The sequence below is a fragment of the Primulina eburnea genome, chromosome 15 (assembly GCF_022965805.1).
Source record: "Primulina eburnea isolate SZY01 chromosome 15, ASM2296580v1, whole genome shotgun sequence".
In the NCBI taxonomy this organism is placed as follows: Eukaryota; Viridiplantae; Streptophyta; class Magnoliopsida; order Lamiales; family Gesneriaceae; genus Primulina; species Primulina eburnea.
Genome location: NC_133115.1, coordinates 34,041,379 through 34,107,541, shown reverse-complemented (window position 1 = coordinate 34,107,541; position 66,163 = coordinate 34,041,379). Strand labels below are relative to the sequence as shown.

General features: G+C 33.8%; 10 protein-coding genes and 2 pseudogenes across 16 annotated transcripts; 8 read left to right on the top strand and 4 right to left on the bottom strand.

Moving 5' to 3' along the window:
* The first annotated feature begins 8,149 nt into the window (after positions 1-8,149).
* On the top strand, positions 8,150-9,914 carry LOC140814997 (transcription factor PCF5-like). Its single transcript, XM_073174092.1, has 2 exons — positions 8,150-9,586; positions 9,702-9,914. The coding sequence occupies exon 1, from the start codon at positions 8,665-8,667 to the stop codon at positions 9,535-9,537; it is 873 nt and encodes a 290-aa protein (XP_073030193.1). The 5' UTR covers positions 8,150-8,664; the 3' UTR covers positions 9,538-9,586; positions 9,702-9,914.
* A 3,623-nt stretch (positions 9,915-13,537) lies between these two features.
* Positions 13,538-14,539, top strand: LOC140814023 (E3 ubiquitin-protein ligase ATL41-like). The gene has a single exon (XM_073172875.1). The coding sequence runs from the start codon at positions 13,622-13,624 to the stop codon at positions 14,360-14,362; it is 741 nt and encodes a 246-aa protein (XP_073028976.1). The 5' UTR covers positions 13,538-13,621; the 3' UTR covers positions 14,363-14,539.
* Positions 14,540-15,435: 896 nt separating this feature from the next.
* On the top strand, positions 15,436-20,490 carry LOC140813769 (KDEL-tailed cysteine endopeptidase CEP2-like; annotated as a pseudogene).
* A 250-nt stretch (positions 20,491-20,740) lies between these two features.
* Positions 20,741-22,366, bottom strand: LOC140813768 (pentatricopeptide repeat-containing protein At1g06270). The gene is made up of 2 exons (XM_073172483.1): positions 20,872-22,366; positions 20,741-20,814 (listed from the first exon to the last, which is right to left on the bottom strand). Exon 1 carries the CDS (start codon positions 22,051-22,053, stop codon positions 21,022-21,024), a length of 1,032 nt encoding a protein of 343 aa, XP_073028584.1. The 5' UTR covers positions 22,054-22,366; the 3' UTR covers positions 20,741-20,814; positions 20,872-21,021.
* Positions 22,367-23,782: 1,416 nt separating this feature from the next.
* Positions 23,783-26,538, top strand: LOC140813954 (ras-related protein RABA1f). The gene is made up of 2 exons (XM_073172786.1): positions 23,783-24,113; positions 25,736-26,538. Exons 1-2 carry the CDS (start codon positions 23,893-23,895, stop codon positions 26,166-26,168), a joined length of 654 nt encoding a protein of 217 aa, XP_073028887.1. The 5' UTR covers positions 23,783-23,892; the 3' UTR covers positions 26,169-26,538.
* An 830-nt stretch (positions 26,539-27,368) lies between these two features.
* On the bottom strand, positions 27,369-31,962 carry LOC140813771 (proteasome subunit alpha type-6-like). Its single transcript, XM_073172484.1, has 9 exons — positions 31,768-31,962; positions 31,540-31,634; positions 31,361-31,442; positions 30,888-30,984; positions 30,374-30,432; positions 30,190-30,272; positions 28,507-28,602; positions 28,011-28,070; positions 27,369-27,688 (listed from the first exon to the last, which is right to left on the bottom strand). The coding sequence occupies exons 1-9, from the start codon at positions 31,841-31,843 to the stop codon at positions 27,596-27,598; spliced, it is 741 nt and encodes a 246-aa protein (XP_073028585.1). The 5' UTR covers positions 31,844-31,962; the 3' UTR covers positions 27,369-27,595.
* Positions 31,963-35,615: 3,653 nt separating this feature from the next.
* On the top strand, positions 35,616-36,625 carry LOC140814749 (ethylene-responsive transcription factor 4-like). The gene has a single exon (XM_073173834.1). The coding sequence runs from the start codon at positions 35,688-35,690 to the stop codon at positions 36,360-36,362; it is 675 nt and encodes a 224-aa protein (XP_073029935.1). The 5' UTR covers positions 35,616-35,687; the 3' UTR covers positions 36,363-36,625.
* A 6,992-nt stretch (positions 36,626-43,617) lies between these two features.
* Positions 43,618-45,138, top strand: LOC140815674 (tyrosine aminotransferase-like; annotated as a pseudogene).
* A 2,136-nt stretch (positions 45,139-47,274) lies between these two features.
* Positions 47,275-49,623, top strand: LOC140814685 (nicotianamine aminotransferase 1-like). Its single transcript, XM_073173738.1, has 7 exons — positions 47,275-47,645; positions 47,850-48,189; positions 48,360-48,578; positions 48,716-48,775; positions 48,911-49,066; positions 49,168-49,261; positions 49,353-49,623. The coding sequence occupies exons 1-7, from the start codon at positions 47,389-47,391 to the stop codon at positions 49,472-49,474; spliced, it is 1,248 nt and encodes a 415-aa protein (XP_073029839.1). The 5' UTR covers positions 47,275-47,388; the 3' UTR covers positions 49,475-49,623.
* Positions 49,624-50,095: 472 nt separating this feature from the next.
* Positions 50,096-52,220, top strand: LOC140814126 (reticulon-like protein B17). The gene is made up of 8 exons (XM_073173005.1): positions 50,096-50,685; positions 50,790-50,943; positions 51,027-51,101; positions 51,197-51,338; positions 51,420-51,489; positions 51,582-51,647; positions 51,730-51,852; positions 51,956-52,220. Exons 1-8 carry the CDS (start codon positions 50,166-50,168, stop codon positions 52,105-52,107), a joined length of 1,302 nt encoding a protein of 433 aa, XP_073029106.1. The 5' UTR covers positions 50,096-50,165; the 3' UTR covers positions 52,108-52,220.
* Positions 52,221-52,342: 122 nt separating this feature from the next.
* On the bottom strand, positions 52,343-55,512 carry LOC140814926 (protein NUCLEAR FUSION DEFECTIVE 6, mitochondrial-like). 6 transcript variants are annotated; one of them, XR_012114207.1, is made up of 5 exons: positions 55,236-55,512; positions 55,009-55,130; positions 53,119-53,168; positions 52,527-52,664; positions 52,343-52,490 (listed from the first exon to the last, which is right to left on the bottom strand). XR_012114207.1 is itself a non-coding variant. In XM_073174021.1 (4 exons), exons 1-3 carry the CDS (start codon positions 55,385-55,387, stop codon positions 53,149-53,151), a joined length of 294 nt encoding a protein of 97 aa, XP_073030122.1. In that variant the 5' UTR covers positions 55,388-55,512; the 3' UTR covers positions 52,343-52,664; positions 53,119-53,148. The 6 variants fall into 6 exon arrangements, 4 of the variants coding, with proteins under 4 accessions (XP_073030122.1, XP_073030125.1, XP_073030123.1 ...); XR_012114209.1 differs by lacking the exon at positions 53,119-53,168; XM_073174021.1 differs by having other exon boundaries at positions 52,343-52,664.
* Positions 55,513-57,078: 1,566 nt separating this feature from the next.
* Positions 57,079-64,983, bottom strand: LOC140813592 (uncharacterized). 2 transcript variants are annotated; one of them, XR_012113985.1, is made up of 18 exons: positions 64,766-64,983; positions 64,567-64,656; positions 64,306-64,417; positions 63,432-63,459; positions 63,122-63,220; positions 62,939-63,008; positions 62,824-62,861; positions 62,602-62,676; positions 62,421-62,516; positions 61,365-61,428; positions 60,164-60,217; positions 59,538-59,623; positions 59,376-59,436; positions 59,141-59,205; positions 58,719-58,824; positions 58,131-58,219; positions 57,395-57,729; positions 57,079-57,268 (listed from the first exon to the last, which is right to left on the bottom strand). XR_012113985.1 is itself a non-coding variant. In XM_073172172.1 (17 exons), exons 1-17 carry the CDS (start codon positions 64,829-64,831, stop codon positions 57,567-57,569), a joined length of 1,362 nt encoding a protein of 453 aa, XP_073028273.1. In that variant the 5' UTR covers positions 64,832-64,983; the 3' UTR covers positions 57,320-57,566. The 2 variants fall into 2 exon arrangements, 1 of the variants encoding a protein (XP_073028273.1); XM_073172172.1 differs by lacking the exon at positions 57,079-57,268 and having other exon boundaries at positions 57,320-57,729.
* Positions 64,984-66,163: the final 1,180 nt, after the last annotated feature.

Here is a 66,163-nt window from a genome sequence, read left to right as displayed (position 1 = left end):
AGAATTAATCTGTTGACTTTTGATTTCTTTCTTTTTTTCTTTTTGAATTCGCTGAATAAGCTTTCCATTTCGGCAATTTTTATCGGACAAATGTTGGTGTAATTTGAATTGAGCTACAGTTATGCTAAATTTATTTAAAGATATATAAATCCCATGTTATGGTCAAAGAACCCGTTTCAGATAATATGACTGTGTAGCTAATCTGGTTCCAAAGTCAAAACAAAATCACATAATATGACTCATAATTACGTATTTCTCCAACAAAAATTATTATAGTATATATTATTAAAATTATAATTCAATAAATATATCTCATATACATAACTAAAATATATTGATAAAAACCTAAATATAATAATTTTATTTTTATTTAGATTTAAATTAAAGTAGAACTCGAAAAAACACGAAACTTATCAAAAATGTCTAAATAAAGCACAGAAACTTTAAGTGATTGGATCACACAAGTTGGAAAAATGGTCAATGGCATGAATCGGTCCTCCGCATATTACCTCGGAGCTTCGGTGACAGATCCAATATATTTTGTAATCAATATATATTATATTTTTTGTATATTAGATTTATTTATTGAATTGTATTTTTTAATATATAATCATAATATAATATAGAGAGATAAATAAATATATATTTTTTTAATATTTTAATAGATAAAATACCATTGAAATTAAAAAATATGTATCCACTATTGACAATATTCGATGGAAGTGGAAGAGGAAACGCATGCAGGGAAGAATTTGAGGGGTGGATTGAATTTTGGAGCCGCTATGGACAGCATTTCTCTCTGCCGAAGCGAGCTCCGGCAAATCTTCGCAGATTGTTGGGGCTATTTTATTTTATTTTATTTATATTTATAAAGTTAATATTATATTCTGATTTTTTTACTAAAAAAGTATTATAATCGTTTTATTTGGAAATAATGATTTATTGTTATCTCTTTTATTCGAGATAATAATGATTTCTTGTATGACTATTCGAAATACATTTATTTGATGATTATATATTTTATAACAAAACATTTAGCTTAATAGCTCGCATAGTTTATTAAAAAAAATGGATACGAAGTGTTATTTAATTACCTAATGTATATGATTTAATAATTAAAAATTAAATCAAGTATTAATGCTTGCTGAATTTTAATTTATATTCTACAAAACATATTTCCATGAATCATTTAATTAAAAGCATCCCAAATAAAAGCATAAATTATCTAATTGGTCTATATAGTTCATTCATATGCTCATCACTCCAAAATTTATTTAAACCAAAGTTTATTGAACAATTTGGGACATTATACTATTTACGATCTCCCACGCATGTACCAAAGAGCATTACATTAGGAGCGACGGTCGGGGTGGAATCGGCTCACGACTCCGGGGAGGAGGGATCGGCTCACCACTGCGGGGAGGAGGGATAGGCTCCGAGTAGTGACGATGAGGATCGGGTCCGAACGGTTGCTTCTCTCAAGAACCTTTCAACTCCATTCATTATTTTGAAATTGGAGAAATCGACCCCAAGTTTACGAAGAAGTTGTTGGTTATCCATGAGTTCCTTGTTCAATAGGACACGAGAGGACAAGTACATGGGAAGTGCGCAAAACAACACGAAGAATGTCACAAACACTTTAATTGTGGTCCAATTAGCCGTTTTCATCATTTGCAAACGAAGAAAAATTAAAGGAAGTATTGAAGTTGGTGAAATTCTAAGCATGAGGGAACATATTTATATAAAAACCACGTTGAATGGGTAATAATGAATTTTAATGAAGATTATACGTAATTTGGTAGATTTCATCAAATCAATTAATGCATATTACGTGATTTTGTTGACTTCTGATTTTTTATTGCAAATGGGAATGAATGCGATGAAAAGCTAATTCCCAATTTCGACAATTTTTTTTCCTTGAAAATGAGATAGATTATGTCTTACTTAAAGTTACTTACTCAAAATGTTTGGCCGAAAACAAACATAACTTTGATGTGAGATAACAATTAAAAAAAATTACGTCTCTTGTTAGACGATTACAAATATTTATTTGTGAGACGAGTCAATCTTATACACATTTACGATAAAAACAATAATATTTTTGGTATAAAAAAATAATTTTTTTGATGAGTGACTCAAATAGAATATATGTCTCACTGGAGTTTTTGTGATTAAAAAATGAGTCCGACTTTGCACTATTGTTGGCAAAATCTATGAATCATAAATATATATTTGACCAAAAATAATTGCAAAAGGTTAATCCCATAAACATAAACCAAATTATTATTATTATTATTATTATTATTATTATTATTATTATTATTTCCGAACCAAATGCCTAAAAAAATATAATTTACGCATAGGCTATTTGACAAAATTTATCAGTATATCAAATTATTCAGAACTCTCCCAAGCTAGTCCAAACGTTCTTTCCTGATCTAATATATTCCGTTTTATATTAAAATAAACGTAACTATTTGCTGAATTTTAGTAGGTAAATCTCGATTTAATTTATCATTACTATTTGTGGATTATGATAAATGCATATTTATTTAGAAAATAAATCAAGTTCGTCAATACAAATCTCTCTATTAAATAATATAAGGTTGTATTTTGATTAATGAATTTCAAATGTATTTTTGTTGTTTAGAAAAATAAAATCATAAACTTCACTTCCGAATATTATGGATTTCAAGTTCATACAATAATAATGTTAATTTGAAATTCATTTACTTTGTATCACCAATGCGTATGGATATAATCGAGTCGAGCCGAACTCTTGAATGTTCGAGCTTGGCTTGTTTATAATCGAGTCGAACTCGAGCTTTATTTAACAAATATATACATGGGTCACGAGCTTATTTAAACTTTTATCGAACCTAAACGAGCTCAATAAATATGAATTATACATTTAAATATTCATTAAAAAGTAAATAATACATTTATAGAAAAATATAACATTCTTATTAAAATTTATCAATTATTATAATAAATAAATTCAATAGATTTTTCTATATATTTCATAAGTAATGTGCTAAATAAATAAATTAAATATCAAAATTATTATTTTTCAACTAAAAGATTACTTATAAATTTACCAAAGAACATATTCACAAGCTAACGAGCCGAATATTGTAGAGCTTGAACTTGGTTCGTTTATCTTAGCGAGCTTCATTAAACGAGCTTTTATCGAATCGAGCTTCGAATAACTCACAAACGATTTGGTTCATTTACATCCCTGTCAATATATAAATAAGTAACATGTGAATTTAAAATTTGATCCTGATCAATGTTACAAGCAAATATGGATATTAGTAAAAATGGAAAAAACAAAATTGAAACGGCGCATTGGTCAATTTTGGCCCAATATTCATTTGCCCAAAGGCCCAGGTCATGTATCCTTTACTTTCCAAATTTATTTTTAATTATTTGAACACTTTTTCAAACATGTGAAATGGAATTGATTCTAAAGTTTTATGTGAATTTTATACATTAATATACATATCAATAACCTTTTAATCCAAAGTTCATCTCAAACGTGCTAATTTCAAGAGATATACAAAGTAATAGATTCATATTTTGTATGAATACAAAATGAGATCCGAAGCTGATGTGATACTCACCTGTGTAGTACAATATCATTACTCACAATTAAAGATGACCAAAACTGAAAAAAAAAAAAAAAACTTGATTGACAACATAAAATACTAAAATTGAAAAAAATAAATAAATGAGAAAAATTGCATTTTGCCCTAATAATAATAATAACAATTATAGCCCGCATGAGCTTAGCTCAGTTCGTCAGCAACCGTGAATCTTCGAGCAATAACCAGAGATCGAGTCTCGCAAGCGGCAGTGTGAGAGTTAAATTCCCTTCAATGAGGGGGAGCTCCTTATTCGCGGCGTAGCATAAGGTCTAGCTGTTGCTGGTTGACTGAGTCACCATGATTTATCTCCTCTCACAATCCTGTCGGGCCGGGGGTGAGGGGCGCCTAAGGTGAGCGATTTCACCTTTGGAGCAATAATAACAAATATAATAATTGCGATTGGAGAAGCCTAGTATCTTTTATTAAACACACACACACACACACACACACACATATATATATATATATATATATATATATATATATATATATATATATATATATATATGACTGAATTTTTTTAAGAAACAAATGATTTATTAACTCTGTTTACCAGTAATTTTCATGCTGCAGTTTGTGGAATCCACTTTAATTATAAGCTAATAATGATTGACCAAAATCGAATAAAGAAGAAGTAAATTAAAGGATGCGTATGGAAGGACCACATTGACTGATTGGCGTTTGCTTCATTCTATTGCTTTCTCAAGCACGCGAGTTGTACCATTTTGAAGGCGTGTGAACGTACAAGCATCACAATTATATCACGCACTTATTTTGATTTTTTTGGAACATACACCTCGTTAACATCAACTCGTGTCAGACTGACTCACTGGTGAATATTATAGGATAATATCAGACCTGACTCAATTTATGAAAAAAAAATTCAATTTTTTATTACAAAAATTTTTCTTCTCATTATAATTATAAATCAAATCGACCAATATTACAGATAAAAATTCATTAAACCGTCTCATAAAAGACCTAATCATCTTCGGTTCAAGCCACCGAGGTGCATGGTACAAATTTATTTAACAATTGTTGTATCTTTCACTTATGACGAAATACTTCTAGGTCGAGGTAGAAATAATTTTAATTAAATAAAACAAATATTTTTCATTTTATTATATTATATTGCATGCCATATGTCAGGCAAGCCATGATGAGGGAGATACTTTTATGATATAAATTAACAAAAAGTTAAAAAAGAGAACCCTATTTCCAATCATATAAATTTGATATATGTTGTAATTAAAATTATTGCTCTATACCGTAATGAATAAATAGTCAAGGCTATACATAAACTATACCTCTAAGTTTGCTATGGTCATACATTAAAGCTCTAAATTACTAAATTAGGTGTTGGTCAAGTTTCGCAGTACGAATCTCGTGGGTATTAATCAGTGTTCTAAAAAGTAATAGACCGACGATATGCGAAGCCGCCTTAACCTTTCTTTAGTCTTATATTTCTCTAACATACATTATACAGTCCTCAGAAATATATATATATATATATATATATATATATATATATATATATATATATATATATATATATAGTTGTTTACAGTTGGTGTGGTGGCTAAAAATGACTGGAGCTGGTATAATAATAAATAATAAAAAAGAAATTGCAAGTTGTCTGGAAGATAGGGACATGTTAACATTTTGTGTTGCAGTGAGTCATAAGTTGCATGATTTTGCAGAATAATATTCAGTGGACATTGGATCTAACAACGTTACATAAATCTTAAATTCAAAACTGTCAGAAACCCTACATCCTCCGTCAGATGCATCCTTTTCCTTGTAAGATTACATTCACACACAGTCAATATTCATATAATACATCCACCCCCTCTCTCTTTCATACAACAAATAAAGATTTTAACTTTGTATCGGAGCGGTCATGGATATCATCGTCACGAAGAGTCTATATATTGAAAGATAGAATGTAGAATCTAAAAGGAACAGAACATATGAATCTCTGGTCTTAGAATCGAGTTGGACTTTTGATTAATTAATATCTCTTTTTTTATTTAATAACTTTGTCCTTTCTTTAATCTACAGGAGGTCATGCTCTTCAAGTTAGTGAATTTATTTCATTGTAATTAGACATAACAAGAACAGAATCACGCTCTGTAGGATTTGAACTTACGACATCGGGTTTTGGAGACCCACGTTCTATCGAACTGAATTAAGAATGCTTTCAACTCACGATAGATATGACCGTAAAGAAAAAAGATTCTTTTTGTACCTCCAGTGAATTTTGTTTTTGTAATTGCCTAAAAAACCAAAAAACACATGATTATTGGTAGGAGGATGACTACAAATTAAATTTCCATTTCGATGTAACATTTTAATATTTTTTAAAAGAAAACTTGATATTTAATTTTGAAATATTAAATATGTTGGAGACGATAATTATTAATTAATAATTAAAATGCATCATTTAACAGGCCATGTACTGTTGGCGGAAATAGGTCAAGGAAAGGGTAAAATGGGATGCAAAAATATGCTCGAAAGCTAAAGCACGACTCCTTTCATGCTTTTCTTTTTCATCCAAATAAAGCGTGCGTTAAAGGAAAAGGAATTTCGAGCTTTTGACTATGTGTGTAGATATTCTTTAGTCTCACAAACAAACACACACACACACAAATATATATATATATATATATATATATATATATATATATATCGATTATTTTTCGATTAAAATATCACTACACATAGGCCCTAGCTTTCACAAACATGTATAATTTGAGTAGAGGTGAAATTCTGTGGAATATAATTAATGTCTATCATATCTTATTTTTCTTTAATGTATAAGAATTATTGTATCGCGTAAAGTGTTTTACATATCTACTAAATACCTAGAGTTTATTAATTACTCAAGGCTAGTAAATTAAATGCGTGGGTGTGTTAGAGGTAAGATCTGGTAAATGTAGAGCTTGTTAATGGTTCGATTTATAAGATATTTATAAATTTATAACAAAAATTATAATAATAAAGTAAAGCATGCAAATGTACAACACAACTAGAAAAAAAATACTAAAATTTTCAATATAACGAGGTTATCGTACCGAAATTTTCGGTATAGTATGGTAACGATACCCAAAATTTTTGGCATGATTGCAGTATGGAATTCACAATTTTTTTATATATACCGAGATACAGAAATTTCGAAAAAATATATATTATTTTAAACAATAAAGTTATAAATTTTAAAAAAATATAAGTTTTTTTCAGTATAAAACAATATATACCGATATCATACCGAAATTTCGGTATATCGCAAAATTTTGGTATAATCGGTATACTAGTTATACATATCGAAAGTACGTCGAAAGTTTCGGTATTGTACGATATGTGATTTTCGGTACAGTACGATATACAACCCCTAAGCATAACCCAATATATATTCCATCTTATTTCCTCCCAGCCATGTATGTTTCTTCGAATTTTTTTTAAGAAAATAATATATAATTAAATGATATGCATGTATTAAGAGGATCAACAATAAACGACTAGATTCTAAATTAATTTTATGACTACATAGAGTGGAATAGAACATTTAATTTTTTAGTACCTAAACAAAATTATGCGCCCGATTTTTATTCAATTTATTTATATAGCTATAATGGTGTAGGAATTGAGCAAAGATTACATCGTATGTATGTATCTCATGTGCCAATGTAGCATTAATTAAGCAATTATATATATATAAGTTGGGAATGATAAGTTGGGAATACTTGGCATTAAGATGTAAATCCGCTTTGAAAAATATCTGATTTGATAAAAGAGCATAGAATTTGAGTTGACACTTAAAAAGAACTAAAAAATTAATAATAATGCAAAAAAAGAGAAAAGAGATATATGAAGAAATCTTTATCAAGTTTCAATGTGAGTGGGTGAGAACTTATATTAAGAAACATAAAATTACATTTGAACCCCCAAAAGCAAACTAATTATTTGAAAAAATAAAATGAAAACAAATATAGGGAAGGAGAGAGTTCTGGCAGCAATTGAATAAACTATTATTATGTAGATGGACCCGCAATTATTATTTTAAGTGTGCAATAGGAAAATCTTAGGTTGACCAAGTAGTTTGCAAACTGGATTAATTAGGTGAATTGTATTTGACAAACTCCGTACGACGGACTCACACCAGAAGTGTTTTAGGAAGAATCGAATACCTAACTATCGACTAAACATTCACTTATTCAACCAATTACTCAGCCTCAGACACCATGAGGACAAATAAAATAATGTTATTTTAGATATATGATGATTGGATACCTTGATCGAATCAATGATGCATAGGCCATAATTTAATTTGTTCTAAGAATATGTTTCAATTATCTATCCTTTCGAATATTTTTAGACGAAATGATATAATTTAAAACAGAAAATATAGAACGAATTTAAATGATTTTTTTTACAGAATGCCATAAATACAGTTGGCCTCAAAATTTTATGCCTTTCACTTCATATTATATATAACATCTACTGTTCCATTCGTTTCTGTACCATTTTGTTCCAACCTTACCCTTTCTTATCTTAGCAAAATTTCTTTCTCACAAACTCAGATCTTTATATTTCTGTCTCCACCATATCTTGCCTTGATTTGAATCTCTATCCGGAAGCCATAACTTATCTATCATATTTTCTTTCAGAAATAAAATATTAGCTTAATGTTTGTCTTTACTTTCACCAGCTTGTTTTTGAGATAGGGATTTCTCAGTAGGGTTTTCTGGGGATCAACATCACCAACAGCGGCACAGCAGAAGGACCAGATTCACAGGTTAAGGGTTGCAGTTGCTGTACTCTAGCTATAAACTGCAAAGCAAACCTCAATCAAAAGCTGAAATTCATAGAGCTTGATTTTGAGTTTGTAAATTTAAGGTGCTCTTTAATCAGGTGGAATCATCAGTGCCCAAAAAAAGGAGAAAATCCCTCTAGCTCGCGTCAAGAAAATTAAAGATCCAGTTATGAGCCGACAATTACAAGAACTGGAATAATAATTATGAAAGGAAGCGAGATAGTTCAAGTTCAAGGTGGACATATTATCCGAGCTTCTGGCCGGACAGATCGACACAGCAAAGTTTTCACGGCGAAAGGTCCCAGGGATCGTAGGGTGAGGCTGTCTGCCCACACCGCGATTCAATTCTACGACGTTCAAGACAGGTTAGGCTATGACCGGCCGAGCAAAGCCTTGGATTGGTTGATCCAGAAGGCGAAAAACGCCATAAATCAGCTAAATGAGCTACCTCCTTGGAACCCCAGTACGGATAACGCAGTTCCTCCAAGCTCAGATTCAAATCCGAGCTCTGGTGAGCTAGCACAAGACCAGCCAGAAATCCATCCCGAAAATACAAGTAATAGTAATCCAAGCACCAGTACCTGTCCATTTATGCACGCTGCAGATGTGAACTCGATGAAATCTTTGTTCCCTACAAATTCTATGAATTTTCCTGATTTTCCAAACGAAGGGATTCTTCCTCGAGCTTCACTCCAGGCGGAAGATCTTGGCCTCTCTCTTCAATCTTTACAGGCTTATCAAAACAGTGAGAATCATTGTCACAACCCGCTTCTTCCGGGTTCGAATTTAATGGGATTTCAAGATAGTTTCCAAAGAACTAGTGATAGCTGGAATAGCGGTAGTGGAAACATGGAGCAGGGATATTTTCCTCAGGGATTTGCATTCTCTCAAAGGGATCTCCTTCAGTCCAACTTATTCACTCACGCTTGGAATGAGAGGCCATTTTCCGTCGCAGACCACAATTATCAACAGCCCCGGGGTCGCCAGCAATCTTCGGATTCCGCCAACCATTTCGACTTGGGGTTTCATGTTGCAGCTCCATTTTATGCCGAAGATGGTGAAGGAATGAATCGGTGATAAAGAGTTGCAAGGACAGGTTACATTGTGTTCTTCACCTATTTATCAGGTAGCTTAATTTATTTTTTTATATTATAATAATTTTTTGATGTGATATGCCATGATCCGCAGGCAACAATTCATCTCCCACTTTTATTATTTTGATTGATTTGATGGTTTTGCAGTGTTTTTGTTGCAGCTGATCATTTGTTTCACCAATTCCGGCAGAGAAAAGAGAAGAAACTATCATTTATGTGCTGCCAAACAATTATTGTATCTCACAAATAATGTTCAATCAATTATTTTTGCTCTATATTGGACTAGTATTGAGTAATATTATTTGTTTTTCCCCCTTTTTATATTCAACCATTTAATTTTTTATGCATATATTTTTCCTATGCAGTATTTCAATTTCATATACTAATAATTTTAAAATTAGAAAACTATAGAATTTTTTTTCACATAAATCACTTGTAAGTTTAAATTTCTGGAATAAAACCTCAAAGTTGATTGTTATTATTGACAATCAATCATTGAAAAAAAAGAGTACTATACGTATTTTTGTTCAAAAAAAGAGAAAGCAAAAACTTGTGTGAGATGACCTCACGGATCGTATTTGTGATACAGAACTCTTATTTGGGTCATCCATGAAAAAATATTATTTTTTATGCTAAGATTATTACTTTTTATTGTGAATATATGTAGAGCTATAAACCCGTCTCACAGATTAAGATCCGTGAGACGGTCTCACATGAGACCCACTCAAAAGAGAAATCGGAGCAGCTTCGACTATGTTAGGACATAAATTTAATCAGAAGAGACAATATTTTAAAAACAAAATTGAATCATAATTAGCTAGGTTAGAAACATTTCTTAGTTAATGCATTAATTGTATAAAAAAAAATTATGAGATATTTTGTGATAGATTAGTATCTTAAATTGAATCATAAATATTCTCTCGTTTTGGAATATTTATAGACGTTAAAATATAAATAAAATCAACGTCAGAATGAAATTAAAAGTAGCATGATGAGTTGATAAATTATGCATTTGGCAATTGATAGTTGATGTGATCACATTAGTTACCAAAGCAAGGTGAGTAAGTGGGAGCAAACTTGATACTTTCAAGTTTCAATTATTTTGTTTCATCACAAAAACTCATATAAGACGGTTTCAATAGTCAATTTTGTGATATGAATCTTCATTTTGATCTGGTCCATGAAAATATATTACTTTCTATGCCAAATATATTATTTTTCATTATAAATATGAATTGGATCACCACGTTTCATGGATATAGATATATAAGACCGTCTCATAAAATAATTAATGTGTTCATTTTAAAATATGAAAATTGTACATAAAATGATACCATATTTACTAAAATTTAATGTATTTTGAGCAGATTTTAATTTCTGGATATTAATTTTCTAACAGTTTCAATAATTCAGAGCATTTGGTCCTTGGGGGCGACTAAGACCTCTCCCGCAATAGATCCTCCATAGAGAATAAGAACAGTGTGTGTGTATAAAAATGGGATTTAGAATTGGAATTGGAATTGAATAAGTTCATGGAATTGGAATTCTATTATGGTGTTTGACTAAGATTTAAAATGTAATTTGGAATTTGATTTGAAAATTTAAAAATAATATTACTTATATTAAAAAAATTGTATTACTTATTTTTAAATTTTATATATATAATATTTCTATAAATATTCAAATGTTTTTTTTTTTCGAAAAAAAAAATATATTTTTAGCATACAACAAATATTTTTGTTAAATATATTTTTTAAGAAATGGAAAAATATAAAGTTTATAAAGATAAAATAAAAAATAAAGTTACCAAATTTTGATAAATTGAGTTTTTAGTATTAAAAAGAAGACAAAAATTTGTGTGAGACGGTCTCACGGGTCATATTTGTGAGACAGATCTCTAATTTGGGTCATCAATGAAAAAATATTACTTTTTATGCAAAGAGTATTACTTTTTATTGTGAATATGGGTAGGGTTGACCCGTCTCACAGATTGTGATCCGTGAGACGGTCTCACATGAGACCTACTCTTTAACTCATTCTTTTTAGAGTAGGTCTCATGTGAGACCGTCTCACGGATCACAATCTGTGAGACGGGTCAACCCAACCCATATTCACAATAAAAAGTAATACTTTTAGCATAAAAAGCAATATTTTTTCATGGATTATCCAAATAAAGATTCGTCTCACAAAATACGACCCGTGAGACCGTCTCACACAAGTTTTTGCCGAGGAAAAAATAATCTATATAATTTTTTATGGATAAAAAACATATTTTATACCATAGAAAACATGTTTTAGAATTCTAAATAATATTGTCCAGAAATATGTATTAATAATCTATACAATTATTAATACATATTTAACAATTTAACAATATTGTTAAATATGTATTAATAATTGAATTCTAAATATTGTCCAGAAATTCAAATGGGGATCCAAATTATATATCCATTATTTTGTTCGACCCGATCATTCAAATTTGAAATCACCGGAAAATAATTAAATTTATCCCAGTTTTCTTGTATTAAATGTTAATTATCACATTTTTTAAGGATATTTGCGCGCACATAATAATAATAATAATAATAATAATAATAATAATAATAATAATAATAATAATAATAATAATATAATAATAATACAAACTAGGTAAGAAAATATTTATTAATTTAACATAATAGTAGTTTTATTTTTTTTCAAAAAAAGTTAGTAGTAGTTTTGGGCCTCGGGCCCTCGAGCGAACAAAAAAAGAACCCATAAAATTATTTGAGCCTAGGAACTCGAAGGCCCGGGAAACCCAATAGTGGAGGCCATTAAATTTTAATGGAGCTTTAAGACATTTCATCCATCGGATTTCAGCATAAATGGTTTTAAATTTTAACCTCTTCAACAAAATACAGCTATCAGTTAAACTTATTTTAAAGGATAATATGCATAATCTTTTTTACAAAAATTATCCAAAGAGTGTGTAGAAAAAAAGATTATGGTTCCGTTCAGAAAAATATTTATAAAACCCCTTTGCAAAATACGAGTTTCATGGTGGATTCATGTGAATTGTAAATGATAATTTTGAATTATTAAACTAAAAATAGTGGACTAAGAGTTTCCAGATATTTTTTCATCAAAATACCAGAATAGCTTTCGAAGAATCATGATCATAATGAGACCACCTTCTGTATTTGAATTAAGAGTAGGTCTCTTGTGAGACAGTCTCACGAATCTTTATTTGTGGGATGAGTAATCTTACCGATATGCACAATAAAAAGTAATACTCTTAGCATAAAAAAATTATATTTTTTCGTGAATGACCCAAATAAGATATCCGTCTCACAAAATACGACCCGTGATACCGTCTCACACAAGTTTTCGTCTTGAATTAAACTTAGCGGAAGAAGAATTTAAAATCAAGAAACACAAAAATTAAAATGTGTAATTTTGCATGTATAATAGCGATACGAACAAAGCCAAGATCATCAAGGAAATCATAGCTTCAGTTTTCAGATTTTAGTGAATTCAGTACTCAAAACTCAAGTAAGTGGATATATGTGCAGCATATTGGGCCTTACAAGTTCAATTGGCGACTCACACCAAAATATCTCAATATGCCAAAAAAAAAAAAAAAAAAATGATTAAAGTGCTTTTTCAACTAAAACCTATTTTTTATTAATCATACGATGCAAATCTATTTTTCGAATTCAAATTACGTCCTTTTCCATACGTGTTTTCAATGCTAAAAATTAAAAAACACAGAGAATTAATAAATATTAATTTGTTTTAAAGTAACTAGGTGTCGCGCAAGAAATTGTTCATAATCCTAGTCAATTTTACACACTGCATCTCCATTACGCTTTCTTTGTTTGAGAGGAGAGCCGTGGAAACTTCATCAAAAAAATACACGGAATTTGTCAAAATGTCAATGCTTCAATTTCAGGTCAACTTCTTGTGGGTTACGCTGTTCTTTCGAGAGACACGATAAATAAATATCAACACATCCTTCGATTCACATTCTCCTTGAACATCCAAAAATATAATCCCCCATCTTCTGCTCCTCCCTCACAAATTTCTCCATGGGAATCGGCGACGGCGACAACTCCAACAACAACGACGACAACAGATATTGGTTTTTCAACAGCAAAGATCAAAATAGTTATGATGCTAATAGTAGGATCTTGATCACGGCCATTATTTCATTATCATTCGTTGTCCTCCTTGTCACGCTACTTCATGTATATGCAAGATGCGTAATCCGCCGCCAAGCTCGCCGACGGGAAGTCCTTCGCCGCCTCGGCTTGTTGAGAGCCTCCGCCCTTGTCCACACCTCCGAGACATCTCCGAAAATGGGCCTCGACCCGTCTGTTATCTCATCCTTACCTGTTTCAGTATTCAAGCAAACAAACCGCGGGAACTCCATCGAGTGCTCAGTTTGTCTATGTGCGTTGGAGGATGGTGAAAGGGTTAGGCTTCTGCCTAATTGTAACCACAGTTTCCATGTAGACTGCATTGACAAATGGCTTGGTTCGAATTCAACTTGTCCCATTTGCCGCGCGGAAGCTGAGCCAAGGCTGGTAGCAGAGCCGAGGGAAGGAATGGTTGTAGCTGCAGCCGGAGCACCACCGTCGGCTCCGTCGTTTGAAGGTAATACTTCGGACGGTGGCGGGGCACCATCTTTGACTAAAGTGAACATTGGATCAAGCTCGAGATTAAATTCGTTCCGACGGATTCTCAGTAGAGAAAGATCATCCCCGAGGATTCAAAATCAACAATCATGTGGACAAGCTGAGTGTTTCCCAGATCTTGAGAGGCAGTGATAATGTAACTAAAAGGCAATAATCCACTTCATTGTTACGTATACAAATACATGAAGAGTCGCAAAAATTTTGGGATTTTTTCTTTTGTGTAATTACAGATACAAACTTCGAAATTTTAATCTGTACTAGCTCCATCTTTAGAAAAATGAACATTAAAACAAAGAAAATTTCAGTTTATTGTCAAAATTATTTGTTTGTCGATCATGCAAGCGAAAGGTTCTTGAATTTGGTAAACTAATATAATAGTTTTCTGATGAACTGGGACGGCAAAATAAAATTTGTGTATCAAAGTCAATGGATGAATCTCTTTAGGTTAGGTGACATGATGTGAAACTACATACCGAATGCATTTTCTAATTGTGAAACCATTGACTAAAAGGTAACATACGCCTACTTCCGAATAATTTTATAGTAATTTAATATATTTTAGTTTCCTTGTTGAAATCATCCTTGGCACAAAATTATTTGTTCTTGACTGTAACGTGATTTACTCGGTAAATCATGAAACTTGTCAAGATCCACTTGATGTAATGTTATATTAACCTCATTGAGTGGTTTTGGAAAGAAAGCTTTATGATTTATTGTCCTTTCGACATAGGCTTCCAAACTATTTAAGGATCATCCACTCAATACACAGAAAAACAGGAGCTGACTTGTCCGAGGATGTGTGTAAATCACAACTCCGGCAGGTTCCGTCCTGGTTAGTGCTAATGCCCATGTATATGAACAATAAATTCATGTATCCATCCAATCTAGTTCTCGTTACAAAATTACTGGAGGGATGGAAAACAAAAGAGAAATCGAGATCGATCCCCGTCTATTTCACAATTATAAGAGGAAAATATGTGAAACCAACAAGCTTCTAACAAGCTAACCAAGAACACCCGAATTCACCTCCATGGATTCGTTGTGTCCTCTTATTTTAAGTAGCCGTGAACGAAACAGAAACCACAGCCAAAATTAATTACATACACAATAGACTTGAATTTGCCGCAGCTAAACAAAAGTGGGAAAAAATAAGTATAAAAAAGCATGAATCCAACTGACATGCCAATTAGATTGATTAACTTTTGCAATAAAAACATCTCAGCTAATGAGTTTCAAACTTCACAAGTCATTTTTCAAGCAAAATCTTCCCTTATAATGACGACTAGAACTATAACGATGGAATATTTCCTGGCTATGATACTTTTTTGTGTCCTCTGTTGTAAGGCTCAGATTTCGCACACCCAAACACACGCAATATTTGTCGAGGTCCAGCCTTATTTAAAGTACCGATAACTCATATGATCAACACAAGACCTAAAATTTATAAAGAATCATAATTTATTTATTAAAAAGAAATAATGAGTCGATCTCTCAATTGTCACGCCCCGAGACCGGGGATAGTCGACACCGGCGTTGTCTCACAATCACATAATTGCAAAACAACAAGCCTCGTAGTAAATCAAAATAACCAGTCTTTTTCATAACCAATAATCGTCTTTACAATGCGATAGAAATAAAATGCGGAAGCGGAATACATGATGATAAAATTAAAGACAGAATAAATTCGACTGGTCTCAAATGGGGTTTTCTTCATTACCATCCCCAAAAGTAATCTTGCTCTTCACCCTCGATTTGTTCCTCGTTCTTATCTGGGTGGGAATGTAAGGGGTGAGTATTTTGGGAAAATACTCAGTAATTGGGGGCCGATCGAGCATAACAAATATCGAGGATATACATACGAATAATTTATCGAAATTTCAATATTTAGCATGTTGAATCCAATACTACCACGAATACGAATATAGCACTGAAAGTCATCTCATTTTCTATGGTTTTTACTGATCAGTCCCCTATATGTTGCTCCTCTAAGGGGTGAGACCAAAGGAACGGTTATTATAACCCACCGCATCAGGGCCTAAACAAAGCATATCAAAGTTCGGAATTCTCTTTACCATTTCTAAATCAAATCATTACAGTGCATTTCAAGTAATTCAACATGCTTTCGAATGTAATATCGAACAAATAATAATTTATTGAATTTCATACCAAACGGAACAAATATATCATGCCGATCGAATTTTCAAAGTCATATTTAATTTATTTTCGAAATATATTGTGCTCACTTAAAAAGAAAATAAGTGTGCCGAATAATATATCTCCAAAAGTCCACTTTAGAAATAGTAAAATAAGTGAACCAATTTTTATAAAAAGGACATAATTATCAAGTGCCACTTGAAATAAGCATAAGTGAGCAATAATATCAAAAACAAAAGAAAACCAAAAAGGAAAACCCACTTACAGTTTTCGATGGAATTGAAATGCTAGAAAGTGTGCCAAAATAATTCTGCTCGGACAAGGTTGCGGCAAGGCTTCGAATTATCTGCTGCAATGTCTCGATCTTGACCGAAATAGGGTGTTATCACCTTCGAAGATGGACCGAGTCTTGGTCTGGAAAATGGCAGCAATCTGTTTCGAACCGTTGCGGAAATTCTCGGGACTTTGGCTAGCTTGTTTGATCAAGCTTCTCGGCTGTTTCTGGATCAATTTCGGGCAGCAACTAAGCTCGAAAGAATGAGCAGGAACTCGGTTGGTGCAGGGGAATTAACAATGACCACAACTGGGTTTCGAGATGCTACTAAAATGCTTCGAATTTGGCTAGGAGGTTGGGCCAAGAAATCTGTTTCCCAGCAGCTACACTTTCGAATGCTTTGTTGCAGCTACGAGGAGGAGTTTGCAGAATGATGAGGTGGTTTTACTACCTTTGGTTCCCCTTATATAGAGGCTGAAATGCTCAGCTACAAGGTAAGTCTTGAATCACTCCCCGACTGTTGTTAATTGCTTAGTCAAAGGGTGGTTACCTTCTTCTCTACCAATTTGACTGTGGCCTCTTCTCGGTTCAGATCACACGCCCGAGACTCATGCTTGCAAGGGAGTGATTTTTGATTTCCTTAAGTTGCAAGGTGAACGGTTGCAAGAATTTCCTCCAAGATTGGTGCCTTCCATTTTCACGGTCTTCACATCAATTATATCAATGAGTAAATAAATTAGTCTTCCAAAGAACTAACCAAAATATATGAAAGGAAATAATCCATAAATCCTAAAAAAACTCAAATGAAAAAAATTCAAGTTTCCAAAGTTTACAAAGCATCTTCTATGTCATCATCATCTTCAATTATCTCTTCTACATATTATACATATTCGTCCTCCTCGGTTATTATTACCTGAAATCAAAATTATTCAGTACACTCATGTATCCAGCCACTAATTCGATCTCAAGGATAACGACAAAAACTTTCACAAAAATAAATAATAAATACTCATGTAAATTGGATGACATAATGAGATAATAATAGAATGACAGAACCCAGAGAAGAATTTCTATCATGCAACACTTTGATTGTAGAGAAACAAGAGATGGCTCACATGCTTTTCCACGTGCAACACTTTGACTCGCAAAAACCAAGAGGTGACTCACATGACAGAAAGAACAGAACAGAACAACATCCACAATTGGACCCCATCATGCAGCACTTTGACCATAGGGAAACAAGAGGTGGCTCACATACAACACTTTGACCCGCGGGAACCAAGAGGTGACTCATATGACATACATATCATCCAGAATATCACCAGAACATATGTAAATACAAAATCCCAACAAATGAGGAACAACAAGGCATCCATAACAACAATATGCATCCAAATTAATTATTGTGTAGCTTTTGCGAAATAATGTTGAAATAGGAGTGTACGCACCTGAACTCAGTAGCTTAAATGTGAATACTAAATAAGGAATCTTGAGGGATATCAAAATTTATAAACTAAGGTTATTAGATTAGGTGTTTGGTAAATAAAGTTCATGCACAACTATATAATACTCTTTAAATCCATACAATACCATATCCTAAATATTGAGACGCTAGCTGACCGAAGCATTCTATCCAAGCCTCAATGTTAAGATGCTATTATTAAGTTTTAAGATAATACTTAATACTTAATTTGGAACTAACCTCTTCTAACACGAAAAACCAATTATTTAAACCTTGAACCATCAATGATAAATTGAGACTATTCTAGTATATAAATATACGTATATACAATAATTGAATTTTTTTTAAAAACATGGTTCACATTAAAATTATTCATTCGATTAATTAGTAATCTTTGTATCACAAATTCAACAACTCATTTCCTTCTTCTATAGAATCGACCAGCTATCAAGACATCACCTAACACCCAACAATGATTTTTAACAAACCATTTCCATTCACAAACATACTTAGTTGTCAAAATAATTCAAAACCCATCATTTACGTAGCCTGAAATGGTGAGCAAATTTCCTCTCTCTCCTACTTTTCCCTGCACGGATAGAAGACGGCTACTGTGTTCTAGTGATGGTTTTTTTTTTTTTTTGTCCTCAATTTATGTTTAAACCACTAATGGGCCAAAATCAATTATTTAATGTTTTATTTTAAAGCCATTAACTTTTATCAGTATTGAAATTAAATATATCAACATCTCTAACAAAGATTTGAGTGTTACATCTGTAGTCTTTCAGGTGCATATTTTGGCCAAGATAAGAGCGAGGACATCATGGATTCCATGATGAAGAGGTACCAAGCTTGGCTGATACAATATGGACGAAGATATGAGAACAGAGATGAATGGAATTTGGGATTCGGGATTTACCAGTCAAATGTAGTATTGGTTGATTTGATCAATTCTCAGACATGACTAACCTGGAATTCAAATGGAAATACCTGGATTATTGGAGTCGTGGCCAATGGCAGGCAGAGGACCAAAACAACTGCACGTTTGATGATTCTTCAGTGCCGTTTAGCAGAGACTGGAGGAAGTTTGGCGCTGTTACTCCAATCAAGAATTAAGGAATTTGTTGTGAACATCTAATATCATGATTAGCCTTGTTAATGTGCCAATAAATAAAATAACCAAAATCTTATCTCACCATTTTGTAAACATTCGCGGTAACATCATATAATATTTACACCACAATTTCGAAAAAATTTATTCAACTTCTTCGATGTCAAGAAAGTATATTTCCTTGAAATGGTTTTTAGAAGACACGCGCTGGTAAATGCCAAGAAAGGGTGATAGTAGGTTTACAGCAACTTATTGAACTTCAAAATCATTGGTGTGACGACTGAGAATCGTACTAAAATGCAAATCGTCAGCTAGAAACTATTTTGCCAATGATATTAGCAAACAGAGATTTATTTCAAGGAAGAATGCTTGAAAGAAACGAATGTATACGGATAACCAGATAAACATGTTTCATCACAGGCAGTTGTTGGGCATTATCCGCAGTAGCGGCAGTGGGAGGCATCAACAAGATCAAGACTGGGAAATTGGTGTCTTTGTCAGAACAAGAGCATGTAGAGTGTGACTACAAGGGAGAAAATGAAGGTTGTAACGGTGGATACATGGAAAAGGCATTTGAATTTATAAAAAATAATGATGGCATAACCACGGAAAAAAACTATCCTCATGAAGGGGTACTTGGAAGTTGTCAAAGTGACAAAGCAAAAGCAAATGCAGTAGCAATAAGTGGCTATGTATCAGTACCTCCTAAAAATGAGAAGGCCATGCAAGTTGCAGTCGCTAAACAACCAGTAGCAGTAGCCATTGATGCTGGAGGATACAAATTTCAATAGTATTCTAGTGGGATGTTATCTGGCTATTGTGGAAAAATTTAAATCATGGAGTAGTTGTTTGGGCTATGGCGTAAAATATGATGAGAAGTATCGGTTTGTGAAGAGGTGAGGAAGGATATGTCAAAATTAAGTGTGATTCTTCTGATAACAATGGTGAATGCGGCATTGCATTAGAGGCCAGCTACCCCACTAAAGGTTGAAGAATGTTTGATGGCAAATGCTAGACTCCAGTCCAGGGCATGCCTTTGATAAATATTTCCACAAACAAAAGTTATATGATCAAGCAATAAATCTTGGGTAAAACCAAAGAAGTTTTCGAGACTATTATACAAATAATACAAAAGTAATTGGAAGGTTATTTGTTATTGATATTAGTATATAAGTCATATAAGATGCTAACAGATGAATGTTTGTACCCACAGAATTCAGAAGTAACACTTGCAAATATGATGTTTTTCTCGGAAATTTCCTTGCTAAGTGCGTCACGCTTTTGGATGGAGTGATTTGGACTTAAGAGAAGGATTTGATGGATTAATTACAAATGGCTCCATGCCGTGACAATTTGAAATATGTCATATTGAACTAACAATCACAGTGATACGAAAATACAGGCTAACTTGAACATCAACAAATTTGTGATGCCATAGTTATTACAAAATGGATCTGCCTGACCAAACATCTTACGGAATCAGTTACCTTTCTACTTACAAGTTGGAAAAGATGGATGTGATGTCCACTAAAACATTTGAATATCGTCTTTACAAATATGTGATTGCTGTTATAACAGGTAATCTAACACTTTGCAGCGGAATCCGATATATGTCTCGAAAAAGCTTCAAACAACAAAACCTGATAATTGATTCTGCTGTAACTCCAACATCCAAATGCCTTTATGACCAATCAAGCCAGCTTATTGCCAAGGGTGATGCCACAGCAACTCATGCAAAAATAAATTGACTTTCCGCTTTGCCAAAAACCATTCAAAAAGAAGTTAGGATGCTAAGATTTTAATTCAGCAAATCTCTTCCGCACAACATTGGCAAGCTCCAATTCACCAACACTAACCAATCCCTCAAACACCCGCTGCCTCACTTTGATGTATGGTATAAACCCTCTTCCAGTCATTCTAATAACAAACTTTCCGGCCAAAACGAAATGACGTCCCTCTAAGCAACCCTCGAGAACTGATTCATAGGCCTCGAATCCAATATACACTTCCTCGCCTTCTAAAAACTCGATCATCTCTACTGATCTCCATATGTCCCTGTTAGCACGCATTGCACCAATTGCTTTTACCATGGTATCTTGCCTTGGATTCAGTCCATGCTTGCTCACCATTTCCTTCACCATTCCTAGAACCTCAGGTGTCATTCTTAGCTCACTCATTTCACCGATCAAAGCTCCATAACTATCCAAATCTGGAATGCAACCAGCCTTGCTCATGCCCTGCAAGACTTTAATTGCTTCTTGTAACCGATCAACTTTGCAGAGCGACATAATAAGGTAATTGCAAGTCCCACAGTCAGGAGAGTACCCAATTGAGTGCATTTCAGATAGAATAGCAGAAACAGACTGCAATTTCTGCAGGCGTTCAACCCATGCATTAACAAGTAGCAGATGAGTTTGTGAAACAGGACGACAACCGGAACGAAGCATTCGTTGCAGGATAGCAAACGCAAGTGGGAGAGGATCGGAGCTTTCAAGAGCATATATCAGGAGTAAGGAATATACACCATATAGTCGGCCACGCGGTCGAACAGAAATTAAGGACTGTAAAATCCCATCAACGACACGAACTCGATGGCTTTCAGTAAACTTGGAGAGAAACGCAAAGGGGTTTGGGTTTCGACCAAACTCTTTCGAGGCATGGAGGAGCTCCGGTAATTGCTGGTAGCTTTTGGCTTCCACTGCTGATCGTACGGATTCTTCTAGCGATGGTTGTGAAGATGAGGAATGAGCCAAGGAACATCGAAGAAAAGCCAAAGTCCAGCGACGAGACAACGAGCAAAATTTTGAAGCTGCTAACGCCATGTTTCATGAGGGAAAGAGGACGGAAGCCTTGGTAGTCACGTACAACTAAAAGGAACAATACCGGGGCAGATTCGTTGAGGAATACGGTCGAACAGCTGATGCACTCTCCCCGAAGTCGTTCTTCCGACTTTTACCTGGCTGGGATTTTTGACCCCTATGTATCTGGCGCGGTGGCGGGCCGGTCGGTGACACTGAACATTAGAAACCAGAGTAAGTACGTATCTGGGGGTCCATAAAACGCTATCTAGGATATATTTCCAACGTTGTGCGAGACTATTTTTTGGGGGTGCCAAATTTTTTTACCTGTCGTTTTCGGCTTTCACATAATACATTCCCTCTTTATTTGGTGTGTATATTACATGGAAAATTGTGGATTTAAAATAAAATTATAATCCTTGTTCAAAAAAAAAAAAAAAAATTAGATATCACCTTTTACGGTCTAACGAATTTATATTCATAAGATTTGTCGATTCGATTTAAATTTGAAATAAAAATAATGTTTTTGCCATAAAAATAATATATTTTCAATAATCGGATCAGATAGGAGATTCGTCTTATAAAATTGATCAGTAAGATTAGGGGTGATCAAATTTTTTTATTTATCGCACAAACCGTCCGAATCGTATTGTACCGCACCGTTTTTCCCAATATTTTATAAAAACCGCGATTAAAAATAGTAATCATAAACCATACCGTATTCGCGGTTCGGTTATTATTTTTGTCAAGAACCGCACCAAGAGTGAGTCTAATCTGAGACCGTCTCACGGATCATAATTTGTGAGACGGGTCAACCCTACCGATATTCACAATAAAAAATAATACTCTTAGCATAAAAATTTATATTTTTTCATTGGTAACCCAAATAAGAGATCCGTCTCACAAATACGACCCGTGAGACCGTCTCACACAAGTTTTTGCCCCGCACCAAACCACACCGCCCAAACCGTTTGTCATAATATTTGGCCTATGATTATAATAATTTGTAAACAACACATTCAATTAAAGAAGTCGTCATCCATTGTATCTTAACTTTCTTCGAAATATTACTCCTACGAAATAAACTTATATTCATCTTAAATTATTAGATTATTTATTTCTTTTACAACAATATTTTGTTTGAAAATTTAAAAAAAAGATAAAATAGTGTAAATGTCATCTTTGTTGTGAGTGTGTTGTTAAATTATTAACTTAGTTTTGAATCTTGATTATTGTTTTGTCTAGTTTTATCTTTGGGTGATTTGAACTATAGTTTATATTTAAAGACACTATATTGTTGTTATTTTAAAATAAATTAAAATATAAGTTTTTAATATTTTTTATTAAAAAAACCGTAAACCGACCGCAACCTCCTGAAACCGAAAGATTTATTCTACATGTAAAACTGTGATTATTTTTTTTAAAATACTAACCGACCGCATATGACAATTCGGTTTTAATTTTAAAAAAAAACTGCAAAACCGCACCGTGATCATCTCTGATTATTTTTGTGAAACTAAAAATGTCTTTATATAAAGTTAAGGGGGTTCGAATTCTGAAAACAAGAACAACTCCCTCTCTAATTAAGGAAAACATCAAAGAATTATACCTACATCTATTTATTAAAAAAAGTGTTAAAAACATAAAAGTTTTTATATAAATAAAAGAAAATTAATAAAAAATTTGGAAAAGTAAAAGAAAATTAGTAATTAGGCAATCAAGATTATAAGAACAAATTAACAATAATTGAAATAGAAAAAAGAAGGTTTGAATAGATCCTGGGTCATCTCTGTCCCTCTTTCCGAAAACGGGGCACACCCCTCTTACATTTCTTCGCTCTCTCGCAAATATACACACACATTCATGGGTGCATATCGAGCGGACGATGACTACGACTACTTGTTCAAGGTTGTATTGATCGGCGATTCCGGTGTCGGAAAATCCAATTTGCTCTCCAGATTCACTCGCAACGAGTTCAGCTTGGAGTCGAAGTCTACTATTGGCGTCGAATTCGCCACTCGAAGCATCCGCGTCGACGAGAAAGTTGTCAAGGCTCAGATTTGGGATACCGCTGGTCAAGAACGGTATTATTACTCAGCCTTCTAATTTTTTTTTGTGGAAATGAGTGTAGTATAATCTGTGGAGGTTTGCATTGGGAGGAGCGCTTTGTTGGTTTGAGATCTCTGCCTTGATTGTGGCAATGATGATTTTTCCTTTTAAATTTTTGAGATCTAGGGTTTTGAAGATAGCATGATCTGTTTTGTAGCCGTTGATAATATAAGGATCAGATCTGACGCTTTTTTAGCTTAGATCTATCTGCAATTTGCAATGGATGGTTTTAGCTATTTCTGACATCCGTTGGATTTAGCTTAACCGTTGTCAGATTTTATCAGACGCGATGGATTTTCCTCCTTATATGTTGCCTTTAACATTAGATTTGTTAATAGTTTAGAAAACTAGCCACAATTAAGGTTGTGAAAATTTGGATGAGCTGAAGCCCTCAACATTGACTTAATGGAGAATGTTTTTGTATGGAACCAAGATAAATTATCCGTCAGTGTACTGGTATACTTGCGAAATTTAAATCAATAGCATGCAATTTATCCTATTTATAATGACCTATAATTATATGTAAATTTCGGTATTTCCAAGTACGAGAACATACCTGGAAATCTACATGGACACCATGAAGTTTGTTCTAAGTAAACTTACACGTCTTGAACATTAGTGGTGTTACTGTTGTAAGGTAACTTTTCTTTCAAGATTATGAAGTTTACTGAATCTACGCATCGATAGCCTTCGTGCATGTTATTGTAAATTGTTATAACTAGTCTATATAATGCATCAAACTTTGGGCTATTGCATGTAGCTTAATGCCTATCATCATTTTTCATGGAAAGACCAATCATTATTCCTTGTAACACCAAGCTGCTAATAATGGTGGCATATGGATTATTGTATGTAATATAATGCAACTATCATTTTTCATGGAAAGACGAATTGTTTTTCCTTGTGATACCAAGCTGCAAACAAAAAGTGTCATTTCTTATTTGGACGTGTAAAATTATCCGTGTACCTAGAAATATGATAGGGCAGTAAGGAACTAAATGCCATATAATTTCCTGTTTTTATGTTTCTCTTTTTCCGGAGTTGTTTAAGAAAACTTTGAGTTATTATGCTCTTGACATTTAGCTACATAACTATTGATCGTGTGATGTCACTTTTCAGAAAGTTATAAAGCTATGATATTCAAATTAGAATGCGTATGAATCTATGTATTCGATGACAAAGGTTTTGTTAGTATCTCACATATCTTGAGTTTTGACATTATTAGTCCCAAAATGCCCTTTCCCCTAGCAAAATCAACAATCTCTTTCCTCCTCTACTTTGTAATTATAATTCATTTAGAGGGAAATTTAGTCATAGAGCGGAAAGATTCTTAATTTATCTCACCCACAATCATACCAACCACAATACTATTTATCACCGTATATTACATTTCCTTATCAATCATTTCTTTTATCATTCATTTAATAATCATTCAATAATCTCATCATTCGAACCAAGCTTGCCCTAAGTCTTTGTTTGGCATAGCCAATGTAAATCTAACTTTTGTGGCTGTGCTTTATTTTTTGGTGTTAAATTTTCATCTAAACTATGCGACCTATAACATCAAACCTAATCTGACGTGTGCTATTTGCTGTAGATATCGTGCAATCACAAGTGCCTACTATCGAGGAGCTGTTGGTGCATTGCTTGTTTATGATGTTACGCGCCATGTTACTTTTGAGAACGTTGAGAGATGGTTGAAGGAACTGAGGGATCATACAGATTCAAGCATTGTCATCATGCTTGTTGGAAACAAGGCTGATTTACGTCATTTGCGTGCTGTTTCCACTGAAGATGCAACAGCTTTTGCTGAGAAGGAGAACACTTTCTTCATGGAAACTTCTGCCCTGGAATCAATGAACGTGGAAAATGCCTTCACAGAAGTGCTTACTCAGATACATCGTGTCGTCAGCAGAAAAGCACTTGAGGCTAGTGATGATCCGGCTACTTTGCCCAAAGGGCAGACCATAAATGTTGGCTCAAAGGATGATGTTTCAGCAGTAAAGAAATCTGGGTGTTGCTCTACTTAAAAAAAAAACTAACTCAATGCAGCTACATTTTTTAATGAGTTTTATATTCTGGTATCTGTTTGATGATTTCATTGTATACATCAATCACTTGGATTATTTGGCCCGAAAAGTCAAACTCGTCGGCATACACATATTTGTTCAGCTTAAAAAGATACCCTAAGAGTTAGGCTCTCAATCGCTCCACACAAATTTTATAATCGGGATCTTTTGTTTCATGAAAGAATATATTTTTTGGTAAGATTGAGACAAGATTGTAGTAGGTTGTCGATTCAAATTTGAAGTTAGATATGTAATTGGAATTGCAGTTGCTCTATGTTCTAAGGTTTGATGGTTAATTATGTGATCTGTGTTTTCATGAAATTCAAATTTTTACTGCACTTGTGGAACGAATTACGTTTCCAGATTTGGGCATCCCGTTTGTCTCTTTGTATTCTTGTGTTTTTCAATCAGCATATTTTAATGGCAGGAGATTGAGCAGTTTCAAATGGTAGTGTGGTATGATTCCTTGGGGGCAAGGAAGTTAGATAGGAAATACACTTTCGAGGCTTTGGGCCTCAGCTTGGTGTTCCTATAAATTGGGTCGCTCTAAAAGCTCAAATACTGAGCATTATTACTGAAATTTTCCATTATATTACTGTTTAGGAGAAAGAGATTATTATTATAAAGTAGGAAATTTTACTTGCTGCTTTTTTTTAATCTGTATAAAAAAATGTTTTCTATAAGTATTGTAGAGCACTTTCAAAATGCCTTTGTGCTCATAATTTATACCCTACAATATCAAAAATCATAAGCTGTCCCCTTGGGATTTGTTCAACGTTTATATCTTTTTAGTACTTTATTTGTACCAGCGATTCTATCTCTACGAACAATTATGTGTGTGTATAAATTAGTTTTTTGTGTATAATTCTTTTGGCATTAACTATCAAGTAATATTTGTACAAAAAAAATTAAATATTATAACTAAAGAATTCTATGGATGATATTTTAGACTAATTGTTTAAATAAGCCATAAGGGTTGTATGAAAACATAATGCTTCCCCCTACAAGGCTACACGAATCAAATGTGGCCAAGCTTAAAGGAAAACAGGTACTTGGTTTCAATCAAAGCTACTGAACTCGGGAAAACACTTGAATTGCCACTTTATTTTTAGTACAATGCTGCAAAGAATTATGCAAAAGTAATTATGCAGAAATGAATCATAGAGAATGAATTTGTATAAATTCACCAACATAGAGAAACAACTGAGTGAGATAAATCTAAATCCGAACATGGGACATATTCAGTAAAGATGAATGCATATGAGGTTCGATGATTTCACAATCCAGACAAATGTGGAAACACCCTCGGACTCTTTTCCCCACGAATCAAAACATTAGTATGCATTCAAATCCGAATTAAGTATACATCTGGATAACCTCAGAAGGGATCAGTCGCGCTCACTAATGGCAGTCAAGTGCTCTTCAATCTCCTCAGTTGACAATACTTTGAACAATGGATCGTCTTTCCTCACAATACCAACCTGGTATAAACATCAAAAGATGTCACCAAGTTCCAACCCTCGGGAAAATATAATAAGAGAGTAGCATATTTAAGTTTACAAAGCAATCCGTTGACATGTGACAAAAATGAAGAAGATGCACATTTAAAGCACATTTGTGCCTGATAATAGACAATATATTTACAAATAAATTTTCATCCCTTGAACAAAGTATATAATCGGTTTCACTTTCATTTTCTCAATAGTTAAGTTTACACTATGAGTGAAATACAGAAGAACTAAAGAAACAATAAAAAGACCTTAGCTCCAGTTTCAGAAAATATGAATACAGCGGAAAGACTACCTCGATCTCAGTAGCTTTGAAATCCTCCTGGAGAACAGACTGCAGAGCAGAAATTGTTGTCTGCAGTAAAAGGCATTGCAACATTAGAACGCAAGTTCTTGAGATCAATAATGTAGCTGAACTTCTAAGCAGGAAGTTTGTTTCATAAGAAAACCTAAACAAAAGTTTTTGCCTCCAAGAATACACTGAATAACAAATCGCATTAGATTTCAAGAAATTTTGGAAGTGGGTTCCTCAGTTGGAGGTTTAAAGAAACATTAAGCAACTTTACAAAGCATTCAAGACAGGTTCATACTTTTATAATCAAGAGCAATTAGCCAACTGTCGGTTGTTTTTTAATGAAGCTTTTCATTAAAACGCTAATATCACCCAAAAAAGGCATTGCCCTAAATTTAACCAACATGTATGATATTCAGCCTAGCAAATAATACACTCAGAATCCAAAATCAGAGCATTATTAATGAGGAGTTCATATGCGGTGAACCTATTTTATTACCCGTACGGTTTCCTCATAGGAGAATGCCTGATCATTTTTCATTTTCTTCTCTAGAAAATTAATGGCTTCTTGATCTTTTGCTCCAGCACTTGTTGCCTGCCAGAAATAAATGGAAGCTAATACCCAATGGAAGATCAAAGAGTAACCAAAAAAAAAAGAAGAAAAGTAAATTACTGCTACTCTGAGTCTTATCACAAAAGTACATGTCTCTCGGAAACTAAATGCTACAAGTTAAAGTTACATAATTGAGTTCCATCTAAAACTCCATGACAATCAAATAGATACTCTTACTTTGGGATCTCTAGGAGGTAACTTAAACAGTACACATCAAAGCCAAAGGGAACATGGAAAGGAGAAAACAAAGGATACGGAAAAGACGCCAATCACCAAGGTGGCATGACTAAAATAAATATGCTAAATCACAACTCAGTCACAATATCATCATTCATCCAATAGCACAGATATAGAATTGTGACCCTGGTTGCAGCATTCAAGTTCCAAGGGAAGCCAGTCACTCTTGACAAACCAAGAAGATTTTATAAAGATAATTCCAAAACCTTCGATAATTAAATTCACAATGCCAAAGCAAGTATCGAAATTAATCAGTTAGAGCCATAGTTGTCAAAGGCGAGCGCCTCTCGCCTGGAGGCGAGAGGCGCCACCAGGCGTGGATGTTGCGCCTGGGGCTGTCCCAGGCGCAACGATTCACAAAGGCGAGCCCAGGCGCGCGCCTGGGCGCAACTTAGAAGGGCTCTCGGGCGCGCCTAAGGCACGCCTGAGATTGCTTTTTTTTTTTAAATGCAACTTCTCTATTTTTTTTTTAATAGTAACTTAAAACGTAGAAGGCCCAATCTAGCAGCCCAGTTCACATATTAAATAACAGCGACAAGAGGAAGAAGGCCCAATCCAACCCCAAACCCAATTTCACATCTCTTGGATGAAGAGGAAGAAGAAATTGATGTCGATCAAGAAAGTGGTGAAGATCAAGAAGAATACAAGTCCGAAAGTTCTAGGGACTCTGATAATTCGATGGAAGAAGATGAACTTGATTGGGATGACTGAACTTATTATTATGAACTTATTAATTATTTGTTGTTTTGTGTGACATTGTGACTTAATTATTTCATATTTTAATATATTATTCTAATTTCTAAGATAAATATATTTTTTTAAAAAATAAAAAATGTGTGCCTTGCCTTGCGCCTCACGCTCCAGAGCCCTTGTGCGCCTCGGTGCGCCTTGCGCCCTTGACAACTATGGTTAGAGCTATTGTATAGAATAATCGTGCCAAAACTCGAAGAGCCATGTGCGTCAGATTCAATACTGACGAGTCTAGTCCAAGCCATAAGTTTGCATGGGCATTTAAAATCCTCACGGGAATAGAATTAAGAATGTCCTATTTAGCTAACCATCATAGAAGATAACGCAGGAGTTGAGAAAAAAATTAATGACCGTTTCAAATTCTATTTCCAGAAAGCCCCTGTTGGAGGTTCCATGGATTATTTGGTAAGAAGATACTGCACTAGATGTCCTCAAGATTTCAAATTTCAGTAATAACATTGGTATATTAAGCAAACGGCAAAAAGGATGACGGATATTCACAAACAAATAGAACAACAAATATAAAAGTAGAAATGAAACAATTTTTAAGTTTCATTACAAAAGATGGAACGTCCAAATTACCTTATGACCAAAGAAATGACCGGCAGGATCACACTTGAAGAGCTGAGGACCCTTCTCTTCATCAATTCCCAAGATCATAGCAACTGCCACATTAAAAGACACATGGATGAATAAAGATTATTATACAGTGAGACATTCTATTTATAAGATGAGAATGTAAGAGTAGAAATAATCTGCAACTAACCGACTCCAAGTGGTCTCATATAGGCATGTTGTGTGTAAACCTGAGACTTGTCAGCAATCCTGCAGTATGGATACATATAGCACTATGATTCGAGTGAAACTGAAAAACTAAATGTCTGAAGAAAACATGCATCGTATTATTTTATTATAAATGCGTAATCTTTGAACCATTAAAGAATTCATTGCAACAGATATCCCACACAACTACCTATAAACACAATTTTTTGAAGATCGGAGTATAGAATTGTCACACTATTGTAGGAAAAAGTCAGAAACAACAGAATTGGAATAGTTTTGTATAATTGACTGGCAATTCATCACAACCCTAGGATTACATTGCGCTAAATATTCCACAGAACATATGAGCATAGAATAATCAGGAACAAATTATTTATCAACAAAATGACTCCACCTGACAAACAACATAGAACCAATGCACTGACAAATTGGAATTTTGCTGCAAAAAAATTACCAAATCAACATACCATCCCTTTCAAAAAAACAAAGTAACATACCATCGCGCCAATGCGTCGACAGGCATTTCATAGCCATATCTAAAGCGAAACTCAGCAGCTTCGTTCCTTGCTTGTTGAACCAAAGTCCTTGCATCGGCTGGAAGGGGACCAACAAAAAGATCAAATAAACCAACTTTTGACAATAAAAATGATATGGAGCTTCTTACAATGAAAAAATATGGGTTTCCAACCCAAATTGAAAGCAACGCCAAAAAAAAGAGTTTTCCACACTTATTTTATGTATTCACGCAATAAACTATTTCTTCACAAAATACCTCATTGGGTAGCATAAGCACGTAAATAAATTCTAAAAACAGTAAATATGATTTAAATTAATATATACTTAACTAACATTCTACAGCTCGTTCAGAGTGGTTAAATATATACATCGACATGACCAACAGCATGTTATCACATACTTTGCATACCATAATAAAAATAAAATAATTTTACAAAATGCACTAGTAATGTACCTGTCATGCCTGTAGCCAACAAGCCCAGGTACTTGGTAATTGAATACAAATGGGTGACACTCGTCTGATCTAAAAGCTTGTCCTGCACACTCGCCCACAAGCATAGAGTTTAACTTAACATCTACTAGAAAATAAAAGAACAGTGATAAAGAAAACGAATTTTTTCCCCAAAAACTAACAGGAACTTTCTTCTGAGTCACAACGCAGACGGAATCCGACCCGCGAACGCCAATCGAGGTAACTCCCGCGGATTTGACGGCCTTGAAAGCATACTCTACACAGTTCATTCGCAACAAAAACAAATCAAAAACCCTAATCCAAAGAAAAACAAACATCGACAGCTGAAAACAAAAAATAAAGAATGTAGAATGACGAACGAGCCAAATTTGATTAAAGAAAAAGCGCACCAACTTGATAGAGACGACCTTCAGGAGAGAAGATCGTTATATGCCGATCATATCCACCTCCACTTCCACGGCTCATTCTTTCCGATTCGGTATTGAATTCGAGATGTCCAAATACACGATGAAGCCAAGGGCTTGCGCAGGTAAAGAGAGCAGAATCTTTGCGCCCAAGTAGAGTGAGCGCAAGTACAAAAATACCCCCGAATTTATTATTTTTTATATGTATATATATATATGTGTGTGTTAAATGTGTACAGTTTTTTCCGACTAAAATTTTTCTACAATGACTAATTCACACAAAAAATACTTACACACTCTCCAAGTCCACAATTATTTTTTCAAATGAAATTAAGTACAAAACATTGAAAATTTATAATATATATATGATATTACATAACAAATTGTTTTCAATTTATTACCAAATATAAAATTTTGAATATTTTATCGGAATAATTATATTAATATCAATATGTTCTACACTTCTTTGTCATAATATATTAATACAACATTTTTTAATATTTTGTACCAATTTTCATCACAAAAAACATGTGTCATTAATACCAAAATTTATTATAAATGTTTGGGTACTCAAAAATCATATATTAATGACACATTTGAAATATTTAATACTCAAATATCATATATCATTATCAGATTTTTAATTTTTGTACCGAATTTTTATCCGAAACATGTCATTAATACCAAAATTTGTGTACATATTTGGTACTCAAAAATAATAAATTAATATCAAATCTGAAACATTTAGTACTCAAATATCATATATTAATAACATTTCAGTGTCAGATCTAAAACATCTAGTTTTGAAATATGATATATTGTTTCATATTTTCAATGTTTTATATCGAATTTCGTACTATAAAATACATGTGAGCCCAAGAAATAAAAAACATTTTTTGTGTTAGTAAAATAAGACAGAAAATGATTCTGACAAGGACTGCACACACATTTAATTGTTATTATGATAATTTATTGATCATTTGCTCTTAGAAGATCATATATTCCCAAGTTTTAAAAAAAAAAACACTACTGGATTTGTTTATTTTCCAATGATGTAGCAAATAATTATTTAATTTAATATATACCACGTATATGAGTTTACTTCGTATATCTTCAGAAAAATATCATTTAATATTATTTAATTTAAGGTGAGCGAAAGCACGTTAGCGTTAGCCCTCGAAAAGAATTCATACAAAAGCCCAAATAGAATCAAAATGCGGCCCAAATATTTCGTATGGCTGGGTGGGTAAAGACTGTAGACCGAATAATTCAGACCCAAAATAGAATAAATCTATATTATATATATTTTATTATTAAATTTGAGATTATTAAAACAATTAACTTTCGATGTCATGACATTGTTTTAGTAATTATATATTTTAATAAAGTATTAAAAAAAACTTTAATGCAAACAAATAATATGTAACTTAGTGGATAGAGTTTTGTTTCTTAAATTCAATTCCTATTTTGTCTTTTTTTTACTTTTATTTTTCTATTTAGTTTCTATTTTATATATTAAAATTACAGTACAGCCTCTCACTATTTCTTATAATTATAATTTGATCCTCATTTAAATATAAATCAAATGAATTGTAAAAAAATATCGTATAAAAACGCAACCCATACATCGGTTCACTATCATATATAATACATACTCTCTGGACCTTTGAGTTAGATAATAAATTTTAGAAATAGATAGCTTTAATCTTAAATAATATTGGATACATACAAAATTTAACATTTTATTCATGTATATCTATTCTATGGAGCAGGTCTCATGTGAGACCGTCTCACGGATCTCAATCTGTGAGACGGGTCAACTCTACTCATATTCACCATAAAAAGTAATACCCTTCGCATAAAAAGTAATACTTTTTCATGGATTATCCAAATAGAGACCCGTCTCACAAAATATGACCCGTGAGACCGTCTCACACAAGTTTTTGTCCTATTCTATGTATAAAATTTGAGTAATAGCAATTCTCGGAATCTTAAAAATATCTCTCTTTCTATTTTTAGCCTCCTATATCTTTTAAAATGAAAAAATAAATTCATATAATTAAAATTATTGTTAAAAAATATAAATTTATTTTAATTTTTCAATTTTTTTAAAAAAAAATCGATTAAACATTCACATAATGCGTGTAAATTTTAATGGAAATAATTGTTATTAGAATAGGCAAATATGACATTATAGAGCGTGTGGAAATGAAAAGAAGGTTGGCGCGGCCCCTGGTTGTTGGCCTTAGGCAGACGCGTGGAAGGGAGCACATGGACACGTGTCGTGTGCAGATCCGCCATGGGAAATTATAAGTCAAGTCAAGTAAAAGATTTATTAATTTTGATGGAATGTGATTTATTTGAGTTTTAAAGATATATAGAATGTTATTTATTTAAGAAAATATTTGATATTGACTTTCTTTACCTTAAAATATGAGCTAAGCTCCAATTGTTTCAGTATTTTTTAAAAAAGTATTCTGTGTGTGTGGACTATATATATATATATATATATATATACGTGTGTGATAATAATTAATGTTTTGAATAGTCGATTTTTTCGAGTAGAATGTAACGAGTTGACTAAATACCATCAATATTTTCTACAAAAAATGGTGACCTTTTCATAAATTTTTAATTACTTTTTATCATCTATTACTTATACCATGCGGCGGCTAATGATTTTATTCGAACTAAAGAAAAAATAATATTTTTTTGTCACGTATATGTATATAATATAAGAGTAGGTCTCATGTGAGACCGTCTCACGGATCTCAATCTGTGAGACGGGTCAACCCTACTCATATTCACTATAAAAAGTAGTACTCTTACCATAAAAAGCAATACTATTTCATGGATTACCCATATAAAGATCCGTCTCACAAAATTTGACCTGTAAGACCGTCTCACACAAATTTTTACCATAATTATAAATATATAATTATAGTTAAAATATCATTGTAAATTTTTTATAAATACGTGATTAAAATACAGAGATAACATAGTTGTTATAAGACTATAACTGATTCAATATATACATAATTAAAATTAAAAGAAGTTGGTGAAAAATCCCTAATTAAAACATTTTTTAGGGTTCACTTTTTATCCACAAAATTGTGGTATTATGTCATACAAAATGTGGTACACTTCATGTGGAAATATGATACACTTCATGTAGAAATATGATATTAAAAAAATACACTGAAACTGAACACAAAAAAAATAGACGACTAAGACTGAAGGACAATTTCCTTAAAATTAACATTTCTTCGTAAATTAAATTTTTTTAAGTACAATCAGTCATAACTATTGTGTGGTGGCCGGCAAATCAACGTCTTGGGTTGGCGCGGCTGTCTCGTATACCGCGTCTAAGCGACATTGTCCTCATTGCAAGGAAGGAGGCAGGAAGAATCCTCCTCAATGAATATGTGTCGTTTTCATGTTTAATTTGTGTAACTTGTTTTCTCTAACGGTGAACTTGCCTCTGGATTCGAGTATTTTAATGTTTTTAGTTCAACTTTTTCTGATATCTCTTATTAGGTAGAGATTTTATTTTTCCTACCCAAATCGATGTTGATGTCAAAATGTTTAAAAATAAATTAAATCAGCATATTTAATTATTTGGAATCAGATGTAATCATATGATTTTGTACAATTTTTTTTATTTAAATTCAAAACAACGATTGATATAAATGGTAACGCGTATAAAGTATTTTTAATTGTATATCCCTGATCTCTGTGCTTGGGCGGCGCCACCTCTTCAGTCAAATCCCTTGTTGACCGTGCCCACCCCCACATTGAATCTGTCTCTGCCCGCCTCTTTATATAACAATGCTTCCTTCTCCTTTTCTGCGTAGCCCAATCTCTTCGTTCACATAATATATTTTACACGCTCTCAGGAAACGTCAATGGCGGCGACGAAGGAGAAGCCTAATGCCGGTAAGGCAGGAGTGAACGGGAACGCCAAGGTCCACGCCATCAAGGAGGTGCACTTCAGAGGCGTTAGGAAGAGGCCGTGGGGCCGTTACGCCGCCGAAATCCGTGACCCGGGCAAGAAGAGCCGAGTCTGGTTGGGCACCTTCGACACCGCCGAGGAGGCGGCGCGTGCGTACGACGCCGCTGCACGCGATTTCCGGGGACCGAAGGCGAAGACCAACTTCCCCATCTCGTCCGAGGTTCGCAGCCCCAGCCACAGCAGCACGGTCGAATCGTCCAGTGGGGACCATAATAACCAGCGTGCTCCGGTCGAGATGGATCTCACGCGCCGTCTGGGCGCCACCGCCGACGCTGGCGTAACATTGGCAGACAAGTCTCCGATGAATGGGTATCAGTTTCTCCGGAGTCAGCCCTCGATGGCGTTGCTGCCGAACGGGCAACCGGTTTTGATATATGAGCCTCTGGGCATGCCGGCGGCGTACCGTCTGAACCCGATGACTGTTGGGTTTAGAAACGCCGCCGCCGCCGCCGCCGCTTATAGCGACTCCGATTCTTCATCTGTCGTGGATGAGAACCATTTTGACGGATCTGTCGGAAAGAGGGGTCTGGATCTTGATCTTAACCTACCACCTCCCCTGGATGCTTGACAGACACCGAATTTCTACGCAAATGAGATAACTTTGACAGCTGAATGAGAACAAAATACACCTCTGATTTATAGATAAATGTTTTCCATGGCCTTTTCTATTTTTTTTGCAGCTTTGAGAAAAATCGCAGTGATTTTCTTCTCTAGATGTTTCATTTTCAATTGGCCACTAATTTCATGTTAAGAAAATATATAATTTGTTGGATCCTTTTAGTTTTTTATGTAATATATTTACAGTTTATCCGATCTGAATATTGGGCGATTGTTAATTGTCTTATTTTGGTTTTTTAAGGGCATCTTCAACCCAAGCAGTTCACGCTATTTTGCTGAAACGCTATTTTACTGCTTGGGATTCTCTAATGCTCCAACGTTCTCTGCGCCACATTTGGCGCAGAGAGAAGCTCTGCGCCAAATGTGGCGCAGAGTTCTTTTATTTTTTTTTGTTTTTTAATTATAAATATTTATATTAATAATTATAAATATTTTTTCTATAATAATATGATATTATTATATTAATTTAATAATTAGATATATTTAAATAATAGTATAAAATTTATTATCTTATTTTAATAATTAGATAATATTTATTATATAATTTTAATAATTAAATATAAAATCATAAAAATTAAAATATTTAATTATATTACATTTACCAAGTATTTTACAATAATTTTATAATTAAATATCTAACACACAAATTTATTGAATAATATTTAAACATCCAAGAAGTCGTTGAGATGGAGTTCCACCTGCATTTTCATCACTGCCTAAACCCTAAACCCTAATTAGTGCACCGATTGAAGATGCTAGAGAAGCACCGATTCCAATGGTAGAAATGGCTGTCAATGAACATACCAGATTTCGAGAATTTCTCGCTCGATATAAAAAAATAAAAGACAAAGACGCTCATTATGCATTACGAAATGCTTTAATTGATCATTTATGGGATGAATATGGTCGTTCAAATATTTGAACGAATATTTGTAATATGTTATTTAATTTAATGTCATGTATTAATTTTATTTCACCACTTGAAATTATTTCTATTTCAATTCGTATAATATAGATTTCAATAATATATTTAAAATAATTATCACATTTTATTAAAAATAAAATATTGAATATATTTATTATAAAATGTAATTATAATTATATCACACATTATAAAAAATATATATTTAATAACTTATAAAAAAATGAAATAAATAAAATAAAATAGAATATTCCGAGAATATTTTTTTTTAGAGTAAGATTTGAAGTAGATGGGTTGGAGATGAATATTGTATTTGGTGTAGAAACTGCACTATTTTAGAGTAGAGTTGTTTTAAAATAGAGTTTTGGGTTGGAGATGGCCTAATTAAAGTTCGACGGCACTGATTCTTCTGATAAACATGATTATTTCATTTTGTTTTTATTTCTGCTAAGCTATCGACCTATACAATTGTGAAGATTTTATCTCTGATATTAACTAACTTGCCATGACAATATAATATTAAAAAAATTTTGAGAAGATGAATATTTTGTTTATGTTAACATAATCATGTATTTTTTATTATCGGTAAATTTATAATTTTATTTTTAATGTTGATGTGGGCACTGTATTGGTGTCATGTTAGTGCAAAATCGAAAAATAGTAATTTTTTCATGTTCAATGTATTGTATCGTGTTAAAACCGTCGTGTCTCTCCTTATAATCATTGGATTGACCTTCAAATATTTGGTTAGGCAATCATCGCACTAACCCTTATAGCGTGTTTGACATCATGTAATTAGCTGTAATTTGGTCTGATTTGAAGTTGTAAATATCATTTCAGTGTTGGGTAAAATGAAATTTCAAAGTAATATCGACATTAATATGATTTCAAAAAAAAAATTCATTTAACTGAATAAAATACTTGCAAAATTAGTATCTTTTCATTGATTTCATGAGCTTTGAGTTTTAAACACAATCAAATCACTGTTAGTACACAGGCTACCAAATTCTAATTCGTTATTTGTTATTTGTTATTCTCCTCGAATATAAATATAAATATATATATATATATATTATTTTATATGAAGAAGTGTTTGAAAATATCATTGTGAAAAAAAATGGGTCAATTAAAATGGATGGCGGCCTGTGTATTTGTGGAGCCCACATCCGTCTGAATTACGTGTTGACGGGGTGCAAGTCGTGTCTAAGGTGGCCGGCACGTGTCACTTTTAGCCCTTGCTCTATCATCCTATTTATGTCTTCTATTTTTTGTTCCCAAAAAATTTATTTTTTTATTCCATCTTCTTGCAGCATGGAATCGCATGGTCGAATTATTCAAATCTTCTTTTCGAGGGCCAGATTATTCGTTTTAATACACGATAAAATTTTACTTCTTGTCCAAGGTTAAATGAGAACCAAGGAAATAATGTCAAATAGAAAATTCATTATATGAATTCAAATATAGATGATTATTAAGAAAATTCATGAAAGCTTTAAAACGTCAAATATAATTAGATTCACCCTCCAATACTATCTCAATATAATGACAAAATTCATTATGCAGGTAAAGATCATTCAAACACACGTGATTCAATCGGATTAGTACATAATCTCGGAAAGTTTACTTAAACTACCAAGCATTTTAAATATAAATGTGAGATGAAATAATTGAAAATATGAAATTTTCTTTTGAACTATAGATACAATATTTTAATTTTAAAGAAAAAATATATATTAATTAATCATTGTAAATGATAGATTACTAATATATTTTTCTATGGATATGTTGAAGTCAACTAATGGTTATTTGATCATTTAACGTTGCGTTTGGTTTGAGGGATTAGGGGTGATAGATTAATTTATCCGGGCCAATCAAGTGTTTGGTTCAATTTTAAATAAACTTACCTTATCCCTCCTAGGTATGATTAGGTTATATTAGGTAGGTTAAAATAATACCTCCTCACCCCCTAGGATTATTTATCCCACTCTTAATACCTCATATTTTTCCGATTTTACCCTTCTCCTAAATTCAAACTCACCACCATTTCCCGCCACCGACCGCCGCCGGCCAACCACAGACGGGCCGCCGACCGCGGCGAGTACCGGCCGACCAGCGACGAACTGCCGACCAGCGGAGGAACACCGGCCGACAGAGGTTAGCGACGGTTTGTAAAAACACCGTCGCTATTAGCGACAGTTTGTTTAGAAAGGTTTGTCAAAACACCGTCGCTATTAGCGACGGTTTGTTTATATTCCGTCGCAATTAGCGACAGTTTGTTTAAAAAACGTCGCTAAATGTCTAATTTTTAGTAATTAAAATAATTCAAAACTAGATCGGCGACGGTTTATGAAACACCGTCGCTAATAGCGACGTATGATTTTCTCAAAAACCGTCGCTATGAGCGACGGATTTTGAGAATCCGTCGGTAAGTTTCCGGTCGACGATTTCCGCCTGCCGCCGGCCGCCACTGTCGCCGTCGCGAAGGGGAAGGACAATTTCGTCTTTTCATCAAAAAATTCAAAATTATCCTACACTTAAAAATCTTACCAAACATAATATTATTTTACATCATATTTTACAATTCTATCACAATCATTTTCTTTATCATTTACGTACTAATCATTAGTTTATCCTATCCTTCCAACCAAACGCAGCCTAAATGTATAAAAAGATATTTGGTTCAGAAGTATTATATATAAACATCAACTAAAGATCATGTGACCGATAATTTCACAAGGACATCGCGATTTCGTCCTTGAATTGAGAATTTTCATGATATGTCCGGAATTAATTTTGAATAGTAGATCTCTTGTGAGACAGTCTCACGAATCTTTATCTTTGAGACAGATTAACCTTACCGATATTCACAATAAAAAATAATACTCTTAACATAAAATGTAATAATTTTTCATGGATGACCCAAATAAGAGATCCGTCTCACAAAATACGATTTTAAAGATCGTCTCACACAAATTTTTGTTAATTTTGAATTCAAAAAACTTCACGAGAGTAGGATCGAAGACGTAAAGTTTTATAAAATCTCTAACGTGTTTATATCTCAATCATTTCTTCTAATGGACATTGAAAAAGTGATTTGAATATTAATATAATTATTATGGGTTATAAATAAAATTTTATATAATGAATTATTCGGACATTTGTCTCTATAAAGAAACAAGTTTCCTGACAACACGAAGCGCGTGGGGAGAGGGAGGAGATAAAGGCGGCGGTCCGCGGGGGAGAAATTGAGGTTTGGTCAGTGACGATTCCGCAGCCGCTTTCGATGGGCCTCGACCTCGATGCGTCGGCGGAAATTGTGGAGTACACTTTGTTTCCTGCTTTCCAGCCACACGCCAGGCGTAGGCGGCGTTTTTTTCTTTTTCGGTTTTAAAAAATAATTTCCATGACTGAAATATTCGACGTTGCTTGTAGGCTTATAAAAGATTCAGCTGATTCGTGAAATTTTTAAACATATTTGATAAATATTTGTGTCGTATTAGAATTATCGATCTGGATTTGAATTTAAACATATTTCAATATTTTGCTAAACTAAACTCGATACAAAATTTGTTTTGTTTGATAGTTTTCGAAAAACGCTCACGATCTTTATTATTTAATTAATATAATACAATTATATATTATATAAATATATATTTGAGTTCTCGAACATTTATTGTCGAACTTTTATATCCGAACAATAGTTTGAATAAACCGTGAATATGTTCGAAGAATTTGAGTCAAACTCGAATTCGAACATCCTTTTGAGTTGAACTCCAATCAATTTTTTTTTTAAAATTCAAACCTCGAATCGAGTTGAAATTCAAATATATTTAATTCGAACCGAATTCAAACATTATATTTCTATCATTATTCTTCTTGATTCGTTTAATTTACCCCATAGTTGTACTGAACCAAGGAAGTGACACCTCAATTTAGAAAACAATACGGATTTTGTGGAATTTGTTCTCTTCAATAAAGAGTGGGTCGTCTCACAAATCTTAATCTGTGAGACATATAACCCTACTTATTTTCACAAAAAATAATACTCTTAATAAAAAGTAATATTTTTTCACGGATAACCCAAATAAGAGATCCGTCTCATAAATACGACCTGTGAGACTATCTCACACTAATTTTTACCATTTTATAATATGATATTTTTCTATTTGTTGTCTTATTTAGAGTTTCACAACACGAATATGCGACAGAAAGGCAAGCGCCGCCGGGGGCCGGCACCCCAGACGAACCTGTCGCGTGGGATCCGCCGGTTGTTTCTATGAAGATGTGCAATAATCGCCACGTGCCGTCATTTAATTACCATTTATTTATTTTATTATTTATACTCGCACCGAACGCGCTTAAAGGGGCGGCTCCTTCTACTGATGTAACGCATCCCCCACCCTTTTCTTTATTTGTTTCTTTTCTCACCAGTCAACACTGTGCTATATGGCGGCTTTTCATTTGATTTCATTAAATATTATGTACTCTGTCCCATCCCCCAAGTTGACCCCGATGTCTTCCTTCTGATTGTAGAAATATAAATTATGAATTGCATATTGTTTTTTTTTTATCATATTAATATGTCTCACAAATATATTTTTATAAAACATCTATTATTTGAAAATGAGATATTTTCTATCTTAGATAATAACAGTAATTTTAGTATTTCATTTCGTTTTATAAATTATAAAGTTCATAAAATGTATCCAAGATTTACCAATTGGCTTCGCTTCCTCGAGCAAGAATTCAAAGATAACATACCCAAACTTTCTCCTGGTTCAACTTATTTTAAGGACTTTAAAAATACAATTTTAATGAACAACGCTAATTAAAATACGGTAACACCAGTACCTTAATTGCTTTTGTAATGATTAGCGTTATTTACAAGATTGTTCAAATATATATAGTTTTTAAAATCATTATATTTATAATTTATTCACAACTTGGATGCAAATAATAATAAAATTGAATGTAAGTTTTGATAAGCTGTAAATTCACGGTACTCGTATATATGAACATTGTTGACGTGACTCTCACATATCAGATATGATGAAACATATCAAATTGAACATGCAATATATGGATGTTATCTCAGCGTTGTTCACATATGTGGACACGAGAGTGATCAACATGTCAAAACTAATATGTATTTATATTGTGTATTTAGGAAAAACTGTATTTTTTGGTCTTGTATGATTGTCTCTTTGCGATTTTGTCAATTTTAGGCATTTTTTCAATGGGTCGTTGATGTGATACCAATACGAAACTGATGTGACGCTGACGTGTGTAGTATCATATCACAATTTTCGATTGAAAAATGCTAAATTGCCAAATTTGTAAAGATACAATACAAAAACCAGAATTTAATAATATAAATGACCAAAAACACTCATTAATAATTACGCTAGACCAAAAATATAATTTTCCCAGGTATATATTGTATATGTATATTTTTTCATGTATTTTGCGATTTATGGCAACATTTCACTAAATTTTAAAATGCAAATATATATACCTTGTGATTTTGGGGGTGTCATGGTTCAATTTTGAAAAATATGTTTTCTTCGTCTCTAATGAAAGTGTCTAGTTCAGTGTTTTTTTGCTTTGCGTGTGGATCATAATAACTATACATGAATAATGTATATATATGGACGAAAGCAATTTAACGAATGAATATTTTTTTAAAACATATTTGCTCATCTTGGCTTATTATTCTTTTTTCCGCCCACCTTATTGGATTATATTTTATTCCGAAACCATCAAATCCTCCTCGCCAACTCATTCTTTCCAAATTCCCTTTTTAACTAAAATATTTCAAAATCAACATTTCTAGAATTTTCATTCACACCAATTTTCATTCCATACGTAAAACCAAACACATGTAGCTTATTTTACTAATCATATACCAAAGATTTGGATTTTTAAGCAAAAATTAAATCACATGAGATTGAAAGAGTCTTAACCACACAATCAACCCCTTCAGTAATTCTGTTGTCACAATTTACCAAAGCACCAGTCCAATTAAGACAATTAATTGGAACCTAAAACTTTTCAAATGGATCAACACCAACGAATCTTGAAGTTCAAGTCAAGAAGTTCTCCGAAATACTAGTTGAATCTTGACCAAATCCAACATTTTACTTCCAAGACCAGGCTTTCCTTATTACAACGAATGCATAGTTGATGGTCTCGCTGTATAAACCGTTCTTGTGATTTCCTAGATTGCGGTGGCTGCTAATTAAAAGCTAGGAATTTTAGTAATTTATGATGAAGTATATGACCATATTCTTACATTTGGAAGCAGCCCATTTGTGCCCATGGGGGTCCAGTTGGGTCAATATCTAGGAGATGGATCGTTCCTGGCTGGAGACTTGGTTGGCTTGTTACGAATGATCCAAGACATTCTTATGAAACAAGGGGTACTCTCTCCATCTCTCAAATTCTATTTTTTCCTTCCCTTTCAATTGTTTTCTGCATTTTGAGCATGTAAAAATGTTAAATTAATATTGGAATTGAAACCTTCAAATTTTCTTGGAACGAAGTAGCTTTGTGTGATAAATCTGTTGCTAGCTTACCGGCTTAAAGTGTGTTGAAATCAAACTTACGTTCAGCAGGCTCTTTTGTGGTTTGTAACCATTTCATTTCTCATTACCGTGACAGTAAAATAATTGGCTTCTTTGTGAGTTGGGCTACTTTGACTTACTGCACACTAATTTATATACTGGAACTACTGCTTTAAAGCGATCCAGAAAAAAATTCTCATTCATGTAAGTGTCGGTATTCTGTTGGCTTTACCGCAAAGAAGATCCGTCGCTGGTTACAAAAATAAGGCCAAGGTTATTTACCAGTGATCATAGGGCTAGGAAGTAGGAGTACCAACTGTTTAACCAAACTGTGAATCAGGGGTTGTCTTACTTAAACGTCAATTAGTAATTACACTTCATTTTTTCTCGAACAGGCCACAAGGGGCTCTAGCTTCCACATATTCTTGAAAATACCCCATCTGATTTCTTTGGGAAAATCATCGTTGTACTTGGAGAGTGTGCAAACATATTGTATGATCGAATCAAGGAAATTCCTTGCTTAACACGTCCAAGCAAGCCTTAGGATCCATGTTCGTGATGGTAAGCCAGAATACGGACTACGTTTTCTCAAATGAAGAATCAGTCCGTATTATTTGTAATGAGTTTTTGCATGCCAGGTGAAACTTGATCTGCCCCTTAATGGAGGGTATTAAGGATGATTTGGAATTCTGCCGCATGCTGGCTGAAGAAGAATCAGTGATAGTTCTGCCAGGTAAATACCTCGAGTACCCAGTGCTGCTGCTGTGTGTTGCAAATTTAACGATCTCTGCAAAATGCTGGCATGCGCATAATTCAGTGAGATCTATGAGTTTCGGTTGCATACCTCTTATCTCATTTTTGTAAATTTTTTTCACTTTACTCAACACTTGATCACTTATCGAGCAAAAGTTTATTAGTTTATTCACTAGCTTGATAAAGACAGAAATTTCATTTGCAGGGTTTGCAGTAGGACTCAAGAATTGGCTCCGAATAACATTCACTGTCGAGCCTTCGAAGAAAAAAGCTTTCCACCAGAGGCATACCAAGAAACAAATTGTTCTTGGACAGTATGTTATGCAGTTCGTGGATGCAACTACTCGTTGGATCTGCCGATTCAACGAGTATGAATTTTGTTAGCACATCATCATGAGTTGCAAAGATATAATCTACAAGCCTTTTTGCGTTTAATAATCATAATGAGTTTTATGACATGCTGGTGGATATTTCTGCCACATCACTAATATTTGGCATCGTATCAGAACTTCAATTTCAATAAAAAAAAAAAAAACTGTTACAATTGGTATTCAGCAAGCGAAGTTGTAATAATTGTATATGAGAATAGCATATGTGAAATAATATTTATTTTAATAATATTTTACGATTTTATCCAACTATATTATTTATTATATTTGTATACTCATCTAAGTTGCAAAATAAAGTATTTGAATATACAATAGGTATAATGAGGTCTGCATCTCAATATAAAATCATGAAACTCGTCAGGAAACATATTGTATATTTTAAACTGGCTCTTACTTGATTCATCCGTTTAAAATAAGGATGAATGTCGCTCGACTATGAGATTAACATATGTGATGTAAACGTCATGTTTTATTGGTAATGGCGTGTAGATGTCCTTTCATACAAATGGATGATCATTTGATGATGTAATAAAGAACCTCCCTCGAACTTTTCAAGTGATTATTACTTATCGAGCGAAATAGTTCACGGTTATGGTTGTATACTATTAGTCCTTTAACCCGGGACAATGTGGAGGCTCTACGTACTATCATGCACTTTGATATCTATACCGACTCTATTGATGGTCATCAGGTGGCGAGGTTGAATGTAACTTCAAAATATATAGGAGTCAATGCATTGTACTCAGTGATTCACTCTTTACCTATGAGTGAAGATATCTTATGTGATCTGATGAGTTAATAGTGTAAAGAATATCTGGTCAGAGTAAGACATGTACATTTTGGAAAGACGTTTCCTCAGCTGCATGAGATTTGTACTCTCGATATATCACCATTGTCTGATTATCGAATATAGTTATAATGAGTTCCCAATTATTTATTTAATAAATTTAGAATATATTAATTAAATAGTAAATTAGTACTGTGACTACTAAATGCAAAATTCTCATAGAATATTCTAGATGAATCTAGAATATATTAATTAATTGAGTAATTAAATAAAATTTAATTAATTTATATCATAAATAAATATATATGTATACATGTATTATCAAAAGTTGATAATATTTAATTATACATTATATTTCAATTGTGAAAAATACATATATAAGAGTCTTTAAATAATGAAAAACAGTATCTTGATTAAATGAGAGCTAGCAGATCAAGAATAGACTTTTAATATAGAGTAGGTCTTTTGTGAGACGGTATCACGAATCTTTATTTGTGAGACGGGTCAACCCTACTGATATTTACAATAAAAAGTAATACTCTTAGCATAAAAAAGTAATATTTTTTCATGGATGACCCAAATAAGAGATCTGTCTCACAAAATACGACCCTTGAAACCGTTTCACATAAGTTTTTGCCTTTAATATATGTATATAAAACTTTTACACATAAGTTTTTGTCCGCCAATATTTTTTTCTCTCTCCATCACACAAGGAAATCGGCCACCTCTATCTAAGATACACACAACCGCTCCTCCACATTACCGCCACTTGATTTTTTAAATTCTGACGATCAACTCTCGAAGCAAATTCCATTTATATATCTAGTGTGATCTATGTGAGTAATTCAGTTTCTGATCGTAGACCTGATTCAAACGATTGAAGAAGGTGGTTAATTATAATAAATCGTTCATAGGAATTTACAAGAAGTACCAACTCCGTTGATTCCAGAATGGTTTGGCGTCCACCGTTTTTAAATGTAAATCAAATCAAAACGTCCTATCAATGGTTTAAAACATACGATTCCCATAAGAGTTTTGATCGTTGAAAAATAAAATTTTTAAACTTCTGCTACTCCTTGATGGAGAAAACGGTACACCAACAAAAACTTTCGTAGCTAAACGTGTAAAAAAAAAAAAAAAAATCAAATTATGACTATTTAAAGGATAAGATCAAAATTTGATTTTGGAAAATCAAAACCTAAAATAGGTTAACTCATAGGAGGATTGTGATAAATTTTTCTATCCAAGAATATAATCTTTCCCGTTATTGGACTCAAGAAAATCTTGTGTGGAAACTAGGATCTTAATATTAAATAAAAGCGGCCATACAGAAGTTAAAAAACCTCTGATATATATGCGCCACGATCTGAAATTTATTCAATCTCGTCAGCGTTTCGACTTCGTCAAGAAATTTCAATCCTATCCATTGGCTCCGGGATTTGTTTCCTGTTAAGTGCTACCACATTAGCTGGTAATAATTCATTTTACGGTATAAATACAATCAAAATCACCACCTCTGGTATACTTCGAAGGAAAAGAATCTACAATAAAAGCAGTGAAATATGGAGAATAAATTTGCAAAATGGGGTCTGAAGAACCAGAAAGAGGCTAAGGTTACCATTCGAGATGTTCTTGAAACGCTGAAGAAAGAACTGAAGAAAGAGGATGAGAGGCCGATGATCCATCTTGGGCATGGAGATCCCTCTGCATATTCGTGTTTCAGAACTACGCCTGTAGCCGAAGAAGCCGTTAACGTAGCCCTTCTATCGGCTAAATTTAATGGCTATGCGCCGGCTGCGGGCTTGCCTGAATCAAGGAGGTTCTTAAGTTCACACAGATTGATCGATTAATTCTCTTGCATGGGTTGAAAATGATCGAAGAATATTATTCAAAAGAATAAGATTAAAATAAATATTCTAAAAAACATTTGAATCATTGAAGAATAGAGTAATGCTACAATATTTTTAAAATGATAATTTCAAATAATTTATAATACATGTGCTGCATGTTGATTCAACTACAGGGCGGTTGCAGAATTTTTATCAAAGGATCTTCCACATAAATTATCAAAAGAAGACATTTTCATCACCGCTGGTGCCGGTCACGCAATAGAACTCATATTAACTGTCTTGGCTCGTCCCGGCGCCAACATCTTACTTCCCAGGCCTGGATATCCATCCTATGAAGCTCACTCCTCATTTGTCGATCTGGAAGTCCGACATTTCGATCTTGTTCCGGAGAAAGACTGGGAGATCGATCTTGATGGTGTAGAAGCTCTGGCAGATGATAACACTGTTGCCATGGTTGTCATCAACCCTGGGAATCCAAGTGGAAGTGTTTTCACATCCGAACATCTTCAAAAGGTAAAAGGTTTTTGGTACTTTTAATATTGGTGTTCTTAACGGCTCAATGGAGTGTAATTGCCAATAAGTTTAGTTTGATTAGAATTCTTATCTAATATATCAGTTTTTAGCAGTTCAATTTTGTTTTTTGGTTGGCTAACTCTTGGCAAATTTGAATCTTTGGATAAAAGATCGCTGAGACCGCGAAAAGACTTGGGATCGTGTTGATTTCTGATGAAGTTTATTACGATCTTGTTTTCGGAGGCAACAAATTTGTGCCAATGGGCGTTTTTGGATCAGTCACCCCTGTTGTCAGTCTTGGAACGATGTCCAAAAGATGGCTGGTTCCGGGGTGGCGGCTTGGTTGGTTAGCTCTCTCTGATCCGAATGGAATTCTTAAGAAATCTGGGGTAATTCACAGCTTCCCCTACATTTCTCCCCCTCCATGTTTACAAATTTTAATTAATGATTTCTAAGCAATACAGAATACCAATTTCTGAAGATGCGATGAAAATGTAGAAACTTGATAATTTTTTTTTGTAATCAGATAACAGAATGCATTAAGAACTATCATAACATCTCGGCCGATTCCACAACTCTCATTCAGGTATATGTATTATCTTCGGTGCTCTTTTATTTAGCATACCGATAGATTGACTGAAGTTATAATGTTAACATCAGATAGTAACAACCTCTTGGTGTAATTTCTTTAAAGGGCATTAATCTCATGAATTATATTTAGGGAGCAATTCCTGAGATCCTGGAGAAAACACCAAAGGATTTCATATCAAACATTGTGGTTCTACTTAGAGAATCCGCGGATGCATGCTATGCAAAAATTCTTGAGATTCCTTTCCTTTATTTACCTCAAAAACCACAAGGAGCCATGTCTACAATGGTGAGAGATATTATACTATTACTATACATATTGATTCTACGACGATTTCATTTACATGTATGCATTGTTGTTTTGAATGAAGCTTGAACATGTTTTCGCAGGTGAAGTTAAATCTTGAAATGCTGGAAGGCATAGAAGATGACATGGATTTCTGCTTTAGACTTGCTAAAGAGGAATCCGTTCTTATTCTTCCAGGTTATACACACACATATACACACATACACACACATACACACTTTGAGTAGATGATGGATGATGTTTATATATAGGTGTTTGGTGCATGCAGGGTCTGTTTTGGGACTCAGGAATTGGTTGAGAATAAGTTTTGCAGCAGATTTGGCTTCTTTGGAAGAGGGACTTCAGAGAATCAAAGCTTTCTGTTTCAGGCATTCCAACATGATCATGTAGTTGTCGTAACATTTTTGTTTGGTAGGAAACTTATTGTACTTGTTCACTTTTATTGCAAACTCTAAGTTCATCACATCTCAATTAGCCATGAGTTTGGAGGGATAACAAATTGTTAGAGGTGTGCTGAATAAGAACTAACATGATGTTGATTTCTTCATTTATAATCATAACTTCAAACCATTTGTCCAAACCAACATTCTCAATCCAAATACAACCGTATAGTATATTTTGAATCTGATAAAAGATAAGTTTCATTTCAATTTGAAGAATTTAAAGAAATTTTCCCACCGATTTGTTTACCACATATATTAACGTAAATAATACATGCAAAAGTGAAATGTGGATAACACAGATTTGGAATAACAACCCTCTAACATAGAATAAATCGTACGCCCCAAAGTCCATCAACAAACACATTGATAAAATTTTATTTCAATTTTTAGGAATTAAAAATTATTACTTTTGCACAATAATAATGGAGGAGAAATTTGCTAAAAGTCAATAAGAATTAACGGACTTGCCTCCCCATTTCCTTACCGTTAAAGTGGTGTTACCCGCCGTTAATATTTCAAAAGTCGACAGCATCTTCAACGGCTATTGTTGCCTTCAATAAAGAAACTGTTGTCTGATCCTCCCTCATATCAAGAAAATCCACCAAACTTAAAAAACCCACAAAATATTGCATCACGCTATGGATTCCCCACCACCTTCTCACCGATCGGAGCCTCGACCCCGAACGAAATCCGCTCGACGACTGTCAAAGCTCCGCCATTTCGGCCAAGAAGGAGCAGAGATCCCACAGCTATCTTTGGAAATAGCCCCTTATTCGCCAAAACCATCTACTCCATCGCCTGCTTCCACCCTTTCTCCTAGACCACCTTACACCCTACCGCTCCGCGAGCTCCTCATGATTTCTCCTCCGTCTACCAAAAGATCCAAAAAACGCCTTTCAGACAAGCTTGAAACGGCTGATGATGCTTTTGTTGAGGCCAGCGGAGTTAGAAAAAGATGCAAGAGTAGAAATGCTTTATTGGGCTGTGCTGCATCTCCAAGGAGTAATCGGAAGTCGAGGAGACGATTGGAGCAAGAAATGAGAGAAGAGAGGGACTTCGGCGCGGGGGAAGAAATAATGGCGAAGCCAAGAAAGAAGAGGCAAGGTGGCAGGCCTAGGAAGGAAAAATCAATATTAGTCCCTTCTGATTCTTCACCGAGTATGAAATATCATCGATCCTTATATAATGCCATCTTATTTTTATGACGAGTAATTTTAGGTGGCTATTATTTTGGCTTAATCGAGTGTAAATTGTTGAATCAGGAACAAATGATGGTGATGGGTGCAATCTTGATCGAATCGAGGAGTTTATAAGTGATTTGGTTATGTGGAAAGATGTCTCTAAATCAAGCCTTTGGTTCGGTTTTGGCTTCCTCTGTTTCCTGTCTTCTTGTTTTACAAAGGGTGTCAACTTTAGGTATGTTGTGTTCTTGTGTTCCCTATTTCTGTTTCTAAAAAACTTAATCCACAAACATTGCTTAAACGGCCCACTTCTTGTAGCATCTTCTCGTTCTTATCTCAAGTGGGTCTTCTATTTTTGGGAGTGTCATTCTTCTCAAATTCAATCCGCAAAAGGTAAGGTTGAAGGAGCAATTTCGGAATCAAATTATGCTTTTGTGGTATCTTTTTCTGTGTCGTTAATTGCTCTGCCTTTGCTGAGGATCTCGAAGGGATGCCAATGATATGAAGCGTAATTTCAAGTTGAAAGAAGAAGATATAGTGAAACTTGGGAGACTAATACTTCCAGCTGCAAATTATTCAATCTCAAAAACAAGAGAAGTGTTCTCAGGAGAACCAGCCATGACCCTTAAAGTGAGTATCTGATGTTTTTAACTCTGTAAAATCAAATATTATGAGAATGAGTTAAATTGCTTTATTTTTCTGCTAATTTAGGTTGTTCCTTTCTTGCTTGTGGGGGCTGACTATGGCCATCTCATTACCTTATGGAGATTATGTGCACTTAGTAAGCTCATTTAAAATTCGTTAACCCGCAAATCACCTGAATTTCTTGATGGAGGACAAACACCTCGATTGTGGTTTTTGTGATTCTTTCAGGTTTTTTCATTGGCTTCACATTCCCAAAAATTTATTCCACTTACTCAACTGAATTATCCAAGAAAGGTGGGTGAATTCTTTCTGGTGCATCCTAATTAAGGTTGGGACGTTTTGTACCAGAAAAGTTAGTATTTTTTTGAATGAACAGTTGAATACATGAAATCTTGGGGGCTGGAAACATGGGGAGCTTGCACACACAAAAAGATCGTGGCAGCATCATTTGTTACTGCTTTTTGGAATCTCACAGCCATCAGAACTAGGATTTTTGCTGGTATTCCTTAATATGATTACTGAGGAAGTCAACTCAATTTATAAACTTCACGAGACTGCAGCGGGTACATAACAAATGATTTTGTTTGGTTGGTTTTGTGCAGCATTTTTGTGCCTCGTAATAATTAGATATCGGAGACAGAGCAAAGAAGTAAAGAATGAGGAAGATATAGGAGTAAAAAAAGAGGAACACGATCAAGAGCAGCTGCAGCAAACACAGGCATTAGTTGCCGTAGAAATCGATTCCAAGAAATGATTCATTTCTTTTGTTTCCGGTATGTATTTCTCATGCTCACCATCACACGGTTGTAATTTCTAACACCAACTCATCCATCCAGGCAATAAAATCAATTTTCTCGTTCAATTGTATCCGGCTTAACCTCATTTTATGTATGTATCATATTATTATTATATTTGGTTCAAAGGAAAGTGTTTACTTGATGTGATTACACAGGCAGACAAATATCTATTTATATATGTAAGATTAAGACTAGATGAAGATCGTACTCGATATCAAGATCTCCAATACTACCAAATATTATTACAAATCGACATAATACTTTCTCATCACGTGGAAATCTGATAGAAAACACCAGATTAATGTCTAAAATACATAGCCATGTAATAAGTAATTGTGGACTCCAAAGTCCAAAGATTGGCATGGACAATTGCTACATCAAGAAAAAAAAGGAGGCGTCTATAACAAAAAATTTAACAAAGTTGTGGAAACATGTGCCAAAAATCACGAAGCACGCATTACAGCTCTGTGAGAGGAATGCTTGAGAAAACATCCAAATTATGCATCATCACTACCTGACAAAATTACAAGGATAAATTTTAGTGTGAAGACCATTTAAGATCAAATCTCTTTGACAGGTATCGTTAAACGCTTCATTGCAAATCAAAGCTTTACGGTCAAAAGTGTATACAGTACTAACACATGACGAACACAAGGTTTATTACAATGTTTTAACAGCATCTAAACTCAACTCGATTATTAGCATACCATAAACAGTTAAGGCTTCCGCTCTGAATTATTATAATTAGCAACCAAGAACGGCTGGAAATACACAATCATGATATCTCAGTTCATTTGATACTTTTGACCAAACAATACTCATGCACAGTAAGGTTTATTATGCATTTCGCCTCATATTTTTCATGTGGCCGGATTTCGCAATAGAGGAATCAGCAACAGCTTAAATGGGTCAAATGTGTTCTCCAGGACATAAATATTTGTCCAGATAAGACAATTTCAGGAAGAGACCTTGCTCGAGCCTTTGAAGGATGGTACCGATCATAGATCATCATTGCAAGCTGATTAGCACACAGAATATCAGTAAAATACTTAAAAAATGGTAAATCTTGACAGCAATCACAACATCTCAAACAAAGATTCAAACATCTAACAACAATTAAATCTCAGAGAAGGACAACTTAATAAAGTAATAATGCACATGGATCTCGTCTTTCACGAGGGAATTTATTTAACATTCAAAAGAAAAGGAAACGATGATACTCAAACTTTATCATGGGCAATGAGAAAACTATTAGTTTTCTAGGCGTGGACATAATATTTTGTGCCTTCTTGGAGCCGATTAAATTCTTCACTTTCCACAATTGGTATTTGAAAGAAGAATGTAGTTTAAATATTTCCTTGCCTTCCAAAGTTCATCACACATCATCATTGCAAGCTGATCGAATAAAGATAAAATGTAAGTTTTCAACCTTGATTGACTTCCCTCAAAAGTTTTATCTAATGGCAATGATCCTACATAAACATGTAGTCCTAATATGATGAAGGTATAGACACAAACACAAGCACTTCCAGCTCATAAGCAAACAACCATCTAATCCTAACTTCTTGAAAATTCTGCAGTTGTTTAGAAGAGTGCAGAGACACGATTGGAAGATTTTGATACTTAAACATCAGCAAACCAAACAGATTATTACAATTGTAAAGAAACTCAACAACTGATCCATCCCACCTCCTGGCAAACAGAATTAAGAACAAAAGTTTTATTCATATCTGAGTCAAGGAAAAACAAGTGTTTTTTCAATTTAAAACATTGTCTAAAAAATTTCTGAAAGAATAAAAACAAAAGCAATGATATTTACTTCTCCGTCTTCATCTAGTCTTGTCAAGGCCTACACATCAGGCAGACGAAGAAGGCATTTTTTTATTCAAATGAAGTAATAGACATTGGTATACAGTTAAGTTAATGGCCTTCACACAATATAAGAAAAATAAAGAATAAGAATATATAATCATCATTGTTTGGAGCTCAATCTCATCACCAGTGAAGAAAAAATTATAAGGAGGACGGAGGAGCAGGAGAATATATATAAGGGAATGCAGCCAACAACTTAACTAGCTTAAAACCTACAAATATGCAAGGGCTTTATGATGTTTTGGGCGGTAGATAGACACGACTGAAAAATAAACAAACATACCAGATACAGAAAGAAGGACAAGGGCAGCAAAAGATGGCTCTACAGATCTTGCTAGATACCTAAATAAGGAACGAGAAGATGCTGTCAAACAACCTATTGGAATTCATGATACTAAAGGAGCTGGCGCATAGAGCAGCAGAAACCAAAATAAAGTAATATTTTGAAGAAACCAACCCACTAAAATGGATGAATGAACTGAAAAATAAATCAACCAAGAGTTTAAGGTATAGTTAAATGGTAAGTTGTAACACCCAAAAAAATGGCTTGGAAGTTAAAAGGACTGTACAAGAAAAGCCGTCGCGGCACTAGGACATAATATTATTCCATGCTTCTTCTGTTCAGAGTGAAAAAGCAAACCGAAGGACCAGGTACATGATAACTGAAGACAAACTGACACCAACTTTATTGCATCCCCCATCCTAAGTTCCTAACCGCTACCTTTTCATTGCCCATAATAAATATGATACAGAATTAGATAGAAATGATCACTCTATTGTATCTTATTGCTTCACAAATAATAGAAAAAACACAGAAAACTGCATTCACCAACTTGAGTATTTGTAAATCCATACATGTCTACAGAATGAAACTGCGATTATTCATCACAAACACCACCAAATTCACGTGATGGACCAATAACAGCATCAACAAAGCAAGAAAGATTTTACAAGTTAACAAAACGATTAAATTTAATGAGGAGTACCTTCTGGAAGCCAACTGCATCCAAAGCGAGAGGCGGTAAGCATCGAGGTCATCAGAGCCGAGGCCGTGGCAGTGTGGTACGGTTGCATTGACTCCAAGCACGCACTCATTTCAGCAGGGGACCTTTCGGAATAATTCATCCGAAAGAATAAAATTATAAATGTATTCCTTCCTAAATTAAACTCAATCGTTTCGAGAATCATTTAACTTGTAGATATAGATGATTACCGAAAGATGCGGTGAGCAAGCGGGGTCCTGGAAGGGAGACCGAACGGCGAGCGAGCAGATTTCGCTTGGGAGGCTAGTCTAGAGGTGGCGTTACGGAGGGATGAAGACCGGAATATGGATCTAGCGGCAGTCGATGCGGCGGCGATGGCCATTTCCTTTCGCTGAACTGCCCAGAGGAAATCGAAAATTTGGTTCAAGAAAGAGTAATTTTTTGAAGGTTTGCTGGGCTAAAACCCTCCATACAGGAATAGGGGTTTTTCGATTTACTATTTTTTTTCACATATAATCAATTTGATAAGAAGTGTATTATGCTTCCTCTGTTTTTCAAGGAGTTAGTTTTATGTGAGACTGTCTCATGGATTTTATTCTGTGATACGAGTCAACTCTATCCATATTCACAATAAAAAGTAGTACTCTTAGCATGAAAAATTATATTTTTTCATTGATGAATCAAATAAGAGACTCGTCTCACAAATATAACTTGTGAGACCGTGTTACACAAATTTTTACCTTTTTAAACCGGGCAAAAAAATGTTGTGTGTGTAAATAAAGAAAACCTGAGGCCCATGTTATTTAAAAATAAAAAAAAAACTTAAATGGTTGAAATTTAGTGTTATTACATTATTTTAAAACTTAGATGTTTTGAAGTCAATTTTGGTAATTTTAAGAGATAAACTTGGTCAAATCTCATTTTTTTAAAAATAATATCCAAATTTATTTGAGTGTATTAATACACATGAGGAGTGAGTCTTATGTGAGACCGTCTCACGGATCATAATCTGTGAAACGGGTCAACTCTACCCATATTCACAATAAAAAGTAATACTCTTAATATAAAAAGTAATACTTTTTCATGGGTGACCCAAATAAGAGATCCGTCTCACAAATACGACCCGTCAGACCGTCTCACACAAGTTTTTTCCTACACATGAGAGAAGTATTTGTTTTATTTTTGAAAAAAATAACTAGTGTCTCTTTGCACGCAATACATGCGTACATATTAAAAAAAATTAGTGTTAAATAATATTTTTTTCGTGAATTCGAGATATTATATTATAATTTAAAACTTTAAAAACATTTTTTATAACGAATTTTGATTTTATGAGTGATATGATTATTTAATTGAAAATTTCAAAATATAGATAAATATAAAGATATTTTATTAAGACTAGTTACTTTGCACACGCATCGTGTGTGTACAATATTTTTTATCATTATCGATGGACTAAAGTGAAATTTGACAAATTATAGAGGGACTAAATTAATATTTGAATTGTTGAAATAAAAATAAAATGTGTTGAAATTTAAAAAAAACAAAAGTGTAATATTAGTATCATATAAGGGTAAAATTAGAAGAAAAAATGGGTGTCCTAGAGAGGTAGTTATTATAATTTGCTCACACTTAATAGTATAATATTAATATAGATATGATAGATAGATATGATGAAAATTTATTAAAATGGATTTAATTACATTTTCATTAAGCAAAAAAAAAAAAAAAAAGAATTTTTTGTGACTTAATTGTCTTAAATATCTCAAACTTAATAGAATAATATAGAAAATAATATAAATTTTAACCAAAATTATTTTGTTAATTACCATTTATTTTTCAACATTCATTTTTCTCTTTTTGAATAACATAAACACAAAAAACTTAACCTCGTGAATCTTGAGTTTGGGTTAATCAGTATATATGTGATATGTAATAAAACACAAAAATATTTATAAGACCAAATTAATTTTGTTAAATAAATATCCAATATGACTCAACATATGAAAATATTATTTTTCATACAAAATATATATTTTTATATGGTCTAAATCGATCTATTTCACATATATAGATCCATAAAACTACTTAGAGACAATATAGCAATACAATGATACATATAATTTATATTTATTTAAAAAAGATTTACAATTAATTTAAAGATTCAAGAATTTAATGCTCGTCAACTGGTTCACGGTCTCTTGGCCCAATGGCCAGTGCCCACATTTGTCTCAAGTCAAGTGCGAGGCACCGTAAAACCCTCCTGAAAAACACACACACACGTACACATATAGAAGTGACCGGCCGTGCTATCTTACACAAATTATGGTCTCATGTTATCTTTGAGACTTAAATATGCAATGAACATGACTTCAGTAATAAACATTACCGTAATAAAATGTCGGGCCATGGTATTTGCAGCAAAATTATAATCCTTGAATCACGTGTCTTTAGACAGGTGTGGACACATTTTTCTCATCTTTGTGTCGATAGATATCAATGGCAGCAGTAAAAGAATGAACAAGGATCCAGAACATCAGATCAAACATAACTGAATAAATTTATTCAACTTCTTGAATGATTCTTCTTTTGCGCACTGACACTTCGGCCACACTTCCTGGGGCACTATGAGCTCTCCTATTCTCGGTCTTCTTTCTTTCGGAATCAGTCTTGACACGCCTCAGATGAAGTGCATTAAAGATTGCTTTTGGCAAATGTCTGTGCCTGTAAATTCACGTTACAGAAGGAACCGATGCTCAGAAAAAACGTTTCACCACATCAAAAGCATGTAGCATATTACTGTGTAGGGAGTCAACTCATTTGAAGGTGGTTAATTCCAAATATTAATAGGAACCTCGTTATGAAGTAGGGTAATAGATAATTCCTCAAAATGGGAAAGAAAAATGTTCTTAAATGCAGTACAACTTGACAGAATGGCAGACATCATTCTAGATCTTCTAATCCCAACACTTGCTGCATGTTTGTTGTACAGTCAAAGTTTAGAACCAGAAGATTGAGCACTGAGATGGGGCAAATATAGCAATCATCCTCTCATTTAAAATAAGAGAATTTTCATCCAGACGTACATAAAAACACAGCCTTCCAATCCAAACAAATCCATTTACCTGACAATGCGCTTAACCTCAGGAAGATGTTTGTATCGATTCTTGACAGCTTCCAAATATTCATGCTTTTTACGCTCTCTTGGTAAAAGCTGCGAAAATAGCAATGTCTAAGTCATCAGCAGGGACAATCAACCGAATATTTGGTAAGAGGTATTGACTTAAAACCACAAAACTGTCACACACATGACCCAAGTACCCAACTATAAAACAGTGAAAGAACTAGTTTTCTCTCTTGATATTTGACATTTGAATTCCATGTACCCTTTCAAGAACAAACATAACTCGTTCATATAGAATCACGAAGGACATAAGATTTACAGTACAAAACTTTAAAGCCGATAATGGCAACCAGGCAACCACAGACCCTCCCCTTCTGCCAAAACACGAGAAGGAAAGGTAAAAGAAATTAGTCTTTCACGCCCAGAAGCTCTTATCCTGCAATCACTTGACCACATATATTTAGATTAAAAAAATATAAAAATCAAAGTAAAAGAGGGCAAGATTCATACAACTCCCAATTGCTCAGATGCAGACAGATATTTAGATAAAAAATATAAAAATCAAAGCAAAAGAGGGTAAGATTCATACAACTCCCAATTGCTCAGATGCTTTAGCTTTCCACAGACGGAGGTTTGTATCATCACTTCCAGATATCACATAACTTGCATCACAACTGAACTTGACACAGAAGACCCTGCAAAGGTTCAACCAATTACGTAAAAAAATACATAAAAATTTATTCTTGTGAGTTGTCACCGACATTTTTGTGTATCAAGTCACCAACATTGCTAGTTTGCTACATTTAATGTTATAGGGCTTAAACCATAATGAAACTTCAATGGCGTTAAGTTACAACAATATACATACATTTTTTTGTATAACAAGTCACCGACATTGCTACATTTAATGTTATAGGGTTTAGGTTAAAATGTAAAACTTCAGTGCTGTTACAACAATATGTACACATTGGTAGGAAGATAAATATCTGAAAGCTCTAGAAATATAAAAACCTTTGCATTCTCTTGGTATGATAGATTTCTCGACTGTGACCACCATTATACTGGAATATCCTCACCTGCAAAACATAAAAAATAGCCAGAACTCGCATCTTTATTGGCAACTAATAGCTTCTGAAAGATGTAACACCTCTGATCCTTCCTCATCCTACTTGGACATGGAAGCATCATTTTTTCCCCAAGGCCACAAAACATAAGAAGAGCAAAAAACAGATTAAAGAGGACTCACAGTTCTATCGTAAGATCCAGTAACAAATTCACGACCAGTTGGCGAGTAATCAATATCCATTCTGCAAAGGTTTGATCTCGTAAACCATAAGATGAATACTAAAAAACATAGCAAGAATAAGCATGCACTTAAATTATTTAAAAGCAGCTACTTGAGTCTTACATGGCAGAGGTATGATCTTTGTGCACACATCTAGCTTCATTCAATTTTCGTGCATCATAGCTATAACAATTGGAATCTTCATTTGCCTGCATTACCATGACATGTTAATTCACGGACATGATGACTGAGGGTGTGAATAACTCCGGAAAACCTAGTTTGTAGTTTCCATGATAAATCTCCCAAAACCACAGCAAGAAAAAATTCAGTAAAATGTATACTTTTCAGCACTTCAACAAGTTTTAACGCTGCCTTAAAATTCAACCGAAAGCCTAAAACATGGGATGAGAGACAAAATACAGATGCAAGCAACTAGTTTCCTACGAGCAAGGCAAAAAACACTGAATAAGAAACCGAGACCATAAAATAAGTAGTTTCGGTAGCACCCCACCCTTGTAGGTTGTCGATAAAGATTATCCAAAAGCATATAGCCATATCAGATGATTAAAAGAGAAGTTGATGGATACGGCGAGACAATTTTACATGAGTACTACTAGTATCATACATTCAGAATTTCGTGCAGAAGGATTTGCCACATCTGGGAAGAACGTTTTTTTTCCAAATATTTGATTAATCATTCAAGATACATGATGAAACAGAGAAATCACAGTTCCAATGATGGGGCTTACAGCTGTAAAATTCATTGGTTCCATTGGATTCCATGCTATTGAATTAGTTTTTGTCTGTGGAAGAGGAAAAGTAAGCAAGTTAACCCTAGCAGTAATGAATTAAACAATGTAAACAAAAATAAAAATTTCAACACAAGACATGCATGCTACCAAAGTAAATACCAATAGCTTCCATGACAAGTACAGATAAGTGTGAAAAATTATCAATAAAAGAAGAATTTTTTTGAATAAAAAATAGCTTCTTCCCATGGCTTCTGTATCACTCAAGTATTCTTCCATTGCCATTTGAAATTCCACTGAAGAACCAGCTTTTAAAATGCAATCAATTATTTGAGTGCACATGACAAGGCCCGATTATTAAGTAATTGACTAATATATAGAAGCACTGAATAATTCATCTTAGTTTTCAATTATGCTAGCAATATGTACTGAATGTAGCACAATTTTGTTCTCCTAGCTTAATTCAATTTGGAACGTCCAAAACAGCGCTCACTCTCATTTCTCACATAGTTTCTGCTTTCCAAAGAGGCTCTAATTAGAGCACATAATGTAGCATAATAAAATACCAAATTCTTCAACTCAGACATAGTTCTGCAGGGCAAATCTAATGGCAATGATATGTGCAAAAAGAGTACTTTGTTCCAAATTTAAGTAAATTACGTTAAAAGTATCCACATGACATTATTCTCCTACAAACCCATTTCCCGATTAGTAGCCATGCTCCTGTGGATGATCACGAATTAATACAAATAGCATACTTAACTGATTATTATCTAGCTCTGCAAATTCTTCTAACTCTCCGCAAATTCTTTTGACTAAAAAAAACATAAATATATGCCGTGCGTAACATGATTGTTTAGGTTGAGATAATAAGATTTGTGACACACCGTAGATCACTGATTTCACCCATCTATCCTCTCAAAAGTCAAACCTGAGAAGCAACTTTCACCAACATACAACTTTTTTTGTTCATGTACCTTAACTAATAGCATTCTTTGTAGACTAACTTCCAAAATACAAACATTGCCAAGTCCAACACATTGCTATCAATAATTACTGATCAAAACTCCTAAAAACTAGAAGTTTACAACACATTAGGGACGGAGCTCAAAAGTAAAATATACTTCAGAATTATTCGACCAGAAAACGTCTTTCATAAAATAGAAAGTTTCTTAATAAGTTAGAAAATGACATGACCCACCCTCATGATAATCTTTCTTGCTGGAGATGACAATCGTAAATCAAATAATGTAATGCTTCGGTCACTGCAAACAAGAGAGTCAGGACAAGCGTAGGCGTAAGAAAAAATACAGAGCAATCACCTAGCACAGGCTGGCAAAATAGCAACACTCGTTAACATATACAAAGCAACTTAAATTCATCAATCCCATTTGCAACTACATTTTCAATGCACGTTAACTCGACTTTAAAACACTATCTTCGGATAGTTATAAGGGCGATCATTACAAAAATGAAATTAAAAGCACTTGAAGTTTGAACGCCAAGCAGGATGAAATACCCCATTTTTAAAGCTCAAAGGAGAACTGATAGAGTTCTGAGAAATATATCCAATAAAGTGTTAACGGACGGGTGAAATAGTTCTAAACTAGAATAGTAACACAAAAACAGTATCGATGACCACAATATTTACCGAAATCCAGAAAAAGATTGTTATTTATAGTCAGTAACAAAAAATAAAACAAGATGAACACCTCAATTTCCAAGCACCTTCACAAGATACAACGGGAATAAAAATGTATTTACTCATCTGAAAGGGTAAAAATAAAAATTGGAAGACACCCAGGCCACATGGGTTTTTGGTGCTGTTTGGGGCATAGTTCAATGAGTTGTTGGCCACCGCCATATGTCTGGTGGGGCACCACATAATGTATTGTTTTATTCATTATATAGATAGTTAATCCAGTCAAATTCTTTCGGTCACTTGGACAAAGTTTGATATCTACGTTCAGAGACTTTTTTCCCAATAAAGAAGTCTTTTTTATAATAAATTTATCATAGATTCCGATAATCATTGCATAGTGATTCATGTATCAGCAACAACCAGAACGTGTTCTAAAAATATTTATCACATGGGTAATCAAAAGCTAAAATGCTCCATATCAAATAACACGTCAACAAAAGACTTTCAATGGCCTTAATCAACAAAAGACTTTCCATGGCCTTAATCTAATAGATGTAAGCTAATTTGTTGCCCGTATAAACAGGAACTATTAACTCAATTTCTGTAACAACAGACCTGCCTGATGTCGCCAATATATTCGGTTCTCCGGGATTAAATCGCACAGATATAGATGTATCTATGCCCCATTCAAAACTGTTGACAGGCTGAGCCCTGAATGTAAAGGGAACATAAAACTTTAGATACCTTGACATCTCCACGGTCTACTGACAATGTAGATATACAATTTTAATCAAACCTGTTGTGGTTCCATATGTCCACTTGAGCTCCAGCAGTAGCAAACAGATCACCATTCGATTGGTGATCAACAGCCCTGAGTAAAAAATATAAGGAAAAAAACTCATAACACAATTGAACCAAGACATCACAGAAAAAAATACTGAAATCCATATCATCGATAAGGATAAGGGGAAGTATGTAGGACAAACGTTTAAGAAAAAAAAAAGCTAAAGAATCGTACCGGAAAGCATTTTTCCAAACATAGACTGCCAGTGGCTCCTGGAGAACCCAAATTTTATTTCAGACAAATAGATTACAATGCAATAATTAACTAGGTGAAATGAAGAGTCACCAACCTTGGCTTCACTGTTGAATATATCACCAGAGTCCATAAGAGAAGGCAAGGGAACATTCCAGAGCCTGACGCTGGAACGTAAAGATAGAGTGAAGAGCATAAGAAATAATGCCAACCACACAATACAGATATGGAACATAATACAAATTCAGCTCCAAAATCAAAAGGCAGATCTTGGTCTCACGTGGAATCCGTCCCACATGACACAAGAACACGACCATCAGTAGACACCGTCAAACCCCGTACTGCACCTTGATGCCCAGGAAACTGGCAAACTGTCCGCCTAATTGTCACAAGGAGTATAACATTGTCAGAAACTTTTTTTTTTTTACTTTTCTCCTCAATTTTTCTAGTATATATTGAAAAGTTACCTACTTTTTCATTAGAAAAAGGGATATATGCAAATCAGGCACATCGAGTAACTTCACGGGTAAAAACTTACTACAGTCAATGCAAAATCTTAGAACACAAATTAAAAAACCCACTTGCATTACCTGATGGCCAAATCCCAAAGACGGATATCTGCAAATGTGACAGAGAATTGGCTTTAAAGCTTCAATAGACAACATACGCAGAATAGAACGAGCTTTTAGCTTTAAGAGGGCTAAAAAATGGTACGTATCATATGGCCCGCAACAATTGTTTTTCGAACACAAAGAATGTGCAACCAAGCTAAAGGAGCAGTAAGGCTCATCTCAAGGTGTAGCTCTTTTGTGAAAGCATATACTTTGACCATGAATCACTGCCACTGGCAAGCATTATAAGACTAGAGACTTTGTTAGGGATGTGAATCCAATAATGTAGTTGATTGTTTTTGCTTGTAGATTGAAATTAGTTTTATTTTTGCTCAAAACATTGTAAATTACATATTGGATATGTTAGGGATCAAAGAAAGTATAGTCCATTTAAAGAAGCATAAGGAGAGAAAGGCAGTAGAAGCAGAAGCCAAGCAGATAAAAACAAGCACACCACTTCCTAAACTGTGAACGTAAGGAAAAAGTAAGAGGCCAAAGCGCTTAGTTATGATAATAAATTAGTTAAATAAATATAGTTTCAGTTTTTGATTGTGTCAGGAATGCAATCAGATGATTGTTCAAGTATTTTATCTCTCCAGGCTTCTCTCTATTCTTTCTATTTTATCAAATCCCATTGATTACTATAGCATTATAATTGCTTCTTCGTTCTAGTCAATGTTTAGATCCATCATTTTGTACGAGCAGTTACAACTCAAGTAATTTCTAGCATATCAACATTAGGTGCTTGCAAACTTCCCACAAACCGGACCAGAATTCACATCAAAACATAAAAACTCAAAAAACAAAACAAAACAAAAACAGAGAGAGATATCAGCCAAATCAACAATTTTACCTCCATCCATAGAACCGGAAAATATCCCTTTCAAATGATTCGGATTCTTAGCCATAGATGAAACTGCATCAACGTGCCCATCCATTGCCCCAATAAATGGACGGGCAAATATCTACCACAACAAAATCACGAAGCAAATCTTTAATTACCACTTGAGCTCAACTAAGAATGGAACAATAAAACTCAAACAATTAACTAAGGATGACAAATAACATCACACAGATCAAAATTATAAAATCAGTTGTCATAAGAAAATAGAACCTTGTCTAATTTAGCAGCATTAAGAGCTCGAACATACTCGACTGATTTCTCTTGGGATCTGAGATTCGGATCATAATTACGAAACATCCGCTACAAATAAAAGAAATCCAAAAATTAGCTTTCCAAACTAAGAAGCTGACAATCCAGCTGGTTTTCAGTAAAACACAACCGCATCAAGAAGATTAAAAGTGTATATTACCTGCAGGTCTTGGCTTCGTTCTCGGGTGAATTCATCCGCAGAACGGGAAATCACTTTCATCTTCATCGCGCGGGCGTGAATGTTAACCCTTCACGAACTAAAACCCTACTTTAAATTAGAATTCAGTACCTTTTATAAAAGAGTTTTGGTTTTAGTAAGAGAGAGAAATTTTTCTTTAAAAAGAAAAAATGTTAGTACAAAACAAAAAAAAAAAAACCGAAACTACCAGAGAAGAAAGGCGAAAATCGCGTAAAAAAGGTTCGCGAACAACGATATATATAGAATCATAGCGACGGGTTTCGATTAAATCGTCGCCATTAGCTACTGTTTCAAGCTAAACAATCGCAAATAGCGACGGTTTGAAAAAACCGTTGCCTATCTAATTAGCGACAGTTTGTGCTCAACGTAGCTATTAACGACGGTAATTTAATACAGTCGCTATTAGCGACGGTTTGTATTTAAAACCGTCATTAGCGACGGGTAATGCTCAGTCATTTAGCAACGGTTGAACAAACCCCATTGCTATAATGGCGACTCTTTGTCCTAAAACTGTCGCTAATCTAACCGTTTTTATCTGCAATAATTTGTTATTAAAATCATTAATTATAAATACCAATAATTAACTGATGTTTTTAATATCAATATCTCAAATTTAGAACGAAATCTCAGGTTTAATTAACATCTAACAGTAACAAACTTTTTTCCCTAACACCCACACCCATACCCACGAACAAATTAAAATGATTATCCCAACCGAAAGCTCTTTTCACTAAATTGATTATTGAAGTACTCCCACCAATTTACTGAATCGATACATTATGCGTATCATGAAAACGATTGTAAAATGTTTGCTCATCTAGGAACAAGAAACTATGGTTTACACTCTTTAATATTTTTTTAATGAAAAAAAATGTTAAATAAATACTCTCTGTTACACTAGTTTGGTGTCTTTTGGTAGTTTACTAATAATATATTTTTATATTCATAATTGGATTATAAAATGTACAACAAAAAAACAAAAAAAAATTATAATTCTTGGTTCAATAACTTGTCTAATTTATTTGTTTTCGTAAACCAAATTTTTAAAGTTTTGTTTTGATATATTAAATTTTAATTTTCTTTATTTTGGTACAGTTTTTGTATGATAGCTACAAATCAGCATTTTTCTGAGGTGAACCAAAAATCATAGCGACGGTTTTTGCAAAACTCATCGTCAGTAGCGACGATTTTAATTTAAACCGTCGTGAATGGCGACGGTTTCTGACTAACCGTCGCAGATCTAGATGGGCGACGGTTAGTTACAACCGTCGCTATTTTTTAATGACAAGATGTGAACCAAGAACCGTAGTGACGGTTTTTAAAAAACTCGTCGCCAGTAGCGATTGTGTTAATTTAAAC

Excerpts from the sequence above, each read along its gene's own strand:
- LOC140814997 (XM_073174092.1), top strand. The coding sequence starts at position 8,665 with ATGAAAGGAAGCGAGATAGTTCAAGTTCAAGGTGGACATATTATCCGA.
- LOC140814023 (XM_073172875.1), top strand. The coding sequence starts at position 13,622 with ATGGGAATCGGCGACGGCGACAACTCCAACAACAACGACGACAACAGA.
- LOC140813768 (XM_073172483.1), bottom strand. The coding sequence starts at position 22,053 with ATGGCGTTAGCAGCTTCAAAATTTTGCTCGTTGTCTCGTCGCTGGACT.
- LOC140813954 (XM_073172786.1), top strand. The coding sequence starts at position 23,893 with ATGGGTGCATATCGAGCGGACGATGACTACGACTACTTGTTCAAGGTT. Across the intron at positions 24,114-25,735 it reads GATACCGCTGGTCAAGAACG|ATATCGTGCAATCACAAGTG; the intron begins GTATTATTACTC and ends TATTTGCTGTAG.
- LOC140813771 (XM_073172484.1), bottom strand. The coding sequence starts at position 31,843 with ATGAGCCGTGGAAGTGGAGGTGGATATGATCGGCATATAACGATCTTC. Across the intron at positions 31,443-31,539 it reads TGACTCAGAAGAAAGTTCCT|GACAAGCTTTTAGATCAGAC; the intron begins GTTAGTTTTTGG and ends GCGAGTGTGCAG. Across the intron at positions 30,985-31,360 it reads GTTGGCTACAGGCATGACAG|CCGATGCAAGGACTTTGGTT; the intron begins GTACATTACTAG and ends GTCCCCTTCCAG.
- LOC140814749 (XM_073173834.1), top strand. The coding sequence starts at position 35,688 with ATGGCGGCGACGAAGGAGAAGCCTAATGCCGGTAAGGCAGGAGTGAAC.
- LOC140814685 (XM_073173738.1), top strand. The coding sequence starts at position 47,389 with ATGGAGAATAAATTTGCAAAATGGGGTCTGAAGAACCAGAAAGAGGCT. Across the intron at positions 49,067-49,167 it reads AAGGAGCCATGTCTACAATG|GTGAAGTTAAATCTTGAAAT; the intron begins GTGAGAGATATT and ends ATGTTTTCGCAG. Across the intron at positions 49,262-49,352 it reads ATCCGTTCTTATTCTTCCAG|GGTCTGTTTTGGGACTCAGG; the intron begins GTTATACACACA and ends TGGTGCATGCAG.
- LOC140814126 (XM_073173005.1), top strand. The coding sequence starts at position 50,166 with ATGGATTCCCCACCACCTTCTCACCGATCGGAGCCTCGACCCCGAACG. Across the intron at positions 50,944-51,026 it reads ACAAAGGGTGTCAACTTTAG|CATCTTCTCGTTCTTATCTC; the intron begins GTATGTTGTGTT and ends CACTTCTTGTAG. Across the intron at positions 51,490-51,581 it reads ATGGAGATTATGTGCACTTA|GTTTTTTCATTGGCTTCACA; the intron begins GTAAGCTCATTT and ends TGATTCTTTCAG.
- LOC140814926 (XM_073174021.1), bottom strand. The coding sequence starts at position 55,387 with ATGGCCATCGCCGCCGCATCGACTGCCGCTAGATCCATATTCCGGTCT. Across the intron at positions 55,131-55,235 it reads CTTGCTCACCGCATCTTTCG|GTCCCCTGCTGAAATGAGTG; the intron begins GTAATCATCTAT and ends TTATTCCGAAAG. Across the intron at positions 53,169-55,008 it reads ATGCAGTTGGCTTCCAGAAG|CTTGCAATGATGATCTATGA; the intron begins GTACTCCTCATT and ends TGTGCTAATCAG.
- LOC140813592 (XM_073172172.1), bottom strand. The coding sequence starts at position 64,831 with ATGAAGATGAAAGTGATTTCCCGTTCTGCGGATGAATTCACCCGAGAA. Across the intron at positions 58,220-58,718 it reads CATCTGAGCAATTGGGAGTT|CTTTTACCAAGAGAGCGTAA; the intron begins GTATGAATCTTA and ends CTATTTTCGCAG. Across the intron at positions 57,730-58,130 it reads GAGGTTAAGCGCATTGTCAG|GCACAGACATTTGCCAAAAG; the intron begins GTAAATGGATTT and ends GTGAATTTACAG.